This window comes from Zingiber officinale, chromosome 9B, assembly GCF_018446385.1.
Source record: "Zingiber officinale cultivar Zhangliang chromosome 9B, Zo_v1.1, whole genome shotgun sequence".
Taxonomy (NCBI): domain Eukaryota; kingdom Viridiplantae; phylum Streptophyta; class Magnoliopsida; order Zingiberales; family Zingiberaceae; genus Zingiber; species Zingiber officinale.
In genome coordinates this window covers 21,634,812-21,706,900 of record NC_056003.1, presented here as the reverse complement: position 1 = coordinate 21,706,900, position 72,089 = coordinate 21,634,812, and the positions used below count along the sequence as shown (strand labels likewise).

Sequence of the window (72,089 nt, the reverse complement as noted above, 5' to 3'; positions counted from 1 at the left end):
GGTACCGGTAGATAACACCACTAAACATGTTTCAACCACTAGAGAATAAGATATATCTTTATTCTTCTCCTTTCTGCGAGGACAGCCCACTTTCCAATGTCTAGACTACTTGCATGTGAAGCACTTGCCCTTCGGCTTCTTCACACCTGCATGCGACCCAGTCCCTAGAGATTGATTCACTTTCTTTGTTAAACCAACTTGTTTCTTTTTCTTCTTTCTGCCTTTCGACTTAGAAGTAGAAACATTTTCAGCAATGTGAATTTGAGAACTTTGAAGAAATAGCCCTTCTGCTGCTTGAAGTTCTGTCAGAAGTTCTGCCAATGAATAAACCATTTTGTTCATGTTGTAGTTCAGGCAGAACTGCTCAAAACTTTTAGGCAGCGTTTGGAGAATGATATCGACCTGGGTTTCCCCATCGATTTCTGCTCCAAGGACTTCCATCTCATTTAAAAGATCCATCATTTTGAGGATATGATCCCTTACGGGTGTTCCCTCAGTCATGGTGGTCGTCATCAAGTTTCTCATAGCCTCCTGCCTAGCAGCCCGATTCTGGTGTCCGAAGAGTTCTTTGAGATTACGCATCATGTCATAAGCGGTAGGCATGGCCTGATGTTGATGTTGAAGCACATTTGACATAGAAGCCAAAATGTAACACCGTGTCATCTCATCTGCCTGACTCATTTCTTATGATACTCAATCTCCTCTTCACTAGAATCGCTATTAGGCAGGCTTGGACAGATCTCAAAAAGTATAAATTTGTAACCTTCAGCAGTTAAGACAATGTCCAAGTTTTGTTTCCAATCAATGTAATTGGAACCAGTAAGTTTGTTTTCTTTCAATATAATAGCAAGAGGTTTGAAAGCCATTTGAAATCCTAAGAATCACAAAATATTTGGTCAAAACTTTAGAATTTAAAATAATATTGATTCCTCAAATAATATCATTTAAATTCACTAACACCTCAAAACACTGTGAATTTTGTATGCCACGATAGTGTGGACGTATACAAATTCAAACATTTATAAGAGGGGTATTACCCGTTAATTTTATTATCTTGTCAACCTAACTTTATGACAAATAAAATTAATAGTTTATTTTTCTTCGGTCACACAAATAATAGCAGTGACTCTGATGGGGAGGATACTATTAAATGCGCCTAAGTGTATACCATTACTTGATACTTAGTCCATTAAATAGGATTATGCCCCTTCAGATGGAGAAGATCACACAAACCTAAATAATTTCCTATAATCATCCATAAAGGGAGTTTGATCTAGTGATCCGCAAACAAACTCATCCGATGTGGAGGAAGGCACTCAAAGCCAATGTGCAAGTTTGAATGCATCACTTACAAACTAGTAATGAAGATCATAGAATTTAAATAATTCCTCTCCCACTTAGTTATTTAAAACGAGGAATTTTAATATGCACACACACACAGCACATATAAACAGCATAAAAGGCAATAAATATGAAAAATAATTTTCTAACTATTATGGTCTCATCCATAGTTGTCCTCCGTGTGCCACCAACCCTAGCCGTCGCCAACGGGTCATGTCGTCGCGTCTATCTTGCTTCCTTTTTCGCTGTGCCTCTGGTCCTCAAATAGCACCACGCCTCGCAAGAATACGATCCGCGACAAAAATAAAATTTTACATTTATCAATCCTATATTCCACAAGGGAATGCACATGTAATCTAGATCGAACAGAATGTAAAATTCTAAAACTAATACAGCTCCTGCTATATTTAATAATTACAATTATGCACACACATAAAATGCTCTCGATATGCCCGAGGGTCCAAATCACACACAAACACAATATGGTCATAATAGTTGGAACTAGGATCCCTGCAACCGCAGAGTTAATCTATTTGCACATCCTACTATTATCCTGCCTAAATTTATGTATGAAAAGTGCATAATTTAACTGAAAATCAAACACATAGAGCCAGAAAACTAGCTCTGATACCAATTGTTGGCGCTACTCGGAATTTCGTTCTGTTTTCCTTGTACAAAAATTTGTACAAGCATAGAGCTTTTCCTAGCAACCCATGTGCTTTTCAGAAGTTAAACTTGGATTACAAATGAAACTTAACATTATTAATCCAAGTTCAACCCATGTGTTCATCAGAAGTTAAAGCATATTACAGAAGTTGATTAAATATCTATTTCAAGGATTGACTTCCAGGTCGTTGGCGAGACACTCAGCCTTCTTGGGTATGGGATCATCCACCACTTCATAGTCAAAGTCTTTCAAAGAAATTGAATATTTAAACTCCTTACAGTAAACCCTAGGTTAAATTACAGAGACCTCAATCAAAACACAAAATCGCTAGTCTTTTGTGTTGGTACTTCAGGATCCATACAAAGGAAAAATAAACTAGTACACAACGGAAATAATTAACTAGTTATACCTTTCTTTGTAGCTTAAAGACCTCTTGATCTTCTGTTGTATTCCTCTCCTCCTCTTGGACATCATGTGGGCGACGATTTACCAGGACGCAAAAACCACCCAAGTCCTTCTTTCTTCCAAGACTTTCGGCCACCAAGGGATCAAAGCTAGGAACACCACCTCTTGTTCTTCTTTCTTCCTTGCAACCCGCTAGCCACAAGATGGTTGAAGCCTCTTGATGTCGCTGGCCTTAGGTGAGAAAGCAAGGGGAGAATAAGAATATGAGGGGGTCGACCACAAGGAGAATAGAAGAAGAACAGAAATTGTGTAGATGATTATTTCCTCTAAGGCACCATCTATCCCCTTTCATGGTCCTTGGTAATGGCTAAAAAGGAAAGATTTTAACAATAATTAAAATATCTCTTTTAAATTTCCTATTGTGGATGACTACAAAAGAAAAGTTTTAAAATTAAAAATCCCTCTTTTAAACATCGCATATGGCTATAAAAAGGAAAGATTTTTAAAATTAAAACCTCTCTTTTAAATCATGGTTACAAAAAAGGAAAGTTTTAACAAAAATAAAATCTCTCTTTTAAACCATTGTAAATGGCTACAAAAGGAAAGATTTTTTTAAATTTAAAACTTTCTTTTAAAACCATGTGGATGACTTCAAAAAAGAAAAGTTTTTTAAATTTAAAATCTCTCTTTTAAAACATTGTAGATGGCTACAAAAAGAAAGATTTTAAAAATTCAAAACCCACTTTTAAACTCATCTTGGCCAACCCCTTGCTTGGGCACCAAGCAAGGGGTGGTCGGCCCCTTGCTTGGACACCAAGCAAGGATGTGGCCGACCATAAAGATAACTTGGGTGGATGCGAGACTTTTTACATAGAGGCTACAACAGGGACCTAGAGGAGGAATTGGTTTTGGCCTCCTAATGAGCTTGAGCTTCCTGTATTCGACCTGAACACCCAACTCAAGTTCATCAATAATAACTCATGCCACTAAAGAGTTATTATTGAACTACTGCACCAATCTCATATTACATTATGGGCTCCTTCTTATCATGAGTGCGTTAATCTTCCTATGTTTAAGATATCGAATGTCCATTAATTAAATGAGTTACTGACAACTCACTTAATTAATATCTAGCTCCAAGAGTAATACCACTCAACTTCATTGTCATGTCGGAACTAAGTCCACCTGTAGGGTTTACATGACAATCTTTATGAGCTCCTCAAGGGGACATCATCATCCTAATAAATAGGACACAGTTTCCTTCTATAATCAACAACACATCATATAAATAATATTATTTCTCAACTTATCGGGCCTATTGATTTAACGAATAAATCTCACCATTTGATAAATTAAAGAAATAAATACTAAGTACATGTGCTTATTATTATATTTGGATTAAGAGTACGCACATCCATAATAACAGAGACTCTGTTCTTTTATGCAGTCAGTATAAAAGGAACAACTTCAAATGATTCTGCTCTATACACACATAGTGTACTAGTGTAATGTTATAGTCAAGATAAATTAGTACCAAATTACACTACAACCATTCTAATGGTTTGTCCCAATCCATCTTGGTTGTGAGCTTCTATTTATAATTTATAAGGAACTGATAACATGATCTTCTATGTGACACCACACACCATATTATCTACAATATATATTAAATGGACAACTGCATTTAACTAAATGCAAACATTTGACCAATGTGATTCTCATTTCAAAATAAATGTTTATACAAAAAGCTAGGCTTTTAGTATACATTTTAACAATCTCCCACTTATACTAAAAGACTATGCTGCCATACATTTGATCCCCATCCCCTCAACATGCCCATCAAAAGCTCTCACCAGAAGGGTCTTAATGAAAGGATCTGCCAGGTTATCTTCTGATGTAATCTTGGTGACAACAACTTCTCCTCACTTTACGATGTCTCGTATCAGGTGGTACTTGCACTCAATGTGTTTACTTGCCTTATGGGCTCGTGGTTCCTTCGAGTTTACTACTGCACCACTATTATCACAATAAATTGTGATAATTTTGGGTAAACCAGGAATCACATCTAAGTCCATCAAGAAGTTTCTGAGTCATACAATTTTTTTGGTTGCCTGAGAGGCTGCCACATACTCAGCTTTCATGGTGGAGTCCGAAACACATTTCTGCTTAACACTCCTCCATGCTATGGCTCCACCTCCCAAAGTAAACACATACCCTGAGTTCGACTTACTATTGTCCCTATCTGATTGGAAGTCTAAATCCGTGTAACCCACAGGGATCAAATCATCTACCTGGTAAACTATAATATAATCTCTAGTCCTTTTTAGGTACTTCAATATATGCTTTACGGCAGTCCAATGTCCTTGTCCTGGGTTACTTTGATATCTGCTTAGTATGTGTTGGAGTGTATACTGAGAGCCTAAGCTTTGTAAACATTCATTATGAATAAAGAATCACATTTGGTCTAATTATCTACATTTGTTTGTAGTTGTTCATTTAATTTATATTGTAGATAACATAGTATGTGGTGTCACATACAGAAGATGATGTTATCGGTACCTTATAAATTATAAACAGTAGCTCACGACCAGAATGGAAAGGAACAAACCATTAGAAAGTCGTAGTGTAATTAGGTATTAGTTTATCTTGACTATATAATTACACTAGTACACTCAGAGTGTATTGAGTAGGACCATTTGAGGTCGTTCCTTTTATACTGACTTTATAAAGGAACAAAGACCTCAGTTATTATGGAAGTGTGTGCTCTTAATCCTAATATAATAACAAGCACATATGTTTGATATTTATTTCTTTAATTTATCAATGGGTGAGATTTAGTTCGATGAATCAATAAACCCGATAAATTGGGAAATGGTATCACTCATAGTGTGTGTTGTTGATTATAGAAGAAAACTGTGTCCTAGTGATACTAGGTTGATAATGTCCTCAAGAGGAGCTCATAAAGATTGTCATGTTAAACCCTGCAGGTGGACTTAGTCCGACATGATAATAAGGTTGAGTGGTACTACTCTTGGACTTAGATATTAATTAAATGAGTTGTCAGTAACTCACTTAATTAGTGGACATTCGATATCTTAAACACAGGGAGACTAACACACTCATAATAAGAAGGAGCCCAAAAATATAATTTGGGATTGGTGCGGTAGTTCAATGATAGTTCTCTAGTGGAATGAATTATCATTGATAAAATTAACTTGTGTGTTGGCGAACACGGGATGCTAATTTTATCGGAGACCAAAACCAATTCCTCCTCTCGGTCCCTATCGTAGCCTCTTATTTATAGAGTACTATACCCACCTATACCCACCTTCTACACCCACCCAAGGGGGCCGGCCAAGCTAGCTTGGGAATCAAGCTAGGGCCGGCCTAGGTTGGGTGGCCGGCCCTAGCTTGAACCCAAGCTAGTAGGGCCGCCAAATAAAAATAAAAAGAAATTTAATTTTAATTTTTATTATTATGTGGAAGATATATTTTAAAGAGAATTAAAATTAAAATATCTCTCTTATAAAAGATCTACAAAGATTAAAGAAAGAGATTAGATCTCTTTCCTTATTTGTAGATTGGAGAGATGTTTTATTTTCTCTTTAAAATTATTCACATGTTAATAAAATTAAAATTATAGATATTCCTTTTATTAACCATGAAGAGATTTTAAAGAGAAATTTTATTTTTAAAATTTCCGGAAACAAATTAGGAAGTTTTAATTGTTGATTGAAACTTGTCCTATTTGCCTTCTAATGATGTGGCCGGCCATCACAAATTAATTGGGAAATTTTATTTTATTTCTCTCAATTAAATCATGTCAAGGAAATTAAGGAAAATTTATTTCCTAATTTTCCTAGGCCAAGGAATATAAAAGAAGGGGTGAGGTGCCTTCACAAGACACAACCTCTATTGTTTTCTCTCTCTTTTCCTTGGTGTGGCCGGCCAACCTCTCCCTCTCTTCCTCTTGTGGTGGCCGAACCTCTCCCTCTCCCTTGGAGTTCTTGTGGTGGCGGATACTACTTGGAGAAGAAGAAGAAGAAGAGAGAAAGCTAGCATCTCTTGGAGCTTGGTTAGTATTTTGTTTTTCCTCCTTGGTGAAGTTTCCTTTGTGGCCGAACCTTGCTTGGAGGAGAAGAAGGTGGTTGGTGGTTTCTCATCTTGGAAGATCGTTGCCCACACAGCGTCCGAGGTTAGAAGGAATACGGTAGAAGATCAAGAGGTTTTCTACAAGGTATAACTAGTAATTTCTATTTCCGCATCATGCTAGTTATTTATGGAAATAATACCAAATACAAGAGGCTTACGTTCTAGTATTTCGAATATGGTTTTCGAAGTTGTGTTCTTTTGTTTCTTTCTTTTCCTTGTGATTTGATTGTTCTCTTTGGTTAACCTAAAGTTATTTTAGGAAATTAAATATTAGCTTTCTATTAAAGGTTTTGTCTAGTCGGTGGTGGTTGCTCCCATATCCAAGAAGGCCATGTGCCTGCCATGCGTCGTCTGGGAACCTTTTATGGAAATTGATATTTAATGGAATTAATAACAAGGAGACTTGGGTCGAGCGTGTTAAGTTCCGAGATCCAAGTCAAAACCTAAAGAACAAATAGATTAAGTTTTGGATCAAGCGTGTTAAGTTCCGCAGAGATCCAAAATTTAATTTAAAAGAACACATGGTAGCTAGGAAAAGGTTCGGACCTTTGTACAAAATTTTTATGCAGTGGAACCTATAGGCTTTCCGAGTAGCAACCAACAATTGGTATCAGAGCTAGGGTTTTGCCTCTGTGTATTTGGTATTTAGTTTAATTATGCACATGTCATACATAATTTAGGCGGGATAATAGTAGGATGTGCTAACTTTGTGGATGCAGGATCCAACTATTATGGCTTTTAGTTAATTATGTGTGTGATTGGACCCTTGGACATGTCAAGGGCAATTTATATGTGTGTGCATGATTGTATTAAAATCCGGCAGGAGCCGTATTTAGTTTTATTAGGATTTGATTTTGATCTAGATACATATACATTCCTTTTATGGAATATAGGATCAAATGTAAAATTCTATTTATGTCATGGATCGAATCTTGCAAGCGTGGAACCTTCTAAGGACGAGGCAGCGGAACTCGGAGCAAGATGGATGCGACAGAGAGACCCGTGGCGGTGGCCAAATATGGCGGCACTTGGGATGACAACACGGAGGACAATTAAAGATAAAAGCCATAATAGTTGAAAATTAGATTTTCTATTTATTGCTTTTATATTGTCCTGTGTGTGCATGTTAGTTACAAGTTTAGTAGGCTAGCATAGTTAAAATTCCTCATTTATAAATAACTAAGTGGGAGAGGGATTTTAAGTAAATCCCATGGTCTCCATTCTTGGTTTGTAAGTGATGCAAACAAGCTTGCGCGTTGGCTCGAGTGCCTTCCTCCATAGCGGATGAGCTTGTTTGCGGATCACTAGAACAGACTTCCATTTTGGATGACTATAGGAAGTTAATTAAGAGCGTGTGATCTTCCCCAACGGAAAGGGCATAATCTTATTAATGGACTTAGTGTCAAGTAATGGTGTACACTTAGACACATCTAATAGTATCCTCCCCGGAGAGTCATTGCTATTATTTGTGTGACCAAATAATACCAACTATTAATTTTATTTGTCAAAAGTTAGGTTGACAAGATAATAAAATTAATGGGTTAAAACCCTCCTTTTACGAATGTTGAGTATACGTCCACACTAACGTGGCATACAAAATTCACGGTGTTTTAAGGTGTTGGTTAATTTAAAATAGTATTGTTTGAGGAATCAATATTATTCTAAATTTAGAGTTCGACCAAAAGTTATTTGTGATTCTTAGGATGACTTTCAACCTATGTCCATCATACTTCAACAAAATAGACTTATTGGACCAAATTACATAGATTGGAAAAGAAACACGGACATTGTTCTTCTTTGAAAGCTATAAATTTATCTTGTTGAGCATTGCCTGATGCATGGTGAATCTACCCAGAGGAGATTGAATATCATAGGAAATGGGTAAAAGCAGATGAGATGGCGGTGTTACATTTTAGCTTCAATGTCAAATGTATTGCAACATCAACATAAAGATTTACCAACGACTTATGATATTATGAACAATCTCAAGGAACTCTTTGGTCATCGAGGATAGGGCTTCTAGACAAGAAGCTATGAGAAAGATAATGGACCACCATGCGAGAGGGTACTCCTGTGAGGATCATATCCTAAACATGATGGCTTATCTGAACGACGAAATAGAGATCCTTGGAGGAGAAATTGATGGGAAACCCGGATCGATATGATCCTCCAAACCCTACCTAGAAGTTTGAGCGGTTCACTGAACTATAATATGAATAAAAGGATTTATTCATTAGGGGAACTACTGACATCAAGCAGCAGAAGGGTTATTTCGTCACAATGCTCAAATTCACTATGTTGAAAATGGTTCTACTTCTAAACCGAAGGTAAGAAGAAGAAGAAACAAAATGGTTCAAAGAAAGTGAATAAATCTCAGTGTACGGGATTTAAAGTTGGAATGAAGAAGCAGAAGGGCAAGTGCTTCATCTATAAGCAGGCGAAGGCGGGCTGTCCTCGTAAGAACCAAAACAAAGGTATATCTCATACTCTAGTTGTTGAAACATGTTTAGCGGTGTTATCTACCACAACCTGGTGTGATACGGGAGCCCTTGATCATGTCTGCAATTCCTTGCGGGGTTCCAGGAAACCCGACTATTAAAGGGAGATTCATCTACATGGGCAATGCTACTAAGGTGGCGGTGTTGCAGTGGGAGGCGTCTACTTATCTTTTAGTAGAAATAGAAATTTGGTTTAAGAAATTGTCTTTATGTACCAGTTTTAGAAAGAATTTAATTTCGGTTTCTAAACCTGTTTTAGATGGATATTCGGTTTCTTTCGATAATGATGTAGTTATTAAAAGAAATAAAGTGATTATCCGTTCCGGTGCATTAGTTGGCAATTTGTATATTTTAAATCCAAATTCTTCCACAAAGCAAAACATGGAAATTTATAATTCATCTTCTAATTCTAATAAGAGAAAAGAACCTTCGAAATGAATCAAGCATATCTTTGGCATCTAAGGCTTGGTCATATTAACTTAAGTAGGATTCGAGGCTTATAGCCGATGGACTTTTAAGTTCATTAGAGTTGAAAAATTTTCCAACTTGTGAATCTTGCTTAGAAGGTAAAATGACCAAGAGGCCGTTCAAGGCCAGGGGTATAGAGCCGAAGAAGTGTTAGAGTTGGTTCACTCGATTTATGTGGTCCTATGTCTGTCCGGGCAAGAGGAGGTTTTGAATATTTTGTCTCTTTCATGGACGATTATTCAAGATATGGATACATTTACCTAATGCGCCGCAAGTCCGAGTGCTTTGATAAGTTCGAAGAATACAAGGCTGATGTGGAGAAACGACTAGGTAAAGTATCAAGACACTACTGATCAGATCGTGGTGGCGAATACCTCTTAGGAGAGTTTAGGAATTACTTATCGGAGGCTGGGATTCAATCCCAATTATCTGCACTGGAACACCCCAACAGAATGGTGTAGCGAGCGAAGGAATAGGACTCTTATGGAGATGGTTAGATCAATGATGAGTTATTCAGAATTACCAAATTCGTTTTGGGGATATGCTCTGGAAACAGCAGTGTATCGTTCCGAACTTAGTACCTTCTAAATCAGTTTCTTCTACTCCCATAGAATTGTGGAATGGCGAAAACCCAGTCTAAGACATATTCGGATATTGGGTAGTCCAGCACATGTCTGAAACCAGATCTTGATAAGTTAGAATCTCGTACGAAGTTGGCGTGTTTGTAGGATATCCCAAAGGCGAAGGTGGTTTATTTTATAGTCCTAAAGACGGAAGGTCATTGTTAGCACCAATGCCCGTTTTTAGAAGAGGACTATATAATGGATCACAAGCCCGAAGAGTAAAATTGTTTTAGAAGAACTTAGAGAGGACATGTCTACTTCATTACCAACATTACAAGATGAAGTACCACAAGAGGCGCAACACGTGTCACACATGATACACAACCACGACGGTGCCTCGTCGTAGTGGGAGGGTTGTATGTGACTGAAAGATTCATGTTTTGGGAGAGTCTTGGACTTGATCCGGGTAAACATGAACCTGATCCCATCGTATAATGAAGCACTCCAAGATATAGATGCGACATCTTGGCAAAAGGCAATGAATTCGAAATAGAGTCCATGTACTCTAATAAGGTGGGAGCTTGTAGAACCACCGATGGTGTAAAAGCCGTTGGATGCAAGTGGATCTACAAAGGAAAAGAGGGACAGACGGGAAGGTAGAAACCTTCAAAGCTAGGCTTGTTGCGAAAGGGTACACTCGAAAGAGGGAATCGATTATGAGGAAACCTTTTCACCGGTAGCCATGCTTAAGTCTATCAGGATACTCTTATCCATTCTGCTCATATGGATTATGAGATTTGGCAAATGGATGTCAAGACGACTTTCCTTAATGGAAGTCTTGAAGAGAACATCCATATGAAGCAACGAAGGATTTATTGAAAAGGCAAAGAGCATCTAGTATGCAAGCTCAATCGGTCCATTTATGGACTAAAGCAAACTTCAAGGTCTTGGAACATCCGGTTTAATGAAGTAATCGATCATATGGATTTATTAGTCGGATGAGTCTTGTGTATATAAAAAGTATGAAAGCGTGGTGGTATTTCTTGTACTATCGTAGATGATATTTTGTTAGTTGGCAACAATGTCAAGGTATTATCGGCGTAAGGGTATGGTTGTCCAAACAATTTGATATGAAGGACTTAGGAGAATGTGCACACATTCTTGGGATCAAAGTTATAAGGATCGTAAGAAAAGAATATTGTGTCTATCCCAAGCTTCATATATAGATACAATCCTTGCTCGTTTTAGCATGCAAGACTCGAAAGGTTTCTTACCTTTTAGACATGGAGTAGCTCTATCTAAAGAAATGTCTCCAAAGACATCAAAGGAGATAGAGGACATGAAAGCAGTTCCTTATGCTTCGGTTGTAGGAAGCCTAATGTATGCAATGCTATGTACGAGACCTGATATCTGTTTTACCGTGGGCATGGTTAGCAGATATCAGAGTAACCCTGGACAAGGACATTGGACTGCGGTAAAACATATATTAAAGTACCTGAGAAGGACCAGAGATTATATGCTAGTTTACCAAGCGGATGATTTGCTCACATGGGTTACAGTTCAATTTCCAATCGAGATAGGGATAATGAAGTCTACATCGGGCTATGTGTTTACTTTGGGAGGTGGAGCCATTTCATGGAGGAGTGTTAGAGAAAGCGTTTCGGACTCAACCATGGAAGCGAGTATGTAGCATCTGAGGCGGCTAAAGAAGCGGTATGGCTCGGGAACTTTCTAATGGACTTAGAAGTGATTCTGGTTTGCCCAAAATCATCACAATTTATTGTGATAATTGTGCAATTGCAAACTCGAAGGAACCACGAGCCCATAAGGCAAGTAAACATATAGAGGCGCAAGTACCACTTGATAAGAGATATCGTGAAGCGAGGAGAAGTTGTCATCGCCAAGATTGCATGAGGGATAACTGTGAGATCCTTTCACTAAGGCCCTTGGCAAAAGCTTTCGATCGGCATGTGGAGGAATGGGAATCGGATGTATGGTAGAAGATATGGCGACTTAGTCATTAGTATAAGTGGGAGATTGTTGGAGTGTATCTGAGCCTAAGCTTTGTAAACATTCATTATGAATAAAGAATCACATTTGGTCTAATTATCTACATTTGTTTGTAGTTGTTCATTTAATTTATATTGTAGATAACATAGTATGTGGTGTCACATATAGAAGATGATGTTATCGGTACCTTATAAATTATAAACAGTAGCTCACGACCAGAATGGAAAGGAACAAACCATTAGAAAGTCGTAGTGTAATTAGGTATTAGTTTATCTTGACTATATAATTACACTAGTACACTCAGAGTGTATTGAGTAGGACCATTTGAGGTCGTTCCTTTTATACTGACTTTATAAAGGAACAAAGACCTCAGTTATTATGGAAGTGTGTGCTCTTAATCCTAATATAATAAAAAGCACATATGTTTGATATTTATTTCTTTAATTTATCAATGGGTGAGATTTAGTTCGATGAATCAATAAACCCGATAAATTGGGAAATGGTATCACTCATAGTGTGTGTTGTTGATTATAGAAGGAAACTGTGTCCTAGTGATACTAGGTTGATAATGTCCTCAAGAGGAGCTCATAAAGATTGTCATGTTAAACCCTGCAGGTGGACTTAGTCCGACATGATAATAAGGTTGAGTGGTACTACTCTTGGACTTAGATATTAATTAAATGAGTTGTCGAACTCACTTAATTAGTGGACATTCGATATCTTAAACACAGGAGACTAACACACTCATAATAAGAAGGAGCCCAAAATATAATTTGGGATTGGTGCGGTAGTTCAATGATAGTTCTCTAGTGGAATGAATTATCATTGATAAAATTAAGTTGTGTGTTGGCGAACACGGGATGTAATTTTATCGGAGACCAAAACCAATTCCTCCTCTCGGTCCCTATCGTAGCCTCTTATTTATAGAGTACTATACCCACCTATACCCACCTTATACACCCAGGCGGGCCAAGCTAGCTTGGGAATCAAGCTGGCTGGCCTAGGTATGATTTTGGGTGGCGGCCCTAGCTGAACCCAAGCTAGGGCGGCCCAAATAAAATAAAAAGAAATTTAATTTTAATTTTAATTATTATGTGGAAGATATATTTTAAAGAGAATTAAAATTAAAATATCTCTCTTATAAAGATCTACAAAGATTAAAGAAGAGATTAGATCTCTTTCCTTATTTGTAGATTGGAGAGATGTTTTATTTTCTCTTTAAAATTATTCACATGTTAATAAAATTAAAATTATAGATATTTCCTTTTATTAACCATGAAGAGATTTTAAAGAGAAATTTTATTTTTTAAAATTTCCGGAAACAAATTAGGAAGTTTTAATTGTTGATTGAAACTTGTCCTATTTGCCTTCTAATGATGTGGCCGGCCATCACAAATTAATTGGGGAAATTTTATTTTATTTCTCTCAATTAAATCATGTCAAGGAAATTAAGGAAAATTTATTTCCTAATTTTCCTAGGCCAAGGAATATAAAAGAAGGGGTGAGGGTGCCTTCACAAGACACAACCTCTATTGTTTTCTCTCCCTCTTTCCTTGGTGTTGTGGCCGGCCATTACCCTCTCCCTCTCTTCCTCTTGTGGTGGCCGAACCTCTCCCTCTCCCTTGGAGTTCTTGTGGTGGCCGGATACTACTTGGAGAAGAAGAAGAAGAAGGAGAGAAAGCTAGCATCTCTTGGAGCTTGGTTAGTATTTTGTTTTTCCTCCTTGGTGAAGTTTCCCTTTGTGGCCGAACCTTGCTTGGAGGAGAAGAAGGTGGTTGGTGGTTTCTCATCTTGGAAGATCGTTGCTCACACAACGTCCGAGGTTAGAAGAGGAATACGGTAGAAGATCAAGAGGTTTTTCTACAAGGTATAACTAGTAATTTCTATTTCCGCATCATGCTAGTTATTTATGGAAATAATACCAAATACAAGAGGCTTACGTTCTAGTATTTGAATATGGTTTTCGAAGTTGTGTTCTTTTGTTTCTTTCTTTTCCTTGTGATTTGATTGTTCTCTTTGGTTAACCTAAAGTTATTTTAGGAAATTAAATATTAGCTTTCTATTAAAGGTTTTGTCTAGTCGGTGGTGGTTGCTCCCATATCCAAGAAGGCCATGTGCCTCGCCACGTCAGTACTGGGAACCTTTTATGGAAATTGATATTTAATGGAATTAATAACTTAAGGAGACTTGGGTCGAACGTGTTAAGTTCCGCAGGAGATCCAAGTCAAAACCTAAAAGAACAAATAGATTAAGTTTTGGATCAAACGTGTTAAGTTCCGCAGGAGATCCAAAATTTAATTTAAAAGAACACATGGTAGCTAGGAAAAGGTTCAGACCTTTGTACAAAATTTTTGTACAGTGGAACCTATAGGCTTTCCGAGTAGCAACCAACAGTATGTCCACGGCAAAACAGATATTCAGTCTCATGCATAGCATCGTATACATTAGGCTTCCTACAGCCGAAGCATAAGGAACTGCCTTCATGTCCTCTATTCCCTTTGATGTTTTAGGAGACATCTCTTTAGATAAAGGTACTCCATGCTGAAAAAGTAGAAAACCTTTCTTGAAGTTTTGCATGTTAAAATGAGCTAGAATAGTATCGATGTATGAAGCTTGGAATAAGCACAACATTCTTTTCTTGTGATCCCTTATTACTTTAATCCCAAGAATATGTCCACATTCTCCCAAATCCTTCATATCAAACTGCTTGGATAACCATATCCTTATGTCTAACAACACTTTAACATTTTTGCCAATGAGCAAAATGTCATATACATATAGTACAAGAAATACCACCACGTTAGAGATGTATGATTTTGATGCTATATATGTTTCTTTTAGGGTTTTTAGATAGTGTAAAATAAGAATATTCTAGGGCGTGTTTAGAAAATTTATGCTAAAAAAATTATTAATGGGTGTATTTAGAAAATGGAGTGTGTTTAGTTAACGTGGGGGGTGTGGATATCCCCTCCCTTCTAAGAGTCTTTTGTCAACAATACATTAGAAATCAATATCTATGTAGGATTTTGAAACAAGGTGGTTAAGAAATTCGTCTCCTGATTTTGAATCACTAGGATGGTGGATCATTGTATTGTCATTTACAATTTCAGATTTACTTTGATGGCCGATGATAAATTTTTGTGTGATTAGACCGATTACTTCCAGAATTAATCAAATCATAAGACTTGAATATTTGAATTATCAAAAAAATAATAATGTTTTGTTATGAAAGATGAAGATTTTATAGCCTTAAAAGTCATAGCCCTTTATGTCATGTTCTATCTAAAAAAAAACATCATTACATTTTCTATGCAAAAGTTACTTGTAGATTGAAGATCATGAAGAATCACTCTCATGTTCTATGTAGAAGGAACTTATCATTGGCATCAACACTAGCAACAATCTTCTTTCCAGGATTAATTAAAGGTTATAAAGAAGCGTAAATTGTTGGATATTATTATTCAGGCTTAATTGTAAGTTATGGATATGAATACTAATCGAACCTGTTTAAGTCATAGCCCTTTATGTTTCGATTTTGTGTTTCTTTATTTTTCGATCTTGTGATTCGATTATTCTTAATGGTTAAACCTAGGGTTACTATAAGGAGATTAAATATTGAATTTCGTTGAAAGACTTTGTCTAGGAAGTAGTGGATGATCCCATACTCAAGAAGACCTAGTGCCTCGCCATGTTTAACTTAGAAGCCGATCTCTGAAATAAATATTTAATCGAATTTGTAACATAGGTGGATTTGGATTAATAATGTTAAGCATCATTTGCGATCCAAGTCTAAACCTCTAAGAACAGATAAGTTAAATTTGGAATAATAATGTTAAGTTCTGTTTGCGATTCTAAATTTAATTTCTAAAGAACACAATAGGTTGTTAGAAAATGTTCGAAACTTGTACAAACATTTTTGTACAGGGGAACCAGTATGACATTCCGAGTAGCAATCAACAAATATATATTGTGTTATTTAAGGGATTAAATAATGATAACGTGAAGATTGAAACGGAAGAAAAAAGTTTGTTGTCTCTCTATAAAAAGGTAACCCTTTTCGGCATCTAAGGTATATGCATATACGTACATCAAAACTCTAATATTGTTATTTTCTTCTTTCATCCTCTAACTTAGAGTTGGAGTATTTTGCTATCATCTAGGCTTGAATAACAATGTCATTTTCATTGTTATCCAGTGATTGACGATTAAGTTGGCAACAAAGCCAACTCATAGGTGATTCACTCATCGACGTTCGTGGGTAGGATCATATATCTATATGTAAGTTTTTTAAAATTTAGGATTTAATATATATATATATATGTTGTCTTTTATGTAAGCTATCTTTATGTAAAAATTTTATGTAACTCTCTGTAAAAATTCTCTACTAAATAAGATCTATGCTTGTTGCTTGCTTTATAATGATAATCTAAGTTTAGACTCAAAAACATTCTGTCTCTCTCGTCTTGGTTCTTTTCCTCAGTCCTTGTCTTAGTAACTGACAGGTGAACAGTAACTGTATCAGGAATAACCAAAATCATATAAGACCCAAAATCATAAGCCGGGGCACTGATTGAAAGGGGAGGTCCTGAACAGGTGAGGCTCCCTGGAAAACAAACAAGAAAAGAAAGCAGTTTAGTAAAAAAAAAAAAAAAAAAAGAGTAAAAATTTAAAAAGTCAATATATTTAACCATACCATCACGGTATTGTGACTATCTACTTTATTTCTGCACTTCACTATTACTATATTTTTCTATTTACTGTTTACTATTTACTGTTTACTATTTACTATTTACTGTTACTGTTTTACTATTACTGTTTACTGTCAAGTTATTTTTGTTTACAGTTAATCTACTATTACTGTTTACTGTCCAGTTATTTTTGTTAATCTACTATTACTGTTTACTGTCAAGTTATTGTTGTTTACTGTTAATCTACTTTTGTTACTCTATCTACTTCTGTTTACTATAAAAAAAAAAAATTAAACAACAATAACTTGACAATAAACAGTAATAGTAAAATAGTAATAGTAGATTAACAAAAATAACTGGACAGTAAACAGTAATAGTAGATTAACTGTAAACAAAAATAACTTGACAGTAAACAGTAATAGTAAAACAGTAACAGTAAATAGTAAATAGTAAAAAGTAAATAGTAAACAGTAAATAGTAAACAGTAAATAGAAAAATATAGTAATAGTGAAGTGCAGAAATAAAGTAGATAGTCACAATACCGTGATGGTATGGTTAAATATATTGACTTTTTAAATTTTTACTCTTCTTTTTTTTTTTTTTTTTTTTTACTAAACTACTTTCTTTTCTTGTTTGTTTTCCAGGGAGCCTCACCTGTTCAGGACCTCACCTTTCAATCAGTGCCCCGGCTTATGCGTAAGATTTTGGGTTGCTACCCTTCTTACTTAGCCCGCACAAGTCTTATATGATTTTGGTTATTCCTGATACAGTTACTGTTCACCTGTCAGTTACTAAGACAAGGACTGAGGAAAAGAACCAAGACGAGAGAGACAGAATGTTTTTGAGTCTAAACTTAGATTATCATTATAAAGCAAGCAACAAGCATAGATCTTATTTAGTAGAGAATTTTTACAGAGAGTTACATAAAATTTTTACATAAAGATAGCTTACATAAAAGACAACATATATTACATAAAGGTACCGAATTTTTACATAACTTAACAGAGAGAACTTACAAACACACTTGCGCAAACTTGAAGAACAGCGGAAGAGTATGGACTGTAGTGGGGGAAGTGGATGCTTCAGCAAGAGAGTTTTGGGGTCCTTTTATAGGAGGAGGAGAGAGCTTTTCTTGGAGGAGAAGGAAAGCAGAGAAAGAGAGGGGCCTGGAAAGAGAAAGCTTGGCGAAGGACAAGTGGAAAGCTCTAAGAAATGGAAAAGGCGGCCTGGCAAAAGAAGGGTTTAGTTGAGGGGACAGATGACTTCTTTTTAGGTGGGTGGACATAGTGGCTAGGTGGCAGAAAAACGTCATGAATGACGTTTTTGGTAGATGTTACTGTAGTGTTGTGTTTATGGGAGAGGACGTCATGGATGACGTTCTTAAGTCTCCATTAAGTTGTCGAGGTTATTGTCACTGGTAAGATCCAGAGAGGGAGTTTGTGAACTTCCGGCTAAGTCTGGCTGCATACTTCTGTTGAGTGCTGCTCTATATGCTCTAGCAGAGAGAACAGAGCTGGCTAGTCTCTTCTGACAGTATCTTTCAGTTTTTCTTTTATAATGTTGAAGCAATGTCGTATGCTGTGTTTTGAAGGAGAAAGGGAGGAATCTAGTCCCCATATCTTTTGGCCAATAGATCTTCTCAGTGTAAGTTTCTCCTATTAGGAAGTAATTATCTGGATCTGTCAAGCGATCCCAAGCCCAATTAGTTCCTTGTACTGATGCTCTCCAATGCTTTAATTGATCTTCAATAGTAGGGAGAGCTTCCCAATGGAGATCGGGGTCAGATGGGTAATCTTCAAGTTCTGTTTGGATACCTCCGACTTCATTGATATCCAGCTTAACCAGATGTTTGGCTGGTTCAATATTAAGGTTAAGCCATTCCGGTGGAGAGCTGTCAAAAGTACATACAACAAACATTTCCTCTTCTTCGAGGGCCAGAGAAATAATAGTACCAAGCTTTTTAGGAAAATCTTTAACAGAATCTGGATCATGTATCCAGACTTTGTATAGTAGTCCATAGTCCATCAGAAGAAAAGGAGTAATAAGCCTTCCTTTGTATGAAATTACTTTATACCTTTCATAGTCTAAGTTGGCTTTTCGGAAGGAATATAGCAACTGGCATGGACATCCGTATTTAGCAGAGTCTTCACAGGTTGGCCCAATTTTCTGACATTTAAGTTTTGGGCCAAATTCTGCTTCATAGGTAATAGTTAGCCCAGGAGGGGGATTTTTGTGGAAGGTCTTTAATGCTTCACATAATTCAAAAAATATCTATAGTGTAGATTGTTCTGCTAGGTTCCGAACGTAGGAGTTGATATCCTCGGGTATAGTGTTGGGCAGACCCAATATATGGGCTGCAGATGTTCTTTGAGCAAAAGTTGTAGCAGCTTGTTCTTTTAACTGGGCCAGTGTTAGATAGTTGGCCCGTTGTGGTTTCTTTTCTTCTAATGTTGTGGAAGAGGAAGGAGACCCATGAGTTCCTTCAGTAATTTGTGCATATGTAGGAGTTTCTTCTGATTGTGGGCTAGTTGGCACCATAGTTGTTGTTTTTAATAAAGTGCTAATAAAGAAATTAGCACCAAGTTGAGTTCTGGCAGCATTAAAAGCTTCTTCAAGTGAATAATACCCTTTGAAGAAAGGATGTTCTAAGCCTTGTATGGCCATATTTGTTTCCTCCCAAGTAGCATATACCCCAGCTTGTGGCTCGGAAAAGACTACATAGCAAGAGAATTTCTTGCCTGCTGGCTTTTGTATGGTTGTTAGAAAGTAGTTTGTTAAAGCATTTATGACTGCTATCTTGTGTCCGGAGCTACCAGGGATGGTAGGAATGTGCCAAATGTTATCTATCAAACAGTGTTGAATGTGATCTAGTTTGTCTCTGAATAAAGAGCGAAACTGATCTTCTTGCTGTGTAAACTGTTGTAGTTCTTGTGTTCCAAATCTTAATGTTTTAGTAGCAAACGAGGTGCAAACTTTCCTTGGCCGATCCATTGCCTAAACAAAAATTGTTAGTGGAGTAAACGAGATAAAGTATCAGTTAAAGAATTGTTAATTCCTTTTATATGTTCCCAATGAATACGTAAACCTTTATTAATAATAGTATCTGTGAATTTTAGCCATCTCTTAGTACTTAATCCTTTTCTTAATCCTTTAGTTTGTTGACTATACTTGACTATAGCTTCGCAGTCGGTTCGAATGGTAATTTCTTGCTTATTACAAATGAATAATCGGAAGGCTTCTAGACAATAAATAACTACTAATATTTCAAAATCTAATGAAGTAAGATGTCCTTTTTCTTGAAATTTTCCAGAGGCATATCTGCATAAGGTTTCTGTAGTTTTAGGGTCATACTTGGATGTTTTTCTAAATAAAATTCCTCCCCATCCTGTTTCACATCCATCTGTTTCGATGACTAAGTAGTCAGCATCAAGTGGTAGTGTTAACATGGGAATTGTTTTTACTAATTCTTTAATCTGTTTTACAAGTGCTATATCTTGTTGATTAAAGTGTTTTTGTCCTGTTAAGGAGGTTTTGTTGTATAATGGGCCGCTGATTTTTCCTATATTTTTTAAATAAGGTCTAGCATAATTTAGGAGTCCTAAAAGGGCTCTTAGAGTTTTAGTGTCTTCCATCTTATCTGGAAAAGCAAGGCTTTTAGCAGAGATATGAGGTTGAAGGGCTATTTGTCCCTGTCCTATTTCTGCTCCTAAGAAATCAATATGAGTAGTGGCTATTGTCATTTTCTTTCGAGAAATAATCAGACCATGTTTCTCAAATAAATTAAATATAATATGAAGATGAGCATAATGTTCTTATTTAGTCTTAGAGAAAACTAAAATATCATCTATATACACACAAGTGAAGAGAGAAAAATCTCGAAAAATGTCATCCATTTTCCTTTGGAATATTTGAGGAGCGACCTTGAGGCCAAAAGGCATAACAAGCCACTCAAAATGTTCTTCGAGACAGGAAAAGGCTATCCATTCAATGGACTCAGGATGCATTTTAACTTGCCAAAATCCTGATTTCATGTCAAATTTTGAGTACTATTTTGAGTTTTGGATTTTATTTAAGAGTTGGTCTTTGTCGGGAATTTTATAACCGTCTTCTTGACAATTATCATTTAGTCTCTTGTAATTAAATACCATTCTAGATTGGCCACGTTTTTGTTCTGATCCTTTATTAACTATAAAAGCTGGACTTCGGTGCCTAGATGTAGACCTTTGAATGGCTCCTAAAGTTAAGAGTTGGTTAATATGCATTTTGCATTCTTCAGTTTCCCAATTTGTATATTTTAAGTCTTGGGCCTTAATTGTAAGGTTTGGATTAATGATTGATAGCTTGCAGTATACTTTATCTATGTCCCAATATTTAGTAGGATTTTCTCCAATTATTTCTAATTTTTCTAATCTAGAAATGAGAGAGTCTACATCAGGTTTATGTGTGTTTATTAGTTGAAGTAACTGTTGTGGGAGTATAAGATCATGTGGGATACAGGTGTCATTAGTTATAGGGCTTGACCAGCCAAGTGAGGCTAGTTTTCCGAGTCTTGGTAGTTAGAAAAAGCTAGGGCACAGGTCTGGTTATCCGGTTGTGTCTTCTTACTAGGTTGTTTACAGGCATTTTTAGGAGAACATTGACAAGATGTGTTGTCTGAAGGTAGGAGTTCTATGTGGGATTTTGTAGTTAAGGGATGGACAATAGAGGGATAGTCTGATACTATTGGAGATATTATGGGTGAGGAAAAGAAAAGAGCATAATCCTTAGTTAGAAGACAAGCTCTATCTGATGCTACCAGAAAATTTAAACCTAGGATTAAATGAATATTAGGATGTAAGAGTGGCTTAATCCATAGCTTAGGAAGTGAGAGTGGTGTGCCGTATTTTCCACAGTTGTCATAAAACCTTAGATGGGTGTTAGTAACAAATTGCGTGCAAGCTAACTGTTGGCCATCAAATTGTGTACTTAGTAATGGTTGTGATGCTGTTTTTATAAAAGTTTTCGGTAAGACAGAAAGAAGTGTATTTTCATCTATGGTGGAGTTGGTAGCTCCACTATCTAAAAAGGCATGTAGTGTGAATTCATGGCCATGGATATTTACCAAACATTTGACTCTAATGTCTAGAGTTTTTCCTATATTACATATACTAGAGGCTTTTATAAAGACTAGATCTCGATCTATTACATCTGTTGGTGTAAGTTGTAAACCTTTTCCTTTATCAAGGTTAGCCTGAGAAGAAGAATGTGGAGGAAGATTTTCTTTTATTTGTTTATCTAGGGCTCAATTTCTGTTTCTAATTTATTAATACGTGTTTCTAATACAAAAACTCTTGTTTCTAATAAAAAATTTCTAGTGCCTCCTTTAGAGAGCTGGCTTATGGGTATCGTAATAGAGAATAGTTGTTGAAGACAAAGATTACAGACTTGTTTTTTTACATATTTTGCAGGTTCCTCTTTTGTCTAAAGATGGATAATAACTACAAAAGAAACAAGGAATGTTATCAGTTCCTGTTTTGAGTATCCACTCATGTATGCAGTTAAGTTCTTCTGTAGTCTTATTGTTAAGTTGTTTAAACATTAGATTTGTATCTGGAAATGGAGAGTCTTCCCATAATTCATCTAGATTGTCTAATGTATCATAGGGTATGTAATTTTCAGGATATAGGTTATACTGCTGATGCGAGGGTTGCAAGAAAGAGTTTACAAGACTGTAATCAGAAGAAGGAACAACTTCTTCTATGTCATCTACAGAAACAATAGAGTAGATGGAGGATGTATCAGAAACATCTGATTGTACTTCTATTAAATCTAGATTTGTACAGGTAACTAGTTTTGCTTCTCGGGTATATAAATTCTTTTTATTTGGGCAGGCAGAGGATAAATGACCTGGTTCATTACAGGCAAAACATGTGATAGTATTGGCATATGTCTTCTTTGGTTTGAACTTCCGTACATGTTTTTCTTTATTTAAGTAAGGTTTCTTTTCTCTACTTTTTCTAAGATAATAAGTCTTTTTAGGTTTTATTGCCTTTGGCCTTGTTACCAATTTTCTGGGTGTTCTTGATGAATGATTTAGTCTTGGTCTAGGTTGGGTGAGGCCATATTGTTGAGGGGTATATATCTGGCTACAAAATCCATATTGTTGATTTTTTAATTGCTTTTGTATATGGATATAGGTACATTTTTCTTTAAGTATGGAAATAATGTGTTGAATTCTTACTCCAATGTTATCGTATTGTGGTGCTACATTCATGTCTATCCAGGCTTTATGTATTTCCTTTCCTAAGTCTCCTGGAAGTTTGCTAAAAAGTCTTTCCCCTAGTTCCGGGTTACAATAGTTTCCCGAGACTGCTGTTAATGCTAGAAAGTCATTACAAAAAGGTTTAATCCAGTTCCAACTAAAGAGTTGTAATTGTTCTAAGTCTCTCATAGCTTCTCTTTGTCTTATATATAATCCAGTATTAGCATCTCTGGCAGTAAACAACCTATGAATTGTATAGCAAAATTTGAGTATGTTATTTCCTTGTGATGCCATCCTGGCTACTTCCTCGGGATATGTAGTTTTATAGACTTCCCATGCTGCTCTGGCAACATCACCTAGGTAATTTTCTCCTACTCTTATCATGGCTTCTCCTGTTTCTATGTCTAGTTCATGTATAGCTTGATAATCTCTTTTAACAGAGACTATCCATTGTTCTAGATAAGTATCATAAAGTTGCGGATCATCGCATTCTCCAATATTTAACAAGACCGAATTCTTGCCAAAGTAAGTAATTTCGGGTGGTCTTCTTTTTCCTATTGTTCTTAATAAAGGATTATTATTAGTATATGGGGTAATCTTTGTTCTTGGAGGATGTTCTTCCCCATAATCCATAGTTCTCATAGAACTTTCAGGGTATCTTACTTGTAGCGGTTGTGGTCTAAAGTTACTAGTGCTACTAGATTCGGCTGGATTCATTAGATTTACTGTTGAGAAGTAATCTTGTTTTTTAGCAATTATGTTATGCTCTTCGTCGAAATATAACATCCAGTCAGGCTCTAATTTATGGTGTAAAAGGTCAAAAGTTTCTAATTCTTTTAAATCTTCTTTAGTGAAATAGTTGGCTATTTCAAATGGAATGTAAACATATTCATTTAGATCGTCATAAAATAAATAATTGCTTTCCGTATTATTGCTTATAGGAGTGTCCAGTATGCTATATTCAATGTTCATTAAATTCATATTAGTTTGAGTTTCTTCATTATCTTCTTCTTGTGATGTTGAAGGTTTATAATTATGAAATCTTACTATAGAGCTTCCATGTCTATCTTTATAAATAATGGATTCTGTTGGTTGTAAGGTTTGTGGTTTATTGTTTAATTCTAAATTAAGAGTCCACTCCAATCCTGCAAGTAATGTTGATGAGAAGTCCTTAGGTTTGTGGAAATAAATGCCTTTTGTCGTAAGGGTTTCAATAACATTAGTAATTTGAACTTTAAAACTATTGTTAATATTTGTCATAGTTTTTCCTAGAAAGATTATGTCTATTTGAATATTATATATGTCTTTGAAAGTCTCCATACCCTCTGGCTTGTACTGAAATTTTAATATGTTCTATAAAGTCCGGGATTGTCATATTGAAGTTTGGACAAAAATAGGTAATTCCTAAATTGCTATTCATATCTACTTCAATGAGTCCAATAATTGCCTTATCATTGTCAGAGAATCTTGAGTCATAAAGGACTAAAAATACTTTAGCTCCTATACTTTTTCTAGTAAGTCCTCTTAGTCCAAATACTATTAATCCTAGATGTATGTAGTGATGTTTTCTTTGTAAAAGTGTTCTTGCCGATTCTTCTGTCATGAGTGTAAATCTTTCTTCACCTCCATCTGGTAGATGAAGTGGTTGTGTTCTGTGATGTCTATAAAGTGATGTCGAAAAGGATAATAGTCCTTGATTATATATTCTTTTTGGGTTTAAGGTATTTAATTGTTCGTTAGAAAAAGTGTCTAAATTATGTTCTATGTCTATAAGTTCTTCTAATTGATAAGTGGCAATATTTGTTGAGGACCTCCTGGGTATTATGGATAAGTTTTTATTTGGTTGTCTTAAAGTTTGTGATAAACCAGAAAAACTTTCAGTTGTTTCTTTGTTCGTAGATCCATTTGAAATGATATCTTGAGTCTTATAAGTAAGAAATTTATAAGTAGTGGGTTGTTGTTAGGTAATTGTTTTTCCTAAAGACAATTTACTAAGGTCTTTGTTAATACTTTCAAGAGTTTCTTTTAGATTACTTGTGTGAGTATCTTTATAGATATGATTTTCTAGAGTAAGTAGTTGAGTTTCCAATACCGTAAGCCTATAATGTAAAGAAGTAAGTAGTGTTAGTATGGTGTTGTTTTGTTGTACTAGTACTTGATCGCCTTGATTTACTAGTGAGACGTTACTGTAACCAGTTTCTTTACTTTTGGCAAATTGTTGGGAAAACTCAATAGCTTCTTCGTAATGAGTGTTTCTAAATTGTAGTTTGTTCATAAATTATAGGGTCCTAAAAGGTCTTGAGGCTCTGATACCAAATTTTTTTTTTTTTTTATAGTAAACAGAAGTAGATAGAGTAACAAAAGTAGATTAACAGTAAACAACAATAACTTGACAGTAAACAGTAATAGTAAAACAGTGGTCCGCTTTGTGATGTTTAAGCTTGTTGATAAGGTAACCAAGCTAAACCGAACTGAACTTAAAATGAACCAAACTTTCGAAATGATTATTCAAACTTGGCTTAGTTTCTTTTTTATGAGCTTAAGTTTGTTTAAGTTTGACTTGAGCTTAGTTCGTTTAGATGTTATCGATTTCTCAATTCAAGTTTATTTGATTGTTTAAAATGTTTACATTTTAAACTTATTTGGTTGATTATTGAGCTTGAAAATACAAACTTGTTTATTTTGAAACTTTCTTTATTATTTAGCATGTTGATAAGAGTTTTATTGATGAACATGGTTTATAAATATTGTTCACGAATGTTGTTCATAAATGTTGTTTATAAACATTGTCCAATAATATTGTTTATGAACGTTGCTCATGAACATTATTCATGAATGCTGTGCATGAACATTTATGTATATTTAATGAACATAAATAAACTCTTATTCATCCCGGTGAAGCTGGATAGAGGAGGGGGGAGGGATGAATAACCCTGTAAATAAATTAGAACTTCTCTTGCTACTTACTTAGCAAAGCTAGAACATAGGTTACTTAAATAAAAAGAATAACATAAAATGAGTAAGTAAGAGACACTAGATTTATTTGGTTTGGAACCAAGGAGGCTGCTAGTTCAAGGCAATGAAAGCTCTACTAAACAACTTCTTCCTTGAAGGTAGCGTAGTCTCTTACAAAAATTGAAAACTCAAAAACTAAAGAATGAGTTTGTAAATGAAAGTACAAGTGCTCTATGAAACATTGATGACCAGAGCTTTATTTATAGTCCATTGATCGAGTATAGTTGTTGGCTGACGTAGCAACTCCCGGACACCTGGACCTGGTCCGGGCACTTGGATTCAGTGACCTCCATTCACTTTACAATGGCTAACCGATAATTGTTTATCAGTTCCCGGGCGCCTGGATCTGGTTGGGGTGTTTAGAGTCTTGCTGATGTGTACTCTAGTCTGATTCTTGCTGTAATGGCTCAAACAGCTGGCTGGTACTGCTCCGGGCGCCTGGACCTGGTCCAAGAGTCTGGACAAAGTCAACTTTATGTTGACTTGTTTGGTATCTTGGGTGATCCTTTGGGCATTCAAAGTTGAGCTCACCCGAACTCAACTCCGACTTCTCTTCGAGCAGTCTTCCTCCCTCGATTTTCGTCTCTTGGAGCGTCGTGCACGTTCTTCTCGATCGCCAATGTACTCTTATGAGCTCCTCGTCCCTCGGATGCACCGAGACCGTCAACTCACTTCCTGTGCCATCCTTCTTGCTCGCTGCATCTTCCTTTCGACTTCTTGTGTTTCTAAGTCCCTGCACACTTAGAGACAAGACATCAAAATCCAAAAACCTAATTTAACTCGGTTGATTACATCAAAACTCATATGGGGTACTTATAGCTCTTACCAATCAAACACCAAGCATGTTCATGAATGTTCGGTTCATTTATAATCCTACCCGGAAGTGACTCAAGTTGGGACACTTTGATCACTTTCGAGCACCTCGTATCACTCAATTGTGCAGCATAAGCATGCACGATCAGTGCTCAAGATGATAAATCTCTCTATGTATTTTGTTAACATATCCAATTATTCAAATCAATTAATTTTGATTTTGAAGATGACTAATCTAGTTTTATGAAAAAATTTTTATCGGTCACCATAATAAATTTAGAAAGTCCATAGAATCTTGACGGACAATCTAAGAACATGAATGGTTCAAACATTGTGAGTGTACGATCTGTCATTCAAATTTTTATTGCATGAGAGTCTGTTTTATTTTTAATTTGGATATTTTGTCTGAAATAATTTTGTCCTCGTGTCATCTTATCGATCGGACGAGCATGACATCATTAAAATAGATACAGTATCCTTGTGCATATAAAAGATTCTTGAAATATAATATGATACATCCTATCAGTAAGAGGATACAAAACAGAAATATTTTAAGATAGAGGATCTGACCTCTTTTATTTCTTACCATCTCAATTGTGCGGCGCCGAAGATGTTATCTTCTACTGTGCGAAGAGATGGAATTGCATTGCACCTCTAAGCAATTAAATTTATGCATCCAACTTGAAGAATTACTTGTATTAATCTTAATTATTTATTATAATTAGGTAAAATTAGAATTTTTAAATAATTAATTTTGTTAAGTTTACAAATATAAAATTGTTTGATATGTTATGTTGGTTAACTGTTATTATAAAAGAATAAATACATTAAATATATACTTTATAGCATCGAATTGGGAATGAAACTAGGGTTTCCGAGGCGGAGGGTGGCCTTTTGTCTGAGTGTTTATTTCGCTACGCTATCCGATCGTCTCCGGCTTCCGGCTTCCTGCACGATCTCCTACTTAATCGTTGCTCGGTTGTGCTTCGATCTCTCTTCTTCGTGGTCGCCATGTTTGGGAGGAAGCTTTACAAGACGAAGCTCTGCTTACTGTTCCAGAGGGGTCGATGCCCTCGCCAGAGCTGCAACTTTGCCCATGGCGAGGCGGAGCTCCGTCGCTTCAGCGGGTCTTTCAGTGGTAATCGCTTGTCTGTTTGTTTTCTCTTCTTCGTTTTCTGCTTCACATTTTTTTCGATAATGCTACTTGTACTTGTTCTTGGCTTCTTATGGCGATTGATTAAGGCTTAGTGGTGAGGCGGCTCCTTTGGTGTTTGTGTTGGCCCGACTTCTATGTTTCAAATTATATCGCAGCTTACCCTTTATTTATTTTCTTGTTTGAAAAAGAGTTTTCCCCTGTTTAGGCACTTGAAAAGGAGATAGTTTTGCTTGGCATATTCTCTTTACTAAAAAATTTGAAAGGATAATTTACTTTCAGTTTACATAATTACACTAATTTTTCAAATTGATTCGTTCACCATGGGTTGCGCTAGTATGCGTTGTTATGTTCGTAACGGAAGATTTGGTCTATTCATGATTGGTCGAACGATTATGAGACCACCTAAATAATTTATGGAGCTGGATGCTGGTTGACAACGTGTTTTAGTTGCCACTCTTTGCTGTGAATTCTGTATTGGTAAGACATGTCTCCTTGCATTTGAAGAGAAAACAATTTCCACCATATGATTTAATTGAAATCCTGAGAATTTGTCAAGACATTTGATTGAATTATGCTTTGTTTATATCTTCATTATCTACTTAAATTTGGCTACCAGCTTTAAAATAATATAGTGAATGAATTTATTAGATTGGAAATTCAACTCTGTATGGGTTAGAAATTCTATTTTTTATACCTTTTTTTATTTGAAATGCTTAATTATTCTGTTTAATAGAACTTATTGAGAAAATGAATTGTGATCTTTCATATTTTTTTACTACCTTTTCATTTTCCAATAATATTTGCTGTTTTATAGTTTAGGGAAATTTAGCTTCTCTTGCATTAATTAAATGCTTCTTTTTTTACAAGTATTTTACATATGAAATGCTAGTTAACAACAGATTGGAAAGTGGTTATTTTAAATGTACAGGAAATGTAAGTACACAGCTGCAAGTGTAAGTATGCGGTTTATAATTGTTTCACGTTATTCTTCTTCAGGATAATCAAGGCATTTTTTGAGAAACTCTTGGATTGTACATTTAAGTCTATTCTTAATCTACTACTTCAATTTCCTAGGTTTAGGTCTATCTGTACTGAACTCGCATTGTAGGATCACTGCTACTTGTACTGGGCAAATGATAAAACTTGGAACAGTTATCTGCAAATGGAACATTTTTTGTTTTTCTTTTCCAAAATATTTTCAGATGAACTTATTATTGAATATTTCAATATAAAGGTTGAAATTATTAACTATCAGACAGCTTTTTGGGATCTCCAGCAATTGGCCCACATCCTGGTTTTCTTAGACTCACAGTTGGTGCATGGTAGTTTTTGATTGTTCTGGTGTTGATAATGACCAAATGAAGGCGAAGGATTATAAATACTAGATTTTGTTGTGTACTTACTGATATATGATGGCTCTAGTCTCTACATTATCAACAGGTTCAGCAAGTAATATATGAAACATTTGGTTGATTTCATGCGCTCTGGATTGGGTTTCATGTTTTGGGTCTTTATTTGATGGCCTCTAAACAATTATAGAAGGTATTTGTTGCAAGATTATGTTGGGAGATTCTTAGCCAGATCAGCATCAATTACCTGATGGAAGACGCTTTACTTCTCTTAATGGCTCATCAGTGGGAAATATCTCAGTGTCAGTTGCTTATGTTTTCTTTTGCTCCAGAAGAGATCTATTACAAGTTTCCCATCATCTATTTATTGTATATTCAAAGGACTCTCAGTGATCTAAGATCCTTGCATGGGTATTGATTTATTATCTTAATCATCTACTTTGTTTGTTCCATGGTCCTTTGGAATTTTCGGGAAGCCAGTATTAATCATTATTGAATTTATCATGTTTCTCATGCGGATGGTAAGCTTGATAAAATTATTTGGTTCTCCAATCTCGGACAATCTTGGTATCAGAAAGCAATTGCAATTTCTTCTTTTCCTTGAAAAATTTCGCCTCATCTGCAGGTCGACGTGATCTTCGAAGTGCAGACTTAAGAGATAAACTTGACAGAAGGTATTCTCCTCATAGGAGGGTATCTCCTGGCAGAGTTCCAAGGGCTCAACATTCTTTTCGCTATCAAAAACCAATCTCCCGTGATAGAGGTTAGCATTATCATGAGTTTCTGTGTATTTCTGCTTTCTTCTCGAAAAAACAATTTCTATGGTTTTTACGCTGTCTAGTTCATGAGCACATCCTTGGCCTAATAGCTTTCTGCACTTCTTCTACCTAATAGTTTTCTGTTCTTTGTTTACTTGTAATAAATGTTTTCTTTGGGTTATTCTGATGATTTCATGATTCCACTTGTAGGCTCTAGTCTTTCAAGGTCACCCATCAGGAGAAGGTAAGCTTCTTTTAAAAATAATCAAAGGCTATTAAACCTTTTGCATTATAGATTCCTTCATCTTTGAAACTTTACTTTTAATTCTTGTGTCCTGTAATATTCAGAGGATACTACTTTGTACATAACAAGGTCTTTCATGATTTAATATTCCATAGTTGCTATTATTTATATTCAAGTCATGAAGACATGTATTGTGTACGAACATGGGTGATTATATAAATTGATGCAACAAAGATGGGCCCATTTTAAAATAATCAGGTGATAGAATAAACTACCTGATTAAAGTTCAAAATAGAATAATTTACTATTTCTCATAAAATCTAAACTTATTCGCCCAAGTTATGAAACCAGATTATCTCAGGACCAATAAAGGGCCACCTTTCATTGTTTTCATCGTTGATCCAAGAAATATTGTGATTCTTTATCTGAAGATTTTCTCTTCTCAATGACCATAGCTGAAGCTCACAAATTTATTCTTGAACTAATGAGATCGGTAACTGAGGCACATTGATCTTTCTCATGCAACATTCGTATACCTATCTAGATAACTTATTGTTTTCGTTATCCAACTAGCATATATGGATATAACTTTATATATTTCATCAGACATTCATTATATGCTGGTGGCATACAAATTTACAGTGACAGAAGGCATAGAAAGAAACATCGTACAGATGGAGAAAGTGATTTTTCTGAAAGCTTCAAAGCTTCTGATGGTTCAGAAGAGAGGAAAAAGGAAGATAAGGTTCCATCCTATGATGATAAAGATGATCTTGAAGAGCAGGTTTTAGTCTTGTTGTCAAGTTTTGCTGTTAGGAATTGCAAGTTGTAACTTGTTACTGTGTTTTTTTTCCTCATTGAACTTCGTGCAGCTAAGGCAACTTCAGTTGGATATTGAGATGCTTGATGATCACAAATCCCAACTTGAGGTGAATTTTAGTTTTATCTTTGAGATTACTGTTCTTTTGTTTGTTCTATTATTTGTGACGTAAAGGTCACTAGTTCGAATCCTTCCCCGGGACCTCGGGGAAGGCTGCGTACAATGAATCCTTCCCCGGGACCCCGTCTAGCGGGAGTTTCGTGCACCGGGCTGCCCTTTAATAATCCATTGATATATCTATTTTTCTTCTATGTACTTTCTCATAGTTGTTACTTTTCTCTGCTATAACCTATTTTCTGTACTTCTTCAGACCATATTAATTGCAATGAGATGATTTATAAAGCTCATTGAGTTTTACGGTTTGGAATTTTTGTTGTTGAAATTTTTGGGTTGTAGTTGGTGGTATTAGAGTTACAGGTATTTCCATGGAAATGACTAATGTGTATTTTGCTTTATTTATAAATTTATACACGTTAAAGAAATGGACGATTAGGATGGCTAACCAACAACGTTTTGTTAGCAAAAGATTGTCATTTTTGTTCACTTGATCATTTCCTGATCCATTTTTTCTTGTTGAAGAAATCAGGCAGGAATTGTAAATGGGTGGGTGGCGCAAACAGTTAGGTGTTGCAATTGCGTAGATGTACTGGTTGCGTGAGCCACCACAAATGCTCCACGAAAGTGGAAGAAGTCATGAGCATAGTTTTTGGGCTAGGTCAGATGTATACAGAGCTTTGGTTCTATGAGCAACCATGAAAACAGACTGGCATGTGTTGAGAGATCATATGAGTGGCATCATGAGAGGCAGTTTTTGTGTTCCCCCACTGTTGCATAGGGAAGTTGTGATAGCAAGTTCCCTAGTAGTTGAAAGCTAGCATGGATCAAGTCGTTGTTGGAGTTTTATTACAGTGGGATCGTGTCTGCTATCATGATGCTGGATTTGCTACCTAGTAAAGATTGATGGAGTAATTAATGAGGCTTTAATACCATGTGTGTGTGCGTGCGTGCCCACCCACACACTATTAGGTAGTACCCTCTACTTATATGTCTATATATTATTATAATTTGACAATTGGGCCCCTAAAATTTACAGTTGGGTATCTAACATAATAAATTTGATTATGTTAGATCCTATTAAGGTGAGTATTTTGTTTTCTTCCCTGTTCATGTCAAATTCACCCTGAATCCAGTAATAAAACTCTTGAACCTACTTATAGGATTCTAAAATGTGGAATCTTTAGGAATGTTGTCAATTATTATGCTTTTATAATTAATCAGAAAACACTCAGAATGCCTTTTTCCACCCAGATTTTGTGGTTGTTTTTCTTAGTTCTAATATAAATTATGAATTGTTATGTTGCTGTCATATTTAGTGCTTCTTTATCTGCAATGATTTATTTATGTGATTGTAAACTTTTTTTGATTGATTAAAAATATACACATTATATATTTATACATTAATATTAACTATTTTTAATTTAATATATATTTTTTTTATTTTAATATAATTTTAATACTGACTGCCTAGGTCTTTCCTGAGGCAGCCACCTATTACCAAGGTGCTAAGTAGTGGGTCTTCTGTCACAACTTGGAACCACCTTTTAATAGCTTGATATATAATATAGATTCAGAAAACCATGCAATATAAAAAGTGTTTAAATATCTTGCATTAATATATCATTAATTATGTAAGATGTGTATGGTTAAAATGAAGAAGGGCTTAAAGTCTTGTCTAAATTTGTTTTGTGCTTCTTAGGCTGAAAGGAAAATTTTTAAGATGTTGATACATCCAACCATCAGCCGACCCCACCTAGTGGGAAAAGACTTGGTTGTTGTTGTTGTTGTTGTTGTTGTGTTGATACATCCAACCATCCTTTATAACTCAAGTGTGTGAGACAATTAGGAAAAGACACATACCAAAAGTTATTGTAGCAGCTATGGGAATAATATGAATTTTTAAATTTTGCAGTTCTAACTAATGACAAATGAGAGAAAAAGAATTAACACGTTTCGAGATTTCTATTGTTTCTATTGTTTGACAAGTTGAATCTGTTGGTTGTAGGAGTGAGTCTAGGGAGACCAATGAATGTATTATTGTAATTATAAAAAAAGGCAATCCGATGCACGAAGCTCCCGCCATGCAGGGTCTTGGCGAAGGATCCATTGTACGCAAGCCTTACTTTGTTTTTTTGCAAGAGGCTATTTCCAGAATTCAAACCCGTGATCTTTAGGTCACAAAGCAACAACTTTATCGTTGCGCCAAAACTCCCCTTCAATGTATTATTGTAATTATGCGGTCTAAAAAATTTAGATATTATAGCTATTTAGTCTTATAAAAAGTTCAATGGTAAGATGAGTGACATCGAGCAGGATAGCGATTATCTTACGAGTTGACGAGAAGGAGGAATTGAGGAGAAGGCAAGAAGAGAAAAGAGAAATCCGCTGTTCTCTAGGTTTTACCAATTTTTTTTTATTAATAATAGAGGATAATCCCTCACAGCTAAACAAAACAACTCTAATCCAGAAATACCTGACATACCAAAAATACTTGAAATACCATAAAATAAGAAATTACTAAAAATAGAAAATAGATGTTCGGATCTTCCGAAAAGGTCCTAAACGGTATTTTTTGGCCCCAAACTTGGTGGTTACGATTTAGTAACAATATAAATCTCTAAATTCTGCATGCCTGAGCACAAACAGAGTTTGATTTTGAGTTCCGAGTCATAAGTTATGACGTGTTCAAGATTCGGTACTCCTATGTTAGTCTTGAACTAGTCGCCCGAGTTCGTAGTAGTAACATCAGTATCCATAGTCACATTGAAGACATCAGAAGTTTTCAAATGACTAGGAAGACGTAATCTGTAGGTATTGTTGTTGATCTTTTGTAGTATCTCACACGGTCCATTCCTTTGATCCTTCAACTTATTATGCTCGTCGACAAGGGAAATAATCTTAAGTTAATATAAAATCTCAGACCTTAAAAAGTACTTAACGACGATGACTATCAACTCAAGTCTTGTACTTGATATTGCTCTCAATAATTGCTGGTTTCACTTGCTTATGAATGCCCCAAAGATGCTCTGCATATCATCCGCTTTAGGACTAAATCATCCTACACGTGGAATAGGACCTAAGTCTGGAATCTCAGATGGGTTCCGCACAATCTCAAAAGGACTCAAACATGTGGTCCTGTTTCTTGATCTGTTGTAGGCAAACTTTGCTTGAGGTAATGCCAAGTCCCTTTGCTTACTCAAACTCTGATTCACCACCTCAGTCTGGCTATCTGTATAGGGGATAGACACTAAAGTTCAATCACGTTCTTAATTTTCCACAAGCTCTTCCGGAAATTGTTGGTATCATGGTCTAAAATCATGGATCGAGAAATGCCATGTAACCGCATGATCTCCTTGAAGTAAAGATGGACAATTCGGACAACATCCATAGTCTTCCTCGAGCCACAAAATGCTCATCTTTGAAAACATGTTAACCACAAAAAGAATAGAATATGAGGTTTGTTGGGTGGGGGGTAATCTAATACAAAATTCATGCTGACATCGAATCAAGGAGCTTCAGGAACAAGTAAAGGAGTGTACAAGCCTGCATTAGTGAGAATACTCTTACACCACTGGCATACATAGCATCGGCCTATAAAGTGAACTACTTTGTTAACTTGGGTCACTAAAAGTGAACAGAGATAAGGGCCAATGTCTTGTCACAATTAAAGTGCTCCGCATTATGAATGTTATTAATAATTTGCTGCCTTAATGAAGAACGCACACCTGTAATTCACGAAACAGATAACTATTATGCAAATAAAATACCATCGTGTATCTCTTAGATTATCCTTCCAAATGAAGGGTTAGTTGCGTACATGTCTACAAAAACCTCGAAGTCTGTAACTTTGGTATTCATGGTCGTAAGAAATGAAGAGCAACGGCTCAGGGCATTTGAGACATGGTTCAGGCTCCTAGTTTGGTGTCTCGGCGTAAACGTGAACTCCAATAAATAAGCCTCCCACTTAGCATGCCACCTACTAGGCTTGTGTTGACCATTGATATACTTTAAGGTTTCGTGATGAACGCTTGTATTAGGTAGTGACGCTAATGCTTCAAGTACTGAACAATGACATAGAACTCCAAGTCGTAGGTAGAATAATTCTTCTTGGATTTTCACGGAAGAAAGCAACTTGATGCCCATATAGACTCAGAACACCTCATGTACCATTACCGGATGGATCACAGTTAACCTTGAACACATTTCAAATTAGGAAATGCCAGAATCGGTGCCTTTGTTAACTGTCCTCCGCTTCTTCAGACCACGTGAAATCTCGTTCCTTGAGATACTCGGTGATGGGAGCAATCATATAATGCTGAAATTTCTGATGAATCAACGATAGAAAGAAGCCAAGCTATAAAAACTTCTATTATCGTGCAAGGTTCTCGACTGAGGCTATAGATTGCGTCTATCTTTGCTTCATCAGCGCACACACCATCGTAGATACAATAAAGCCAAGGAAAGTTATTGATATAATAAAATAAGAACACTTTATCTTTGCTTCATCAGCATACACACCATTGGTAGATACAATAAAGTCAAGGAAAGTTACTAATGTAGTAAAGTAAGAACACTTCTTGTTGACAAATAAGTACTCTGTTTTCTGCTTTCAAAAACATCACGGAGGAGATCGAAGTGTGATGCCCATGCCGGATTGTAGACGAGAATGTCATCAAGTAAACTACCACAAACTTTTCTATGAAAGACCGCAAGATCTAATGCATAAACCTAAGGAATGTGTTGGGTGTATTGGACAATTCAAAAGGCATTACCATCTACTCATATATCCCATGTTTTGTCTTAAATGTTGTCTTCCATTTATCTTCTAGTCTTATTCTGATATGGTGGTATCTTAGTCAATTTTTTGAGAAGACCGTAGAATCAAATAACTGATCCAACATGTCGTCCAAACGGGGAATTAAAAACTTGTACTTCATAGTAATCTTGTTGATGACTCAGCTATTAACACATATGCCATGAGTCATCCTTCTTTGGGACTAGTAGGAACTGCACATGAGCTCATGCTTTCACGGATATGACCCTTTTCCAACAACTCCACCACCAGATACGGTAATTCGTCAGCTTCCTTAGGACTAAGATGATATATTGGTCGATTAGACAAACTCGACTCTGAAAGAAGATCAATTTGATGTTGGATATTTCTCATAAGTGGCAGCCTAGCAGGAAGATCTCCTAGCATCAATTCGGCAAATTCCACTAGCAGCTCCTATACTTTGGCTAGCAAGAAAGTGTCTATGGCTATGACATCATTTTGGCAAGGTAGCACAGCATAGACAACGTTTTCATACTCCATTTCATCTAAAAACCTAAATATAGAAAACAGATTAGTAGTTCTGGTTACCGAAACTAGAGTGGTTTTTTCTTGCCCGACACCAACACAATCTTCTTTTCTTTGATATAAAGGGTATAAGAATTTTTCCATCTATCGTGGATAATGCTGCAGTCATACTGCCAAGATCGGCCATAACATGCATCCATGATCACATCATACCAAACGGTATCAAAATATTTGCTGCCAATTGAAAAAGTATGAGGCATCGCCTGTCTAGTGTTACCTCAATATTTTTATTCAACCACGATAAGTTATACGGCTTAGGATGACTTTTCTTTTTCAACCATAATTTCTTGATGGTCTTTTTGGATATTATGTTCTCACAACTACCGTTGTCGATGATCATACTTTATCCGCAACGGTGTAGGTAGTGTAAACAATATTGGTTCTCAACCACTCATCCCCTTAATCACCGTTGGGAGTCAAGGAATTAGTAGGAGCAGGTTTTTTGCATTTGTATTTTGTTTGCCCTATGCCTCTATTCACCTCAACGATAACGCCTTAAAGGGGCCTTAAAATTAACTTGTGGTGACTATTGCTACTCTGAAGGACGAGAATTCTGAGGGCCAACTAGCTTTGGTCTCCTCTACCCTCTGATTTTTTTGTTGCTTTTCAACCGCCAGCGCATGTTGGTAGATCTCTGAAACTGTCTACAATGAATGAAGGCTGAGGATATCTTGCAAGGCCTGATGCAACCCCCTGAGTATTGTGCCACCATCTACTCCTCTGTCTTGGATAAGTTGTTTCGGGTAGCCAACTGGTAGAACTCATTCGTATATTTGTCCATCAATCTTGCGTCGTGTCTCAAGTCGTTGGAACAAAGTTTAGGTGTAGCTGAAAGAAAGTGTTTCCTTATTTTCTTCATTTTCTCCTAATCAGTTATTTGGGGTTTGCTTTGTCCATCTCATAAATGCCGCAACCGCTCCCATCATGCCAATGCTTACACTTGAGTCTTATGACAATCAGTTTCACATTCATCCGATCTGGAACTTGCTTATAGTCGAAGATCCTCAGCTTTGTTGATTCAATCAACGAAGCTCTCCGCTTGTAACGTACTAGAAATTGAGGCAGATTAACCCAAAAATCGAGGTCTTCATAAGGCTCCTCCTGAGCTCTGCATTTCTGGTATATATTATGATGGTAATATGGGTTCTCGAAGATAGACTCAGATCCATGATCTGAGATTTCACGATCTTTAAGATTTCACGCGGCTAGATGTTGGGTTAAATCTGCGACTTGCTCTGTAAATCCTCAATTGTCGTCATCATATCCTGAACGCTATGATGCTCGGCTTTCTCAATTGGAAGTTGTGACCACGACCACCTTCCATTGGATCTAATTTGCTTTGATATCTATTGACGCTGGGTAGGATAGTGATTATCCTGCGGCCTAACGAGAAGGGAGAATTGAGAAGGCAAGAAGAGAAATCGCTGAAAAGCAAAGAGAAATCCACCGTTCTCTAGGTTTTACCAAAAAAGAAATTTTATTAGTAATAGAGGATAATCCCTCAAATAGTGAAACATGATGTTTATATAGACAAACCCTAATCAACAAATACCCGACATATCAAAAATACCCTAAATACTATAAAAATAAAAATGACTAAAAATAGAATATAGATGTTCAGATCCTTCGAAAAAGTCATAAATGGTGTTTTCCGTGCCAAAACTTGGTGGTAAAGGGTTTGTCTATATAAGCGTCCTGTTTAGCTATTTGAGGGATTATCCTCTATTATTAATAAAGTTTTATTTTTTTTTTGGCAAAACCTAGAGAATAATGAATTTCTCTTTGCTTTTCGGCGATTTCCCTTCTTGCCTTCTCCTCAATTCCCCTGGATAATCACTATTCTATCCGGGCATCAGTTGGTATTTGTCTCCTTGATACCACTTGCTATGATTAAAAGAATTCACATATCCCTATAATAGTATGATATTGTCTACTTTGAACCTGAGTGTTCATGGATTTGTTGTTGAAATCTTCCAAAAGGCCTTATACCAATGAAGATATCTTCCATCTTTTAAACCCATAATCTTTTATATATATTTCCAATCTGGGACTTTGATTGTATTCTTAATAATCTTCCTCTCAAATGAGGAACCACCATTATTCTCATTGTCCAGGTCTCCCCTCAAGCATTTGATCACTTTTGACCTGCTCTGGGCCTCTTAAACATCCGGTCACGACTTGCTTTGGGTCTCCCTCAAGCATCCGGTCAATCGAGGTCACTCCTCTCCTCGAAGACTTTCACCATTTAGGGTTCGCTCTTCAGGATTTCCGCCAAGCATGTGCTCATCCTTGACCGCCTCCTTCGTTCAAGGCCACTATTCTATCCACATGGTTCAATTTGGACTATGACTCTGATACCAACTGACGTTAGGCAAGATAACAATTATCTTTGCGGACTGATAAGAAGGGGGGATTGTGGAGAAGGTAAGAATAGAAATCATTGAAAAGTAAAGAGAAACCTGTCGTTTTCTAGGTTTTACCAAAAAAGGAACCAAAAAAGGAACTTTACTAATAATAGAGGATAATTCTTCAAACACCTAAATAGGACGTTTATTTAGGCAAACCCTAACTCATAAAAGTACCATAAAAATGAAAATTATTAAAAATAGAAAAAGATGTTCGGATCATCTGAAAAGGTCTAAATGGTGTTTTTTGAGCCTGAAATTTGGCGATTACGGATTACCTAGTAACAAATATAGATCTCTAAATTCTATTTGTGTGAACAGCCAGAGCCTGATTCTGAATCCTAAGTCAAACCTGATGATGATTGGGTATTCTTATGTTGGTCCTGCATTTCTGAGACAGATATTGACCTCAAATAGTCTATCTGGTAATTAATCAGTATTATAATATTTATATTAAGTGGGCATTTTGATCGAATAAAAAATTAGGATGCAAATACAAAGATTTCAAGGGTTGGTTTTAAATAGTTCTAAAAGTTGCAACCTAAGTATTAAGAAGTTAATATATGTGACTTACAATTGGATCATTACACATGGCGTACCGCGTATGTGGTATATTAGTGATGATTGCCCAAAAATTATTTATCAATGATTGCCTCCAGAGGAGTATATTTTAATAATTGTTAACTCTCAAGAGAAAATATTGCACACCTTATCACATAATGAATAACAAACATAGATAAGACCTAGGTTGGTGACACTTGGCCCAAGTGTCACCAACCTAGGTCTTATCTATGGCAGATAAGACCTGCACTTCATGCTTTAAAAAACACCATCCCTCATTTTTAGCTGAGGGATTCATATCATCAAATTCATTATAACATTCCTCTAGACGTTATATCAATTTCAGTCTTTTCTGCCAAAAAAACACTTTCATTCACATATCAATCCATTATTCATCAAATTAAATGTGTACACTAAGCACTATTAGTTCTTTTTCTAGTTTAATTATCTATAAATCATGTGCTCAACATCTCTAGTTGTGTGTAAAACAATTAAATTTGGTTTAATAATAAGCCACAATAATAAGCCAAAAATGTGAAGAAGTTATTTGAGGAATGCACGTTCCTTCTGCATTTGGAGAATGATTTGGGGAATATTTTGCTTTCAGTTTTCATATACCGACAAGTTAATATGTGCTTTTGGGGCATACAGTACCTTCATAACAGAATCCGAAAACCACCCTTTGTAAGACACTCAATCATAGTAAATGATCTCCATCTTAGCAGGAGTGATTTTGTACATTGCCATTGGTAATTGTTTTTTGTTGTTGAAAATGCCTGAGTTACTCTTCTATGCTATTGTGATATAAGCTGAATCGTTTCTGTTTTTATCTTTATATTCTGGCCATTTCTAATGAAATGAATATTGTGAAGGTCAAGTTAGAAACTCCTTAAAAAAACTAATGGTTTCCAGTTTGCTTACCGTGCATGATCATAAGTCGTTGCCATCTGAAATGTTATTATTTTTTAAGAAACAATCAGCATGATGTGCAGTGCATAGTGGAGTTGTTTTTTTAATGTAATTTAGGGCACCAAATAATATAATTCAAAACACGTAAGGATATTTAGAATGAGCATACAAAGCTTGTCCATTCAATTAGTTAGTAGCATATGCAGTTTTGGTGTGTTTATTCATATACACTGTCCATAGTAATAGTGGGTTCATCCAAATTCATTATGGTAACTAAGCACCATTTGCATTGTGGACTTCCTCCACCATTGAAAGAGATTCCCACTGGCATGAGAATCCAAGATGAAGTGTATTATAATGATTTCTTAAAACATAATAAATGCAACGATATTTGAACCTTGATTAATGTTGACATTTGCATTTTTCCCACTGGGTTTCTAAAATGAGGTTTCTAGTTAGTTTCTCATAATTTCCATCACTAATCCAATTAGCTCTACTCCTACCAGATGTGAATTCCTTTCTCCATTTATATATTTATGAAGGTGATACACTTTTGTTCTTGACTTTTCCTCTACAGAGCTTGTTGGATGAGAAAATCAATGAAGCTCACAAGCTTTCTACTCGAATGGAGGATCTTGAATCCCAACTTAATAAAGAACAAGAAGATTACAAAAGGTTATAAATATTCCTAGATCTGGTGCTTAATCATATCATATATTCTTCATAATTTTGAAGTATATATATCTTTAATGTTTTTCTTCTTTTTTTTAATGGTGATGCAGGATCACTTCAAAAATAAAAAAGTTCATCAGAGCTCATGGACGTTATATAAAAGCACAGGAGGAGTTAAAACGGCAAGTATTATTTTTAGAGCAATAAATGTTGCTATTAGTTCTCATTGCTTTTACCCGTTTTCATTTTGAAAACTTTTAGACATGGTATTGTCTTTAAACTGTATTCCTAGGTTTTTCATGTTCAAGGGTCCGACTTATGCTTCAGTGATTAGGATCTAGCACTTAACTGGTTGCCTTGCTTTCAAATATTTTTTGAACCTTTTGAGCATTCAGATGTGATTTTGGAACTTTTATCTGTTTACAGGTCACAGACTCGTCTGCAGAAGATTGGAGATCAATTTAGTTCAGACACCTTAAAACTTAATGCCTATGAAGATGATCCAAGTGCTAATATTATCAGTGACGGGGATCCTAATGCTGATGGTAAAATAAGCTCAAGGAACAATGAACTTCTAAATACGGTTTTATTAGTCGAGAAGAGACAATTTAAATATCCAGCTACTAGCAAATAAGTAGAAATTGGTAATTTGATGATAAGTTATGATGGAAGAAGTTTTGAACTGTCTAAATTTAATGTCTTGTCTTCCTCTTCTTAATGGAAGGTTGAGCAATCTTAAATTGTTCTGGCGATTAATATACAGCTGGGGTGGGGGGGCCCTCTTGAATCATTAAATGCTGGCGTTGACAATATTATCACTTTGATAATCGAATCTACTTGCATTGATTCAATCCATCCTGCTGGGGTGTTTGGGTTGTGCATGGTTTAATGCTAATTTATATTAGATGATAAACTTGATTTGTTACCTGAGCCTTCTGTACTAGTACAAAACTATTCTGTGCCTAGCCTCATCATTGCGCAATAGAGATTAGAAATCATGGATTATACTATATATAGTAGTTATCTGTGCACAATTCAGATTTTGAATGGATTACAAAATACATAGTTTTCCTAATTCATTAACTATTATCTGAGTCTTTATATATTATGATTTAATCAATTACAGTTTAGGAAAAATTATGTTCAGCTGCATCTTTATTCTAGACTGCAGAATGCATCTTCCAGAGAACATTCTATAATAACTGAAGCTCTCAGTACGCAGCATATTTTTATTATGTTGGTGTAATTACTCTATTGTTGCAGGTAATTTAAGAAAGAGGGAGAGAGATTTTGAGGCACCTTTCAGATCAGAGAAATCACAGAGGTCTGAAAGACCTGCACCTATGTCAGAAACTACCATCAAAAGAATTGAAACAATGAAAGCAATCCTAAAAAGAAATACGTCACAAGTGGAAGATTACAATCACAAACAAGGAAGAAATGCTTCTAGCATTGGATCTTTGGATAAGGTCAGATGGAATTTTTCCTGTGTCCTTTTTCCTTACGTTCCTAATGCATTTAAATTTTATTGACCCTTCTAGCACAATTGCGTTGATATATGAATGTAGTTTCGTAGCATATAAATGGGTAAGTTTCAATAATCAGACTAGATATCTTTAGGATTTTTTAAATTATTCTGATTGTCTATTGCCAAAGGTATATGTTGAACTAAACTAAATGCCTTGCGTTTTTTAACATGTATACATATGTATATATCTCTAAATGTCGTTGAAGTTTGCCTCTTATTCATTTAAGATTCTTAAGCAACGTCCATAACCAACAGGGTAAGGGTTTGGAAGTGCGTCACAGCTTGCCTTTGACTGGTATGGCTGCTCATGCGATTGATGAATTGCTAGAAGCCAATGAGTTTGATGAGAAACATGAAGCTGCAGAAACTATTGCAGTCAATGAGACAGATGATGCAGATCGTTCAACCAAGAGTACTTGTATACCTCCACCACCTCAGGCTACTCAAAATGCATACAAGCAGGTGGTAGTGCAAACCTCTGTGCTTGATATACCAATGGTTAAGATCTATCCTCATATAGTTAGAAATTTTGAGTAAACATTAGACTTTTTTAATGCTGGCTGAGTGGCTGTTGACACCTAATGAAACCATCCTCAAATACTTGGGGATAACATGGCTTGATGATGGTATTGTTCGTTAACTTGGATGGAATTGTCACAAAGTATTCCAATAGGCCTTCCTATAGTTCACAATTTCACTTATAAAAATTTCACTGCACCCTCTCAAACTTAATCATGCTAGTGACCTTCAGAACCTTTTTCCTTTACACGTGTTGTTTGGGCACCAAAGTTATCCGATTGTCTGTTGATTTAATGCTAAGGCTTGGTTTACTTGGATAGAAGGATAAGAAGGGGAATAGGAGAGGAAATGTCACAAAATATTCAATGTACTACTATTTGTCTCTTGCCTCCACTTCTCCCTCCAAGTTATGCATCAAAATAACTGTCAACTCATTTATTTTAGTATTTTAAATGTTCATGTGTGTCATTCTGATACTCTCATTACCCTTTTCCAGTACCAGGGTGACGATGATGAGATTGATGTGGAAAAGGTGGATTCTGAAATGTTAGACATTGACATCAACAGCGAGGTGGATATCGAACAGGTATGATGATATGCTCAGTCGACGATGAAGCTGTTTGCTGCCTTGCAATCCCTTTTTTCGTTTCTTTCTTGATTCCTCTCTGGTGCACTGGTTAGTCAGGAAATAGTTTTGGCTACAGAAGTACAAATTCTGTTATTCCTAGGGCTGAAATGACTTGTTGAATATTGTTGTTATTTGTATCCTCTCTTTGCTATATTATGGGAATGGGCTGGCTGAGGAGCTAGGCAAATCGCCTTTCCCACCATGTTTTATAAAGTTATATTATGACAGTAAATGCTGACGTTTCTTAAACAAATAACAGTATCGTGACTTGTCAAAAAAACTTCAACCCATCAATTAACCTTCTGATGTTCTAGTGTTATCAGCGTTTTCTTGATACGTCAAATTTAATTGTCTGAACTGCTAAATATTTCTCTTAACAATCAGTTAATGGGAATCATTATTTCTACTCAACTAAACTTGGTTGTCATTGAGAGGAATTCCCAAAGGTCAGGGCTACAATCATCTTCCTGGAGAGCAATATTGGTGGATCTTGCGATGAACTTTAAACGCTTGCAATTTGTGAAGAAGTAGCCCCTAGTAGTTATTCTCTCTTTGCATGTTTACTTCACCTCTAACAAAAAAAAAAGTTAATTAAAGTCAAATTAAATTTAACTTTAATTATATCAGAGTTAATGGATATTCATTCAGTGCCATTAGAAGGGAGTCACTTGGAACTTTTCGTCCAATTTGACCAAGGCCATGTCGAGGTAATGACTCGTATGCATATGAAATCGCAAGGTGTCATAGTGTCCATATAATTAGACTCAATTTTCATTTATTTTGAGGAGCAAAAGACATCTTGGAGCAAGTGGTCTTTGCCTCAAAGATCTTTGAGTAAAGATTTAATTTTATCGAGTCAATTAGTTGCAAAAAGAACAACTAATCAATTTCGTCATTAATCAATTTAGTTGCACAAGTGTTCGATTGATTGACCGATTAAGTAGTTGCACAAAGCACATGACCTAGTGTTAAATTAACTCGATTCTAAAATTACTTTTGGTGTAAAAAGGTTATAATACTCCTCTCAGACGGTCCAATATTATTGACCCCTCTACTAGATACAGAGAGATAAATTATAAGAACATTTTGTCTTAACACAATGACTTTTTATATGAGAGAGATCAGATACCCAATGAAATATTTTATATCTATTGAAAATTGATCTCAATACCTATTAATTAATTGTATCAATCCATAGAGACGATTCTAACATTACTTTTAATAGGACGATCCATAGGGAGAGTTTGTGGACATTTAAGAAGTCGGTTCTTGGGTGTTTAGGAGACAAGTGCTGCTTCATTTTCTACCATCAAGAGGTAATCCAAAGCAAGAAAAGAACAAGCAAAGCAAGGTTCATGTTGTAAATTCATGTTCAATTGTATTTCGTATTTGCTTTCTTGTTTTCTTATTTGTATTTCTTGTACTCAAGGTTGTATGAGGTTTCTTCACCTTCGGAAAGTTTCCAAGCATGAGGCATTCATATTGGAGTTGTGAGTGTGAAGAGTGGAACCTTGGATATACTAATCACTTCAAGAAAGTGGATACTAAGTAAAATCCATATGTTAGCATTGTGAAGTCTTCGCTTTAAGTTTTTCGGTACAACATCAAGTTTTAGAGCTGAAGCTTAGCGAATAAGACTAAGTGGAATAAGCTGGGAATTGAAACTTGGTGGATAAATTCAAGTGGAATCAACTGAGAATTGTAGCTTGACAACTATGTCTAGATGAATCAACTGGAAGCTGAGTGTTTAAACCTAAAGTAAGTACGAGTAATTTTACATTTGCATCCTACTTATTACGTGTAACAATTGCTGGAAAGTAATGTTTTATAGTTCCAGACGAGTTCTAAATGACTAGAGGGAGTTCGGGGAGACTGGATGGTGATAATTCTCGACAAGTGAAGTTGGAGGGTCCAGGCGATCGTATTTGGGTCGGGATGATCAGAGCATATGGGCGACTAGAATGACTTCCAAATGACCTGGAGACGACGTTATCTAGCAATTCAAGTGAGTCAGGTCAAGATTAATTTTGACCCCTTTACAGGCGACTAGAGAGCTTTATTAATGTTATTTAAAAGATAAAAGTTATAGCACGTCAATACCTATCTAGGCGATCGGGGTGGTTCCAAATGACTAGAGAAGGGCTATAAAAAGCTTTGAGGTAAAGCTTAAAGATCTCCAATTCACAAGTGAAACACTCAATCTCTTGTGCTCATGCTCTTGTGCTCTCTCACCTTTTGTGTTGTGATATGTTACAATTTGCGCTTCATTTTTGATCAGCAACACCAAGAATAACATTTTCATTTGTTTTTGTGTTGCTATTTTTATTCTATTTGTGGTTAACTTTTTAATTAGATTCTTTTTCTTTAAGATTTTTCCACCTCTAGAGGCTTTTTGGAAAAGGAAAATTAGAAATAAGAATCATATTTTTATAATAGCTGCATATGTTTATATTTATGATTTAGTTGATTAACTATTTGAATGCTTAGTTGTTAAGTGTTTTGTATGCTAACATTACTTTGGTATACTTGATTGAATCAATTTAAGTAATTTTTATTTCCGCTATGCTACTCTAATGATTCAATTGTTTTAATTATTATTTGTTCGTAAAATTTATAAAGCTATTCAATTCCATCTAGCATTGAGTTTGATCCTATAATTTAGTTCAGAGCGGGTTGAGCTGATAGTAACTAAGAAAGCTTGGTTAAATGCATATCTAGACTGAGTATGAAGTATCTTATGTAGTGCATCTAGTCAAGTGAAACTAACAGAAGTTAACTCACCCCACTCTAATCCAGTTAGACCAAAGAGTTGTATTAAAGTTGATTTAGTGCTAGATTCTTACGTTAATTTTATCTTAATTAAGAAGTGGTCATTGTTTCGATATCCCTATATATATCTCACCAGTACCTGGAAATTAATTAAGGAAACTCTTATTCAATTAGTCTAAAATAAAGCTTGAATCTAATATAAGACGTACTTTATGCTTTGAGACGAAATGAACAATTAAATTGATTAACACAATTCGAACCTAGTTCAAACTTAATCTAAATCCTGATTTCAACTATGCAAAACTTAAATTAAACTCAAATCTTATCTCACATCTTAATACAACTTAAATAAAATTATGTGATATATTATTGATGTACTAATCCAAGATTATAAAAATATTAAAAAAATATGTCTGTAGGAAGTCAGTATAATCTGCTCACAAAAAGAACGATAACTTTATCAAAGGGAAGAATGGAATATATCTTATAAATGATATTGAAAACGTCTTATAATAAAATAAAAGTAAATTTTGAAGTACGTACATGCAAGTGACAATGCATGCAGCTCGTACTAAACTTTATCCTCTTTCTAAATCATTATTCATAACAAAAAAAAGTAATTAAAAGCTATTTTATATGTAGGTGAGGGCATGGTTAATGGAATATATATTATAAATGATATTGAAAACGTCTTATAATAAAATATAAGTAGATTTTGCAGTACGTACATGCAAGCGACAATGCATGCAGCTCGTACTATTCTTAACTTTCTCTTCTTTCTAAATCAATATTATTCATAACAGGAAAAGTAATTAAAAGCTATTTTATATGTAGGTGAGGGCGTAGTCTGTAAAATTATAGAATTGTACGATCGTATTATCTGAAAGTACAAATATCCAGAATCAATTTTTACTTTGAAATCAGAATAAGATCGGTAGAATGATAGGATTGAAATAGAATTTCTTAACATGATCATAATAGAATAGATTGATAAAAAAATTTTAAGAGCTTATAATGTTTTATTCGGATTAAATCACGGGATCTATTATATCAAATCAAATTTGTTTATAGATGGATAATTACTTTCAAAGTTTATCCTTGATTGCCCAATTTTAAACCTAAAAATTATCATTTAAAGTATATTTGGAGGTCCGAAAGATTATCTTTTTTATTATTTTTTTTTCATTTTTGCAAGTTAGAGTTAGTATTTTGAGCCTATTATATATTTGTTTAATTATTTTTAAGTTAATTTTTATCAATAATATTCTGTTATTTTTTTCTTCAAAATGACAAATTTTTTGATATCTATTGTGTAGTATTCTACAGAATCAATAGGTCTTTATAAAATTATTTCTAATATTTATAGTCGAATCAAAGAATATAGTCTGTTAACTACTTTGTTTGTCTTTAAATTTAATCTAGTAAATTAAGGAAATATTCTTGAGATTATTATTATTATTATTATTATGTTAATAAAATTTTATATTATTTTATTTTATGATATAAAAATATAAATATTATTGTGTGTTATTGTATAAAAATGATAGTTAAATTAGCAGTTAATTTCTATTTGTACAGATAATAATGTAATATGATATGTTGAGGGTAAACGGTATATATATATATATATATATATATAATTAATAATCTATTTATATGCAAATAAGTTATATATATATATATATAAAATCTATTTATATGTACAGATCCCATCCCATATATTAAAATTTATAGATAAATTTATATTTCAAAATATAGCCGAACACTTTATTAAATAATGATTTTTTTTATTGTATAAATGTATTATGTATTATGTTCTTAACCTTAATTCTAATTTCTGAATCAGTCCTGTGGAGAGAACGCTGATTATAATATAATATATTAAGGAGAAGGCGATCACACAGAGACTTACATAATAACAAGGATGCAAACATTTTGCCTCCAGGAGTAATCGAGTTGGTACGAATCGCATCACAGGATGCAACCATGTGGAAATGGATCACATGCCACGTCCTTTGATTTGCTGATTGATTGCGGCTTGTGGTGCATGCATGGTGTTTCACATTGAGAAGTCAATTTCGATGCTGGCCACCGACGCCCTCGGCACGATCCTCACCAGAACGCTCTCGTCGTCCTCACCAGAACGCTCTCGTCGTCCTCAGTTCCGATGTCCTCCAGCAGGTCCGTGATCCCGAGGCGAAGCGCCGTCTTCAGCTTCTTTTCGTTCTCCTGGTGCTTGCGCTTGTGCTTGTGCGGCAAGGTCACGAAGCTTCCGGCGAACTCACTCTCGCCGGGAGTCAGCCCCTCCGTCCCCTCAAGCTCGTTCACGAATAAGTCGAACTTGATGGAGAAGTCTCAGTCGTACTCGATGCCCTCCACCACCAGCACCTCCTCTTCCACCTCCTTCGCCGCCCCGCTCCTTGACACTTTCGGCCGCTTCACCGTCAAGCTCACCGGCAAGTTAAGCACCACCGGGAACCTCGGCTCCTCCACGGTAGAAGCTTTCGGTGGCGCCGCGGCGGCTCTCTTTGCAGGCATCGGCCGCGACTTCAGCCACGGGATCTCCACCTCCTGGTACGTGTACCGCAGCCGCTCCGTGCCCAGGCAGTCCTTCACCGTGACGCGGACGAGGTCCGCGTTCTCGTCGTAGAAGAGGAAGCTGGAGTTGAGAAAGTCCTCGTCATCGAAGTCTCGGTGCCGGTAGCCAAGAATATTCTTCCCGCGCTGCTGAGTATAAATTTCCCATGTCCTCATTCAGCCGCGTCCCTTAATTAATAAATGATTCAAAATTAATAATTTAGTGGTGGCAATGAGTGATAGTAGTAGTAATAGTTGTAGGATAGAGTAGTTGAGTTAGTGGGGTGAATTGTGGAGTTAGTGGGTTATGTAGGTAGCTTATAAATAGGTTACATGTTTTATGATTTAATTGAAGCATGAGAGATTATTGTGTTCCACTTGTCCATCTTTATCCTCTTATCCTCCTCCTAATTTTCTCTAACAGTGGTGTTAGAGCGCCGAGTTTGACGTGTCCTAGCTTGTTTGCAATGGCAATCAACGGAGTTTCTCAAACCCTCATCTCCATTTTCAAAGGAGAGTGCTACGAATTTTGGAGTATCAAAATGAAGACTCTATTTAAATTTCAAGATCTTTGGGATTTAATAGAGAAAGGCTTTGACGACAAGGATAACGATGAAGGTCAATTGAAGGAGGACAGAAACAAAGATTCGAAGACAATGTTCATTTTTCAACAAGCAGTACATGAGACGATTTTCTCAAGAATTGCAACTACCTCATTCTTCAAAGAAGCATGAGAAATATTGCAGAAAGAATTCCAAGGCTTCTCCAAGGTAATAGCAGTGAAACTCTAGACTCTCAGAAGTGAGTTTGAGGTCTTGCTTATGAAGGCCGATAATGAAATTTTACAAGACTTTTTATCTAGAGTAATTTCGATTATCAGTTAAATAAGATCTTATGGAGAAAAGATCACTGATGTAATTATTGTTTCGAAAGTTTTGCGAAGTTTGACTCCTAAATATGATTACATAGTAATTGTGATTGAGGAGGCAAAAGATCTCTTGATTTTATCTTTTGATGAACTAATGGATTCTTTGCAAGCTCATGAGACAAGGTGAAATAGATCCGTTGAGAAGAATGAAAAAAAGGCATTTCAGGCTTCTCAAGTAAAGGGGGAGATAGAAAAAAAAGAAGACTTCGTTGGCAGAGGTCGTGGAAGAGAAGGTTTTCATGGTAGAGGACGTGGTAGAGGAAGAAACCATTTTAATGGACAAGAGAAGCAATTTAACGGGGATAAAAAATGGAATAAAAATTCCATTTAGTGTTATGGCTGCAAAAGATTTGGGCATATAAAGACAAATTGCAAAATGGCTCACAAGCAAACTATGTGAAAGAAGAAAACGAGGAAAGTAAGTTATTTATGGTTCATTCTCATTCTAACGAAGTTCAAATTGATATTTGATTTTTGGATAGTAGGTGTTCAAATCACATGACTGAAAATAAGTCATTATTTAATGAGCTTGATGAATCATAGAAGATGCTAGTAAGACTTGGAGATAATAAGCAGATACAAGTCGAAGGCAAAGACACAATTGCCTTGGAGACTAGCGATGGTAAAGTAAAATTACTTTACAATGTCTATTTTGTTCCTAGTTTGACACATAGTTTGTTAAGTGTTGAACAATTGATGATGGTGGCTACGCTATTGTATTTAATAACGAAGCTTGTGTTATTTCTAATAAAGATTCTAGAAAGTCTATTGTTAGCGTACAAATGATAGAAAATAAGATGTTTCCTATGAAGATCTCTAATGTGGGAAACCAAGCTTTTATTGCTAGTGAAGATAATGAATCCAAGATGTGACACTTGAGATATGGGCATCTCAACATCAAAGGCATGCAACTTTTAAATCAGAAAGGTATGATTTTTGGATTACCTTAAATTAGTTCTCTTGGTTTATGCGAAGGATGTATTTATGGAAAACAAACAAGGAAGTCTTTTCCAAGTGGGCAATCATGGAGAGCTTAAGAATGCCTTGAGCTAATTCACACTGATTTATGTGGTCCTATGAGAACTACATCGTTTGGTGGGAGTAAATATTTTTTTAATGTTTACTAATGATTTTAGTCGGATGAGTTGGGTATATTTTCTAGTGGACAAGTTAGAGACTTTTGAAAATTTCAGAAAATTCAAGGCGCTTGTGGAAAATTAGAATGGTACTTTTATAAAGACTCTTCGTACAGATCGAGGAGGTGAGTTCTTATCTAAAGAATTTAGTAAATTTTGTGAAGAACATGGTATTCACAGGGAATTAACAACACCTTATACACCGGAGCAAAATGGTGTTACTGAATGAAAAAAATCGAACCGTTGTAGAAATGGCTAGAAGTTTGCTGAATATCAGAGGACTTCCAAATATTTTCTGGGCTGAAGCAGTGGCCACATCAGTTTACTTGCTGAATATTTCTCCAACAAGGGTCGTTTTAAATCAAACACTATATGAAGCATGGCGAGGTAGAAAACCATCGGTAAATCACTTAAGAATTTTTGGTTGTATTGCATATGCCTTGATTAACTCTCAATTTCGTCATAAACTTGAGAAGAAATATGAAAAATACATATTTGTTGGATATTGCAATCAATCAAAAGCATATCGGTTGTATAATCCTCTTATTGGCAAATTAATTATAAGGAGAGATGTAGATTTTGATGAAAATTCAAAGTAAAATTGGAATACACAAGGTGAAGAGACTCAAATTCACATCCCAATGGAGGATAGAACTCCAACAACAGAAGATGTTGAATCATCTCCTTTGGAATCACCAGCTCCCTCACCATCAAATTCAAGAAGTGACAGTTCATCCTCCTTACAAGAATCTTCTTATGAAGCATCTCCAACAAAGGTTAGATCTTTAAGAGAAAGATATGAGTAAAGTCAATTTGCTCTTTTGGTTACAGATCCTACAACCTTTGAAGAAGCAGTAACAAAAGAGGAATGGAGGAATGCAATGAAAGAAGAGTTAATTGCAATCCGTAAAAATGAAACATGGGAGATGGTGGATCTACCTGAAGGCAAGAATGTGATTGGTCTTAAGTGGGTGTTTAAAACAAAATATCAAGCCGATGGAACCATCCAAAAACACAAAGCTCGACTTGTTGCAAAAGGGTATTCGCAACAACAAGTTATTGATTTCAAAGAAACCTTTTCTCCAGTTGCTAGATTTGAAACTGTGAGAATTATTCTAGCATTAGCTGCACAATTGCATTGGCCTGTTTATCAATTTGATGTTAAATCTGTATTTCTGAATAGCGATTTGCATGAAGAAGTTTATTTAAATCAGCCAGAAGGTTTTATAATTGAAGGCAAAGAGACGAAGGTGTATAAATTGAGAAAGACACTTTATGAGTTAAAACAAGCCCCACGGGCATGGTATAGCAAGATTGATGGTTATTTTCGACAACATGGTTTCACAAGAAGTGAAAATGAAACCACTCTTTATGTGAAAAAATAAGGTAGAGATGATTATATTATTGTGTGTCTTTATGTCGATGATATAATTTATATGAGTTCTTCTGATTCTCTATTGGCTGATTTTAAATCTAATATGATGAAGAAGTTTGAGATGTCAGATATAGGAATATTACATTATTTTCTTGGTCTTGAGGTGAAGCAAGGAGTTGATGGGATTTTTATCTCACAAAGAAAATATGCGACAGATCTTCTGAAAAAGTTCAGCTTATTCAATTGCAGTCCAACTACTACACCTATGAATATAAATGAGAAATTACAACTGGAAGATGGTTCAGAAAAAGCTAATGCAAGAAATTTCAAAAGTTTGGTTGGAGGTTTAATTTATCTAATTCATACTAGATCAGATATTACTTTTTCTGTTGGTGTAATTTCCAGATTTATGCAAAATCCTATGAAGCATCATCTTGGAGTAGCTAAAAGGATTTTACTCTATGTTGCTGGAACCGTGGATTATAAAATTTATTATACTAAAGTTTCAAAATTTAATCTTTACGGGTTCACTGATAGTGATTGGGAAAATTCAGTGGATGATCGAAAGAGCACCTCAGCTAGTGTTTTTAATATTGGATCAGGAGCAATTTTATGGAGTTCAAAGAAATAAGCTACTACAACCTTATCGTCTTCAGAAGCAGAATATATAGCAGCAACTTCAGCAGCATGTCAAGCAATTTGGGTTAGAAGATTACTTGATGATGCAACTATTATTTTTTGTGATAATAAGGTGACAATTGCAATGACAAAAAATTCAGCTTTCCATGCAAGGACTAAACATATTGATATTTGTCTACATTTTATTTGAGACTTAGTTGCAAATAAAGAAATTATGTTGGAACACTGCAACACACATGAACAAGTGGCAGATATCTTGACGAAGTCACTTCCAAGAGAGAAGTTTATTTATTTTAAATTGTGTCTTGGTGTTTGTAATTTTGAATCAAGGGGAAGTGTTGATAAATGACTCAAAACTAATAATTGAGTTAGTGGTGGCAATGAGTGGTAGTAGTGGAGTAGAGTAGTTGAGCTAGTAGAGTGAATTGTGGAGTTATTGGGTTATGTACACTACAACAAAAATATTAAAAGACAACGGTTAAAAATCGTTGTCGTAAGCTCTTTAAAACTGTTGTAATTGGCAGTGTTGTTAAATGTGCGGTAAAAGATAACGGTTTAAAACCATTGTCTTTTACCACATTAGACAACAGTCATGCAACAAATTTAAAGTATTGTCTTTTAATACCAAAGACAATAGTTCTGTAACATATAAAATCGTTGTAATTGCCAATTTTGCAATAATTTGGATCGCATGCAGATATGCTTTTGACAATAAATACACTGTTGTCTTTCTTCCAAATTTAGTTTAAAAACCATTGATCCTTTGCATACTTTTCACAACGGTTAAAAAATTATTGTCTATGTTGATTAGAATCACGAATAGATAAAATAACTTTTTTACACACAAACTTGTACAACATATATACATTCACAAAAACCGTTGTCAACATATATACATTCAGTTGTCTTTTATACATCTCGTCTCAACCAAAAACTGGTACAACATATATGTACATTCACTTAAGTTAAGTTTATAAACTTCTACAATTACTACAAGCTATCCAAACATGATCACAAGTTCATGACAACCACAAAAGATGAGACCACAAAATTAAGTTTATCAGACCACAACCATGCAAATTAACTTGTCCTTTTCTGAATAGATCAAGTGATCAGGATGTGCAACAATCTTCACGTACTGGTCCTTTTTCTGCATACAGAATTTCATAGACTTAGCTTGCAAACCCAGCTTTATCCCTTTTCTGAAAATAAAATATAGTTAAAGCCATAGAAAAAAGTAGAAACATGCATGTATAAACTGATAAACATTGCAAACTGATAATTAATTTCTTAGAATCCAGAGCTACAAGTCTGAAATCAACGTTAGATTATATATATACATATATATGGTTGTTTAACTATAAGCGATGGAAATTGATAAGCCTATAGCAATCAACATCGATCTTGGAGACATGTTGTGGATTTTCATGGAGAAGCTGAGATGGGCCTCAAACAAACCCAAGGAAGGCATCCAAGCGACGATCTTTCGAGTTCCTGAGAACATCCGCAGAACCAATGTCGATTCTTTTGAACCAAAGATGGTCTCCCTCGGCCCTTACCACCATGGAAAGCAACTCTTTCGAGCAACGGATGAATGGATCAAATTTCCTTGCGCCAGCAACTTTTTTAGGCGCACCATCCGCATGGACGTGGATTTAGTGAAGCACATTGTCGTGCAATTAAAGGACTGGGAGTCCAAGTTACGTTGTGCCTACTCGGAGCAGATCAGCATGAGCAGCGATGAGTTCGTGGAGATGATGCTGCTCAACTGCGCTTTCATGGCTGAGTTTCTACGGGAGCAATACGGGTCGATTAAAAGAACAGAGAAGCAAGAAGGGGGGGGGGGGGGGGGGCAGAGAATAGAGATGGAAGAGTACTCGTGGAAGTGGGCAGCTCCGTCGATTATCAACGATATGTTGGTGGTCGCAAACCAGTTCCCTCTTCCTCCCCTTCTTTATCTCTTCGAGATGTGCGGCAGGGATGATATCTATGTTATTTTTTATTCTCTCATGTAGCAAATTCACCGAAACCTCTCTCCGACCTCGTACTTGACTAAGATCCGCATCTAAAGAAACGTTACTGTTGGGATTGCCAAGAGCACACAACAAAGGTATAATTCTTTTTCATGTAGAATCTTAATATATGGTTTCCTTTCGCATGGATCTTCTGGAAGAACTAGATGTTTTTCACTGCACTTTCGCGTGTTTAGCGCCCTAGTTCCTTACAGAATGTGATCTGCTCTAAGACTTCATATGGTTCTATACATGTCAATGAAGATCTCATTACAACTTCAGTGTAAGTTTCCTTTGACTTGAGGTATTCAAGTCATCTTGGTCATGGAGACTTTGCATTGACATCTTAAGAAAGCATCTCCTTGGAGGTGTGACCTAGGGATAATTGAGTATAAGTCAATGTATCCGAAGGTATTTGAATAGCCCACAGAGAATTCACCACTCCTCTTTATAAGGAGACGTATACCCTATAACCTCTTGTTAGGATTATTACTCAAAATTTTTTGGCTAAATCATTACACGTCAAGAAAATGATTTTCTTGGACACGTATTTGAGTAATTTGAATTATCAAGACAAGGAACTACTACTTGAGCTAGTTGTGATGTAATCAACCTAGTAAGGACTAACACATAGACCATGTCCTAAATTAAGTAGATATTATTAGTACAATTAGTACTAATGATCAAACTTGGATTTTGATAAATGACTAATGGATTATAGTTAGATGTTGTGTTTTCTAACCCGTTTACTAAGTATGCAGGATTGAAAGACTTGATGGGACTTAACACTAGGTTGAAATCTAGTTAGGTCTAGAGGACCTTATAATTGGCATGAGAAGATTAGATAGGTTGATATTTGAAAGTTCAGTTGGGTCCGCAGAACCTAATAACTAACTGAAGTCTAGATGGGACATCTGACATAAAGTTTTGGTGGGGCAAGTGTCAAGTAAGTCAGCAATGGTAAGTAAGGTAAGCACTGGAGGAGAGTGATTAAGTGAAGATGAGTCCCAATAGGACATAGGTGCTGGACCAGCTAAGACTATGACTAGATCCTAGTCTTGGTAAGATAAGATCTAATTAATAATATTATTTTATTTTTATTGTAGTGACTCTGTTTTACAGAATACCTTTTGTTGGGATCTCTTCGTACGGCTAGAGAGGGGGGTGTGAATAGCCGACCCCAAATCTTTGCTCGTTTCTTTCTACAAATTAGGTTAGCAGCGGAAATAACAAAAGGAAACGAAAACAAAACAAACCAAACCTCAACTCGTCGATGTAACGAGGTTCGGAGATGAAACTCCTACTCCTCGGCGTGTCCGTAAGGTGGACGAAGCCTATCAATCCGTCGGTGGATGAGTCCCCGGAAAACCGGCTAATACAATATACTCCTTGTGGGTGGAGAAACCTTGCCACAATATTCTTGCAACAGCAAGAAAGGAATACAACAAGAAATACAAGAAGACAAGAACAATAAATGTAAAAACACAGGTTTTCTTGCCTCCTCGCCGACTGGATTCGTTGAAGCAGCAGCTCCTCAGAACACCTACAACAGCAGGATATCCCAATCGAGAAGCTCACGCGAAGCTTGAAGAAGAGCTCAACAAAGCTCAAGCACAAGAACAGCTGAAGAGAAGAGGAAGAAGTTGTCGCGCAGCAGCCCTCGACCCCTTTATACCGAAGACAATGAAGAAACTAGCCGCTGCGTCGCAACGGCTAGAACCTCGATCGGCGGGACCGATCAGCCTTTGTTTGTCACCGATCGGTCCCGACCGATCGGTGTCGCGATCGAAGCCCGATCGGTGCGTGGACCGATCAGTAACATCTGATCGTCGCGACCAACCGTGGAAGAAGCCTATGCTTCGTCTCGATCGGTCCATGGACCGATCGAAACCTCGATCGGCTGACCGATCGATCAGCATCTCTGATCGGTCTACGGACCGATCGGGCTTTTTCTCCGCCGCCATCGATCTCCTTCGATCGGTCTCCGCATCGATCGATAACCATCGATAGCATCGATCGGTCACCGATCGGTCACCGACCGATCGATGAGCCATATCATTGGATCGGTCCCCAGATCCAAACTTTTCACCCTAAACCTAAGGCTCCCACACCAACATCCGGTCAACCTTGACTGTTGGTACATCATGCCTAGCATCCGGCCACCCTTGACCTGCTAGCACTTCCCGCTAAGTGTCCGGTCAATCCCTTTGACCCACTTAGACTTTTCAACACCAAGTCCGATCATCCCCGATCCATCTGGATTTTCCTTGCCTGGTTTCACTCACCAGGACTTTCCAACCGCCTAACATCCCGCTAGGACTTTCCCCCTGGTTTCACTCACCAGGACTTTCCACACTGCCTAACATCCCAGTTAGGACTTTCTCACTGCCTGGCTTCACTCACCAGGACTTTCCAACTGCCTAACATCCCAGTTAGGACTTTCCCTCGTGCCAAGCTCCCTGCTTGGACTTTTCCAGTACCAAGTCTCCATACTTGGACTTTTCGCGTGCCAAGCTCCCTGCTTGGACTTTTCAGGCCAAGTCTCCATACTTGGACTTTTCTAGTGCCAAGCTCCTGCTTGGACTTTTCCGTGCCAAGTCTCCATACTTGGACTTTTCCCGAATCAGGTCAACCAGGTCAACCTTGACCTACGGTTGCACCAATAATCTCCCAAACATCTATTCTTGTCCCATATCAAGAATACAACTCTTCCACGAGTGTCAAACATCAAAATACAACTCAACTAGGTCAACCTTGACCTAAGGTTGCACCAACAATCTTCCTAAGTCAAACATCAAAATATAACTCAAGTCAGGTCAACTCGAGTCAGGTCAACCAGGTCAACCTTGACCTAAGGTTGCACCAACAATCTCCCCCTTTTTGATGTTTGACAAAACCATAATCAAGTTAGGTTAACCCGATAACCTAACTTAGGTTTTCAATCATCTTCCAATGTCCAATGTTCTTTCCTTGAACATTCTATGGACATTCTCCCCTTAGGTTAACCCGATAACCTAACTTGGGTTCTCCAATAATTCTCCCCCTTTTTGACATACATCAAAAAGAATTCCAATGTTCTTCCTTGAACATTCCTTGACATTCTTTCCCTAGCTTAGGTTAACCCGATAACCTAACTTGGGTTCTCCAATAATTCTCCAATGAACACTCTCCCCTTTTTGACACACATCAAAAAGAACAAGGAGGGTATCAAGGTCAAGAGTTTCTTCCTAATGAAAGTCTCATACCTTTCATTTGAAACTCTTAATTTCCCCCTTGATACTAAACCCAACAATCAACTTAGTGATAATCCCATATCACTAATCCTTAAGAGTCTTTTGGAGTAAAAAACTCCCCCTAAAAGTCAACTCCCCTTGACAATTAGGTAAAACTCCCCCTAGAGGTCAACTCCCCCTTGACCATTGCACCAACAATGTCTTTGAGAGTTCCAAACCTTAGAAATCCACAAAACCCAACTTCCAGCTGAAATTTCAGACCAACAGCTGAAAATCAGAAACTGGCACGCACTGATCGGTCCCCAGACCGATCAGAATCCCCCTGGATCGGTCCCCAGACCGATCCACGCTTCACTGATCGCACTGGATCGTCACTGATCGGTCACCAGACCGATCAGAACTTCCCTGGATCGGTCCGGTGACCGATCCACACTCTGAAATCAGAGATTTCTGATTTCCCTTCCCGGAAATTCAGAAACTCCTAAAAAATTCCAGAAAATTCGAAAAAATGTGAAATTTTGAGGATACATTCCTCATAACATATACTATCATGGAAAAATAGTTTTCTATGAGAATAACTTCCATTTTCAAATCTTGATACAAAATTCAAAAACTTTGAAATAGTTCAAAGTTAAGTCAACTTTGTATCACAATGTTCAATGATGAATGCTATCACTAGGAAAGCTTCATCAAGGTTTTTCAAAACAATTTTGAAATGATTTCAAACCCTTTAATTTGGGACCACAATCTTAGGGCTATATGTACATGACTTGTACACAAGCTTTCCCTATGATCCCCCATATCTTGAATTAGGCTCATTTAGGTACAAGAGCTATGCACCTTGATCCTAATTCATGATCCTAATATCTCACACACATCTAGAGTGTATCAAGCACATCCATGTCAATTTTGATGTGAGATATGGGTTTAGGTATCTTAGGCTAAGGTCTCATGCATTTTCTAAACACAAATTTGATCTCAATATCAAAATGTGTTTTTCATCCTTAAATCAATTCAATTGATTATTAATGCAAGAGATGATGACATGGCATAAAATGGTATCATAAATGAGAACATGTGCCAATGTCATGATGTCATGGCATAAAGTTTGAAACTAAACTAACACATGACATATAAACTAGCCTAAGTATTATCATGACATTTCAAATGATAATAAGACTAAATATGATGTCATGACATGTGAGGGCAAACAATCATGGCAAGATTTAGCATAGATAAATATACCTAGATTACCTATCTAAGTATCCTTAACCACTTTGCTAACTTAAAATCTAACCCTAGATTGCCCATATATCCCTAAGAGAAAACCAAAATCTCAATTATGGTATTTCTCTAGGTTTTCTTAAATTGTGCCAAATAAGATTGAAATCGATATTTTTCAAATATGGCACAATTTACTCTTTAAGGAGTAAATAATAATTCTTTTTCATTTTCAAAGGTTATCAAAACCTTGAAAATGCTCCTTGAGTGTCAATTTCCTCAAAGTTGGGTTAACTACCCTTCTAATTGGAGTTGACACTCTCTAACCCATCTATGGGGTAGAGAAGATGCTCCTAGGAACCCAATACCTATTAGAGCTCATTGGGTTCACTAAATATTCACTAGGGATAACTTCCCTAGCAACCCTCCTAATGACCCTCTTAGGCTTTGAAGCCTTGGTCATTTGGGTCTCATCAAGGTCAACTATAGGGGCGACTCCCCTTGTGACCTTGGTAGTGGTCTTCCTAGCCCTAGGTTTTGTTCCATAATCGAATGGAACATTATGATAAGTGGGCTTGACCACTTGGGACTTAAGTTTGTGACCCAAACCCTTCTTGTCCTTGGACTTGGGTTTTTGACTCTTAAACCCTAGAGATGACTTCTCCATGTTCTTAAGAGTCTTTTCCAAAGTATCAAGTCTTGACTTCAAGACTTGATTCTCCTTCTCTAATACCTCAATTTTTGATTTATCACTCTTCCTTGAGGTATTCCTAGGCATATGTCTAGTTGATTTAGGATTCCTACCTAGGTTATCCTTAGCCTTAGATGGGTTGATCCTAGGGTTAGCCTTTCTAGAATTATCCTTATCTAGATTCACATGTTTAGCTCCTAAGCACATGTATTGGTTCCTAAAGTTAACATGCTTATCACTATTAACAATTGCAACAAAACTACTAGCATGAGTTTTATTAGAATTGCAATAATGAACCTTAGAGATTACCTTAGGGTTTGCCTTAGCTCCCCCTATCGATGTGCTCGGTCTCTTGTCCTTGTGAGATTGCCTCCCCCTCGGACATTGGCTCCTATAGTGTCCCCTTCGCTTGCATTGGAAACACACCACGTGCTCCTTGCCCTTGCGTGTCGGGACTCCGGCTTCCTTGACTTTTGGCGCCGGTGGAGTCTTTCTAACCCTCTTTGGACACTTACTCTTGTAGTGCCCAAATTCCCTACACTCAAAACACATTATATGCAATTTACTTGAACTTAAAGTGTTTGAGTTACCTAGGGTTGAGGATGAATGGATGCTCTCTTCTTCATCCCTCCCGGAGGTAGAAGCTTCTTCTTCGTGCTCCGATCTTGAAGAAGAACTCACTTCCTCTTCTTCTTTAGATGTTGAGTAACCCTCAACTTCCAATTTGCTCCCTTCATGATGTGAGCTACTTGGCTCACTAGGCTCCTCTTCATGGCTTGAAGTGGAGCTCTCTTCATGGTACTTGGCCAAGTTATCCCATAATTCCTTGGCATTGTTGTAACCTATCTTACACAAGATGTTAGTAGACAATGAAAATTCAATTATTTTCGTTACCTCTTCGTTGATTTCGGATTTGTGAATTTGTTCTCTTGTCCACTCCTTCTTCTCAAGTGGTTTTCCTTCCTTATCCACCGGAGGAGTAAATCCTTCTTGTACACAAAACCAATTCATTATGTTAGTCATAAGAAAATACTTCATCCTTACCTTCCAATACGCGAAGTCGCCGCATTCGTAGAAGGGTGGAATGGTGACGTCTTCTCCATAGAGATCCATTCTCTAGCTTTGCTCCCACGGGTGTTGATCCGTCGAAGAGCGGCCTCGCTCTGATACCACTTGTTGGGATCTCTTCGTACGGCTAGAGAGGGGGGTGTGAATAGCCGACCCCAAATCTTTGCTCGTTTCTTTCTACAAATTAGGTTAGCAGCGGAAATAACAAAAGGAAACGAAAACAAAACAAACCAAACCTCAACTCGTCGATGTAACGAGGTTCGGAGATGAAACTCCTACTCCTCGGCGTGTCCGTAAGGTGGACGAAGCCTATCAATCCGTCGGTGGATGAGTCCCCGGAAAACCGGCTAATACAATATACTCCTTGTGGGTGGAGAAACCTCGCCACAATATTCTTGCAACAGCAAGAAAGGAATACAACAAGAAATACAAGAAGACAAGAACAATAAATGTAAAAACACAGGTTTTCTTGCCTCCTTGCCGACTGGATTCGTTGAAGCAGCAGCTCCTCAGAACACCTACAACAGCAGGATATCCCAGTCGAGAAGCTCACGCGAAGCTTGCGAAGAAGAGCTCAACAAAGCTCAAGCACCAGAACAGCAGCTCTGTAGCAGAAGAGAAGAGGAAGAAGTTGTCGCGCAGCAGCCCTCGACCCCTTTATACCTGCGAAGAAGACAGCGAAGAAACTAGCCGTTGCGTCGCAACGGCTAGAACCCTGATCGGTCTGCAGACCGATCAGCCTTGGCGTATGAAGCTTCTGTTTGTCACCTGATCGGTCCCCAGACCGATCAGGTGTCGCGATCGAAGCCCTGATCGGTCTGTGGACCGATCAGGCAACATCCTGATCGGTCTGCAGACCAATCAGGGAAGAAGCCTATGCTTCTGTTCCGTCCCTGATCGGTCCACAGACCGATCAGGGAACCTCCTGATCGGTCTACGGACCGATCAGGCTTCTTTCTCCGCTGCCACTGATCTCCTTCTGATCGGTCTCCAGACCGATCAGATAACCATCAGTAGCATACTGATCGGTCACTGATCGGTCACCAGACCGATCAGATGAGCCATGTATCATTGGATCGGTCTGCAGCCCGATCCAAACTTTTCAGCCCTAAACCTAAGGCTCCCACACCAACATCCGGTCAACCTTGACCTGTTGGTACATCATGCCTAGCATCCGGTCACTCCCTTGACCTGCTAGCACTCCCCGCTAAGTGTCCGGTCAATCCCTTTGACCCACTTAGACTTTTCAACACCAGAAGTCCGATCATCCCTGATCCATCTGGATTTTCCCTTGCCTGGTTTCACTCACCAGGACTTTCCAACTGCCTAACATCCCAGTTAGGACTTTCCCACTGCCTAACATCCCAGTTAGGACTTTCCCACTGCCTGGTTTCACTCACCAGGACTTTCCACACTGCCTAACATCCCAGTTAGGACTTTCTCACTGCCTGGCTTCACTCACCAGGACTTTCCAACTGCCTAACATCCCAGTTAGGACTTTCCCTCGTGCCAAGCTCCCTGCTTGGACTTTTCCAGTACCAAGTCTCCATACTTGGACTTTTCGCGTGCCAAGCTCCCTGCTTGGACTTTTCCAGTGCCAAGTCTCCATACTTGGACTTTTCTAGTGCCAAGCTCCCTGCTTGGACTTTTCCGTTGCCAAGTCTCCATACTTGGACTTTTTCCCGAATCAGGTCAACCAGGTCAACCTTGACCTACGGTTGCACCAATAATCTCCCAAACATCTATTCTTGTCCCATATCAAGAATACAACTCTTCCACGAGTGTCAAACATCAAAATACAACTCAACTAGGTCAACCTTGACCTAAGGTTGCACCAACAATCTTCCTAAGTCAAACATCAAAATATAACTCGAGTCAGGTCAACTCGAGTCAGGTCAACCAGGTCAACCTTGACCTAAGGTTGCACCAACACCTTTGTTGTTTGGACTGACGTATTTTACAGGAGCTAAAATACACAAGTGAGTCTCGGATGAACAGTACTCGAGGTGCCTCGAAGTTGTGGGGAGGCACCTCAGAGTGAGATGGAGGCATCCTAGATAGGGTGGAGGAGCCCTTACGCAGATAAGATTTTAGGATAATGTTTCGCTGCGAGGAGGCACCCTGGAGCTCATTGGAGACGCCTCGGAGCCATTGGAGATGCCCTCGCGCGGATAAAGACTGGAGGTAGCAGATCAGATAAGTGCTATTGGAGGTGCCCTAGACCCTTGGAGGCACCTCTAACAATATTTAAAAAAGGGTTTCGAGCAGAGGTTGAAATATCTATCTTCTATACGCTTACTTGATCATCCGGTTGCTTTGACTAAGTACAAAACTACTGTCCTGCTGCCGTGCTACTACTCTATTACATCAGACCACTACTAGCAGACCGACACTAACACACGAGGACTTTCACTTTAACATCATTGTGTTGGGTAACGATTTAATTTTAAGTCATTTACTTTATTGTTAAGGAATTGTAGGGTTGTTATAATTTTTTTTTTTGTTTGTACTCGATTACTCTATCGGGGGTTTACTGATAGAGAATATTAGTGGATTTTCCATTGATAGGTCCAAGGGGGTCTAAGTCTTGGAGTAGGTGTCACCAAAGACTCCAAACTAAGTAAACTGATCATGTCCTTATTTTTGATTTTCTATTTCATTTTTTAATTAACTATTTTTTGTTGTGCACTTTGTTGTTAAACGTTCAATAAAGAAATAGTTTTTAAAATACACATAATTCACCCCCTTCTCACGTGTCTATGATCCTACATATAGAAGATGAGTAAAAGGAATATATACATTGATAATCGTAGCTACTAAAGGGTTCAAATTTATTTCTAAAATCAACTATGATTTTTTGGTTAATTGAGATCATGATGTACTATTAGGTGTCACTTATGATTAGGGCTATAAACAAGCCGAGCCTAGCAGAACTCTGGGGTGTTCAAGCTTGTTTGATAAGATAACCGAGCCGAGCCGAATCAAGCCAAGCTTAAAATGAACCAAGCTTTTAAAATGAACCGATCTTCGGGGTTTTTTCTGTATTTTCAATATGGAATATCGTGTAAGGGTTTGTGAACTATAAATATGGGATTATTGTAATTCTATGTAGATGTAGAGAGAATTCTAATAAAATTTCGATCGTTTTATGTTGAGTAGGTATGCTGCCGAACTATGATAATCCTCTGTTGTCTCTTCTTCTTGTTTCTTTCTTATTCTTGGTTTTTCTTCTCAGTTATCTTGTGTGGGATTCCTTCATTGCCTTGTTGTTATCAATTCTATTTTGTCTCTCCTCCTCTTGTTCTATAAATTGGAGGCAGAGAGGGTAAGAGAGTTGGTCAGGCATAGCAAGGAGGATGAAGAAGAATGCAGATGTAGAGATGCTCTTCTAAAGAGCTATATAAATCCTAGAGAAGATAAGTGCAAAGGATTATGGACTCTCTTTTTGCTCCACGAAGCTCCCTTTTTCTTCTCCTTCTTCCTCCTTTAGTTTCATACCTTAAGTAAATTCTAACTTAAGTGGTCAGCCGGAATCTCTCCCCGACGTCATTCTAACCCTCTATTGAAGTGTTTTTCGGGTCCTCTCACCCTCCTCATCGACGATCTCCAGAAAGTGCACACATTATTCCGTTCGTTGACTAATGATTTGACCATTCATCGTATTTGATCGGAACAGTACTTATATACCTCCACCACCCCCTCAGGCTATTCAAAATGCATACAAGCATGTAGTAGTGCAATCCTCTGTGCTTGATATGGCAATGGTTAAGATCTATCCTCATATAGTTAGACATTTTGAGTAAAGATTAGACTTTGTTTAATTCGGGCTGTTGACACCTAATGCAACCATCCTCAAAAACTCGGGGCTTAATGTTGATATTGATGGTTAACTTGGATGGAGTTGTCACACAAACTTATTCCAATAGGTCTTCATATAGTTCGCAATTTCACTTTTAAAAGTTTCACTGCACCCTCGCAAACTTAATCATACCAATGACCTTCAGAACCTTTTTCCTTTGCATGTGTTATTTGGGCACCAAAGTTATCCGTTTGTCTGTTGATTTAAGGCTTGGTTTACTTGGATTGAAAGATAAGAAGGGGAATAGGAGAGGAAATGCCACAGAATATTCAATTTATTATTTGTCTTTTGCCTCCCCTTCTCCCTCCTAGTTATGCATCAAGGTAACTGATAAATGTTCATACGTGTCTTTCTGATACTCTCATTATCCTTTTTGACAATGAGGAGATTGACATGGAGAAGGTGGCTGTTGAAATATTAGACGTTGACATCAACAGCGAGGTGGATATCGAATACTTATGATGATATGCTCGGTTGACGATGAAGCTGTTTGCTTCTTTGCAATCCCTTTTTTTTTTATTCTTTTCCATAGATGGATCATTTCCAAGCTTACGAGATATCATGGGATTAGGGTTGTCAATTTGAATGAATCGGATCAAATTCGAGTTAGATTGGATTTTTTTTAAAAAAAAATTAATCCGAATGTGAATTCAATCCGAAATTTTTAAATCTGAATCTGCACTCAATCAACACAATTCTGACCTGAGTAATCTGATTCAAAATGAATTTATTTTTTATTATTATTTTTATAATTTTTCACTTTTATCTCAATATTCTATCATTATTATACTAATATTAATATATATAAATGTATCTTAATTTTCTAAATAAAATTTAATTTAATCCTAAAAAACAACTATACCCTAAATTCAGGACAATCCAAACTCGACCCAAATCTGACCAAAAAATTTTCGATATGAAAATCCACCAATCCGAATCTGACTTAAATTCAAAAATCTTCAATCTAAACTTGATTTATTTAGGTCGTCTCAGATCGAATTATTGGGTTAGATTTATTTTTGACATCTCTACCGGCGTGCATCAGAGATTATAAGAACCAAATATTTTGCAACGAAGAGAATTTTATTCTTCAAGGTCTTTATTTTAGTGAGAAAATTTTGAAATGAATTGAGAAATCTCTTATACTAGCTGTGGATATTGATTTATCAAATTTATTATATTTTTGATCACATATTAACAAATTCTCAATAAACTTACATCGAAACATTGTTCAATTGTTTTTCTTTTATTCCATGTATTTATATTGTTCTACTAAGGGAATAAAGATTTCACACTATGAACATGTGATGGAGGATATTTTATATATTCTAATAAACAATATTAGGCATATTCTTTAGCCCTATTAATTATTGATTATCCAATAACAAAGTACTCCTGTCATGTCATGACTTGCTTGGCTAAGCCTCTATATTATATTTTATTATGATGAACTTATGACTAATGACTAATGACTACTTAATAAGGCTAGATAATACAAATTGTCAAAAGAGATACGTATCCAACAAGTTATATTAAAAATGTGGTCATTAGACTAGTCAGTGATTCCCTTTTTCCAAGTGAGGCATTTTCCTGATTGTTTAAGTTATGTCTTCAAGTTTGACTAGCATTAATTCTTTTGTCGACTAAAAGTTTTTTTCCCTTCAATATCTAATACAAGTTCTAGCTTCTTTCTCGTATGATGAGTTTGTGAAAAGAGAGTTTCATTTGCTCTTTTATTTTAATACTTTCATGTCCAATGTGATGCGAAGGAGCATCAAGTGAATTATTCATCCGTTGAAGTTAAAGTAGGTGAAATGTGTCTGTTCTCCTTCGTGTTCCTCTTTAATTAGCAATGTCACTGTTGCTTGCCTTTTGTATAAAAGACATCTAAGGTCATCAGTGCAAGAGTTGTGCTGTGAGGAATATATCAAGGCCAGATTTGTCCATTTGTAGATTTGGGATTTGGTTTATGGAACCTTGGAAACCTTTTCAATTTGTTCATGATTACTCTTCCAACAAAAAATAAGATCAAGATATATTATAAGTGTTTACTATTTTGATCTTGTATTTCACACCATAGATCTAACAATGATATCAGAGCATTAAATTGTAAGTGCATGAAAATTACCTTTGTATTGAAATCCCTCAGCGATAAAGATTTAACGCCTCTTGACCCCTGTTCGCTCTATTTGTCGAGCAAAATTGTGACTGAGTTGTGATCTGTGGCTATTACCAGGCCACAATTGTAGCAACTACCTTCCACAGAGTTTGTCTCCGTCGTATTTTGTGGTCTCCGGATGAGATTGTGATTGAGTCGTGATCTGCTACCATCACTGGGTGATGGAAGATATCAGTCGTTGTTGAGGTCCCGAGCCGCAGAGGAGAGGAATGGGGGTGCCATCATGAACCCTAGACGGTCGCGCGCAGTTGCAAGGAAATCGCGAATGCATATCGCAGTTTCCTCCCGTTCCGACGACATCGCAAGGGATTGCCGCAAGAACACAACTATGTCGCGGTTGCCTCCTGTGGCCGGCGATCGCATTACGGCAGAAGGAAACTATCGTTGTTGGCTGGTTACGCGGATGTAGGTGGTCACGGCGGTGATGGAGAGAAAAGGTGAAATGGCAGAAACAAATAAATTATTGAATGACTTATAAAATTATTTAACATGATATTAAAAATGAAAAAAATATCTGATCAATGGAGGATAAGTACTCTAGTTTCCTTATATAAGAACAAGGGAGACATACAAAATTATGCAAACTATAGGGATATTAAACTAATGAGTTATACTATAAAACTTTGGGAAAAAATAATAGAAAAAAGATTAAGGAAGGAGACTATAGTGACCGAAAATTAATTTGGGTTTATGCCTGAAAGGTCGACAATAGAAGCTATACATCTTCTTAGATAATTACTTGAAAAATATCGAAAGTAAAAACAAGATCTATATATGGTATTCATGGACTTAGAAAAAGCTTATGATAAAGTCTTAAGAGAAATTATACGAAGAATTCTAGAAAGGAGAAATGTTAGCGTAACATATATTAAACTAATTAAAGATATGTACGATAATGTAACAACCAGAGTAAATACTTCAAGCAGAGTAACTGAAGCATTTCCAATAAAGATAAAGTTATATCAAGGATCAGCTCTAAGTCCCTATCTTTTTACACCAATTATGGACGAACTCACTGCACACATTCAAGACACAGTCCCGTGGTGCATGTTGTTTGCAGATGATATTATTTTGGTAGATGAAACACGTGAAGGAGTAAATGCTAAACTAGAATCTTAGCGGGAAACACTAGAAGGGAAAGGTTTTAAGCTTAGTAGATTACAGACAGAATATATGAAATTTAAGTTTAGCAATATTAGAAGTAATGAGACAATTGTTAAGATATGAGAGGACGAGTTTGTTGGTTAGTCCTAGGAAGATCGTACCGGTTCCACTGTACAAAAATTTTGTACAAGTGTCGAACCTTTCCTAAACAACCTATTGTGTTCTTTAGAAATTAAATTAGGAATCGCAAACGGAACTTAACATTATTGATTCCAAATTTAACTTATCTGTTCTTAATGGTTTAGATTTGAATAAAAAACGATGCTTAACATTATTGATCCAAATCCACCTATGTTATAAATTTAATTAAATATTAATTTCTAAAATTGGCTTCCAGGACTGCATGGCGAGGCACTAGTCCTTCTTAGGTATGAGATCATCCACCACCGCCTAGACAAAACCTTTTAAGGAAAGCTAATATTTAATTTCCTTATATAACTCTAGGTTTAACCAAAAAGAATAATCGAATCACAAATTCGAAAAAAAACACAAACTCAAATCATAAATTCGAAACTCTATAATCATATGCCTCTTGTGTTTGGAATTCATACAAAGAAGAACTAGCATGATGCGGAAAATAATTACTAGTTATACCTCTTCTTTATATGCTAATAACCTCGAGATCTTCTGCCGTATTCCTCGTCTCCTCTCGGACGTCGTGTGGGCGGCGATCCTCCAAGATGAACACCACCCAAAAGCTCCTCCTCCTTCTCTAGTATTCGGCCACCACCACCACAAAGGAACAAAAGAGAGCAAGGGGAAAAGAAAGAGAGAGGGCCATCCACAAGAGAGAGCTCCAACAAGAGAATAAGAATTGATCCCTCATGAGGCCTCTCCTCCCCTTCTTTTATAATACTTGCCTAAGGCAAATAAGGAAAGATTTTTACAAAAATTAAAATCTTCCTCTTGTTTTTCCTTTTCCCCTTTTATTTTTCCTTTTCTGCTTTAATTGATTGATTGGCTGGCCCCTTGCTTGGGCACCAAGCAAGGGTGGTCGGCCCTTAAAAGAAGGAAAATAATCTTTGTAAAAATTTTATAAGCAAAGAAGGAAAGCTCTTATAAAATTTTACAAGCTCTCTTTTAATTTCCTAATGCGGATGTTAAAAAAGGAAAGTTTTAAAAATTAAAACCAAGTTTTAAAACTTCTCTTCTAAAATTTCCTTTTTTAACATGGTTACAAAAATAGAAAGTTTCAAATTTAAAACTCCCTTCCTTTTTTTCAAAACCATGAGGATGGTTAAAAAGGAAAGTTTTAAAACTTTTAATCTTTCTTTTAAACCATGTGGCCTAATTCAAATAAGGAAAGTTATGTAAATTTAAAATCCTTCTTTTAAAACTTGTAGTTATCTACAAAGAGAAGATTTTAAAAATTCAAAACACCCCTCCTTATTTGGATTATAGTGGCCGACCCCTCCTTGCTTGGGCACCAAGCAAAGGGCCAGCCCTCTTTGAAAAGATAGTGGCCGACCCTTGGCTTGGTCACCAAGCCTTGGGCCGACTCCCTTCTTAGACACCAAGATGGACTTTTCATGGGTGGATATGAGGCATTAATGAGGCTACAACAGGGACCTAGAGGAGAAATTAGTTTTGGCCTCCCGACGAGCTCAAGTATCCCGTGTTTGCCCCGAACACACAACTCAAGTTCATCAATAATAACTCATTCCACTAGAGAGTTATTATTGCACTACCGCACCAATCCCAAATTACATTATGGGCTCCTACTTATCATGAGTGTGTTAGTCTCCCTGTGTTTAAGATATCGAATGTCCATTAATTTAATTGAGTTACTGACAACTCGCTTTAATTAATATCTTAGTCCAAGAGTAGTACCACTCAACCTCATCGTCATGCCGAACTAAGTCCACCTGTAGGGTTTAACATGATAATCCTTATGAGCTCCTCTTGGAGACATTCTCAACCTAGATGACTAGGACACAGTTTCCTTCTATAATCAACAACACACACTATAAGTAATATCATTTCCCAACTTATCGGGCTTATTGATTTATCGAGCTAAATCTCACCCTTTGATAAGTCAAAGAAATAAATACTAAATATATGTGATTGTTATTATATTAGGATTAAGAGTACACACTTCCATAATAACTAAGGTCTTGTTCTTTTATTAAGTCAGTATAAAAAGAATTTACCTTAAATGGTCTTACTCAATTACACTAAGAGTGTACTAGTGTAATTTATTAGTCAAGATAAACTAATACCTAATTACACTATGACTATTCCAACGGTTTGTTCCTTTCCATCTTAGTCATGAGCAACTGTTTATAATTTATAAAGAACTGATAACATGATCTTCTGTGTATGACACCACACACCATGTTATCTACAATATAAATTAATTAAACAACTACACTTAGCAAATAAATGTAGACATTTGACCAATGTGATTCTTTTATTTCAAAAATAAATGTTTACAAAAGCTATATTTTTAGTATACACTCTAACAGAGTTGTCCAAAACCGAGATATTTAAATATTTAAGATCATTTTTGTAAAATAATGGAGGGATAGAGAGAGATGTTTTACATAGAATACAAGTAGAATGGTTAAAATGGAGGGGAGCGTCGATTGCTTTATGTGATCGTAAAGTACCTCTTAAACTTAAAGGTAAGTTCTATAAAACCGCAATTAGACCTGCTATGTTATATGGAGCTGAATGTTAGGCTATGACTTGAGCACATGAGCAGAAGATGAGAGTTGCAAAGATGAGGATGTTAAGGTGGATGTATGGACATACGAGGATGGACAAAATAAGAAATGAGAGTATTAGAAAGAAAGTCGGAGTTGTATATATTGAGAAAAAACTTTGAGAGATACGTTTACGATGGTATGGACATGTACTTAGGCGACCAATAAATATTTCAGTTAGGCGATGTAAAACTATGATAAATATGCATATCAAATAAGGAAGAGGAAGACCAAAAAACACTTGGTTAGCAACAATAAAATAAGTTAAAATTTATTTAAATATAAATGATGATATAGTCATAGATAGAGCTCAATGGTGTAAAATGATTCATATAACCGACCCTACCTAGTGGGAAATGACTTGGTTATTGTTGTTGTTGTTGTTGTTGTATGTCGCAATCATTTGGCTTGGCCTTGAGTTTGACTTGGACTTGGACATGGACTTGACTAATTTGGTCCAATTAGATTAAGTTTAGTTCAAACTATTAATTAGTTTAACTAGTCCAGATTAATCCTTTTAGATCCCGAACTGATTTAAATCTTGATTTAACCAAATTAGTTTGATTCAATCAGACTAGATTGGATCTAATTAGAATAGTTTAATCTAATGAATATGAGGCTAATTAAAATTGACAAAAATTAAAGAA

At 36.5% G+C, this 72,089-nt stretch overlaps 1 protein-coding gene and 1 pseudogene across 5 annotated transcripts; one reads left to right on the top strand and one right to left on the bottom strand.

The window, feature by feature from the left end:
* The first annotated feature begins 27,700 nt into the window (after nt 1-27,700).
* LOC122024131 (zinc finger CCCH domain-containing protein 13-like) lies at nt 27,701-44,139 on the top strand. 5 transcript variants are annotated; one of them, XM_042582682.1, is made up of 11 exons: nt 27,701-27,999; nt 29,992-30,129; nt 30,335-30,368; nt 31,011-31,152; nt 31,241-31,297; nt 41,117-41,214; nt 41,322-41,393; nt 41,638-41,756; nt 42,475-42,680; nt 42,995-43,204; nt 43,755-44,139. In XM_042582682.1, exons 1-11 carry the CDS (start codon nt 27,873-27,875, stop codon nt 43,848-43,850), a joined length of 1,299 nt encoding a protein of 432 aa, XP_042438616.1. In that variant the 5' UTR covers nt 27,701-27,872; the 3' UTR covers nt 43,851-44,139. The 5 variants fall into 5 exon arrangements, with proteins under 5 accessions (XP_042438616.1, XP_042438615.1, XP_042438617.1 ...); XM_042582681.1 differs by having other exon boundaries at nt 42,995-43,237; XM_042582683.1 differs by having other exon boundaries at nt 27,702-27,999; nt 42,995-43,201.
* Nucleotides 44,140-48,767: 4,628 nt separating this feature from the next.
* LOC122022874 lies at nt 48,768-49,409 on the bottom strand (annotated as a pseudogene).
* Between the last annotated feature and the right edge of the window lie 22,680 nt (nt 49,410-72,089).

What these genes read in the sequence shown, in the direction of transcription:
- LOC122024131 (XM_042582681.1), top strand. Translation starts at nt 27,873, where the DNA reads ATGTTTGGGAGGAAGCTTTACAAGACGAAGCTCTGCTTACTGTTCCAG. An exon ending in GAACAAGAAGATTACAAAAG is followed by an intron (nt 41,215 to 41,321) that starts GTTATAAATATT and finishes ATGGTGATGCAG; the next exon opens with GATCACTTCAAAAATAAAAA. An exon ending in GCATTGGATCTTTGGATAAG is followed by an intron (nt 42,681 to 42,994) that starts GTCAGATGGAAT and finishes CATAACCAACAG; the next exon opens with GGTAAGGGTTTGGAAGTGCG.